This window comes from Typha latifolia, chromosome 5 (assembly GCF_019914945.1).
Source record: "Typha latifolia isolate L0001 chromosome 5, TyphaL0001v2, whole genome shotgun sequence".
NCBI classification, from domain to species: Eukaryota; Viridiplantae; Streptophyta; class Magnoliopsida; order Poales; family Typhaceae; genus Typha; species Typha latifolia.
Window position 1 is genome coordinate 9,871,425 of NC_133090.1, and position 72,089 is coordinate 9,943,513.

The 72,089-nt window shown below is 38.0% G+C and overlaps 4 protein-coding genes across 6 annotated transcripts; 3 read left to right on the forward strand and 1 right to left on the reverse strand.

The window, feature by feature from the left end:
* Window positions 1-17,419: 17,419 nt before the first annotated feature.
* Window positions 17,420-35,609, reverse strand: LOC140789448 (uncharacterized). Of its 3 annotated transcripts, none has more exons than XM_073139155.1 (6): window positions 35,202-35,609; window positions 31,535-31,912; window positions 31,404-31,452; window positions 30,991-31,300; window positions 22,749-22,809; window positions 17,420-17,548 (listed from the first exon to the last, which is right to left on the reverse strand). In XM_073139155.1, the coding sequence occupies exons 1-6, from the start codon at window positions 35,556-35,558 to the stop codon at window positions 17,507-17,509; spliced, it is 1,197 nt and encodes a 398-aa protein (XP_072995256.1). In that variant the 5' UTR covers window positions 35,559-35,609; the 3' UTR covers window positions 17,420-17,506. The 3 variants fall into 3 exon arrangements, with proteins under 3 accessions (XP_072995256.1, XP_072995255.1, XP_072995257.1); XM_073139154.1 differs by lacking the exon at window positions 17,420-17,548 and adding an exon at window positions 18,253-18,640; XM_073139156.1 differs by lacking the exon at window positions 17,420-17,548 and having other exon boundaries at window positions 22,780-22,907.
* A 19,417-nt stretch (window positions 35,610-55,026) lies between these two features.
* On the forward strand, window positions 55,027-55,575 carry LOC140789123 (agmatine hydroxycinnamoyltransferase 1-like). Its single transcript, XM_073138730.1, has one exon. The coding sequence runs from the start codon at window positions 55,027-55,029 to the stop codon at window positions 55,573-55,575; it is 549 nt and encodes a 182-aa protein (XP_072994831.1).
* Window positions 55,576-55,630: 55 nt separating this feature from the next.
* LOC140789124 (agmatine coumaroyltransferase-2-like) lies at window positions 55,631-56,419 on the forward strand. The gene has a single exon (XM_073138731.1). The coding sequence runs from the start codon at window positions 55,631-55,633 to the stop codon at window positions 56,417-56,419; it is 789 nt and encodes a 262-aa protein (XP_072994832.1).
* Window positions 56,420-64,708: 8,289 nt separating this feature from the next.
* LOC140789125 (agmatine coumaroyltransferase-2-like) lies at window positions 64,709-66,094 on the forward strand. The gene has a single exon (XM_073138733.1). It carries the CDS (start codon window positions 64,709-64,711, stop codon window positions 66,092-66,094), a length of 1,386 nt encoding a protein of 461 aa, XP_072994834.1.
* The last annotated feature ends 5,995 nt before the right edge of the window (window positions 66,095-72,089 follow it).

The window sequence follows — 72,089 nt, forward strand, 5'->3', positions numbered from 1 at the left end:
TTGCAATTTTTTGCAAAAATTTAGAACTGCTTTCATTTATGGGATAAAAACAAAGGCTATATGGGTCAAGAAAAGTGATTTGAAATATTATGTTGTTCATACAGCCTTGAAAGCTTTAAATTCTGATTTATAGTATTTAGACAGTGGCTGTTCAAGACATATGTCGGGTGACAAGTCATTATTTTCTAATATTGAAAAACATGAAGGGGGAGTTGTGACATTCGAAGATGGTAATTCATCCAAGGTAATAGGTAAAGGAAAGGTAAGTTCTCCGAGGGTTCCTATTCTTGAAAATGTTCTTTATGTTAAGGGCTTGAAAGCAAATCTTCTAAGTATCAGTCAATTTTGTGATAAAGATTATGAGGTAAAATTCTCCAAAAATGATTGTACTATTATAGATCATGGTGGTAATGTTATATGTTATGGATCTAGATCATCTAATAATTGATATGTTGTTGGAATGTTGTTTGAACCTAAAAATGTGAAGGAAGCATTGTTAGACGATTCTTGGGTTAATGCTATGCATGAGGAATTAGAGCAATTTTCTAGGAATTATGTTTGGTATTTAGTTCCTAGACCTAAGAATGTGAACATCATTGGAACAAAATGGATTTACAAGAATAAAAGTGATGAACATGGCAATACAATTCAAAATAAAGCTAGACTCGTAGCATAAGGATATACTCAAGTTGAGGGTATAGATTTTGATGAGACATTTGCTCCTATTGCTAGATTAGAATCTATTCGTATACTGCTTGCTATTTCTTGTCACTTAAAATTTAAATTATTTCAAATGGATGTGAAAAGTGCTTTCTTGAATAATACTCTGAATGAAGATGTTTATGTGGAACAACTGAAAGGGTTCGAAGATCAAAAATTTCCTTCTCATGTGTTTAAACTGAAAAAGGCCCTCTACTGGCTAAAACAAGCTCCAAGAGTTTGGTATGAGAAGTTGACCACTTTTTTAGCGGATGTGGGGTTCACTCGAGGAGGAGTGGACAAGACATTGTTCATTAGACGGTCAAACAAGAGTTTAGTTGTGGCACAAATATATGTGGATGACATTGTCTTCGGGGCAACGAGTCGATCATTAGCTAAGGAGTTTGCAGATCTTATGCATAGTCATTTTGAGATTAGAATGATGGGTGAGTTGAAGTTCTTTTTGGGACTTCAAATTACTGAGTTGGAAAGAGGGATATTTATCGCTCAAACTAAGTATGCTAAGGATCTTGTGACTAAATTCAGTTTAGAAAATGCAAAACATGCTAGAACTCTTATGAATACAACTACCAAACTAGGTAAGGATATTTCAGGAAAAAGTGTTGATCAGACACTGTATAGGAGTATGATTGGTAGTCTTTTGTACTTAACTGCTAGTAGACTAGACATTGCATTTAGTGTCGGTGTGTGTGCTAGGTTTCAGTCTGAACCTAAGGAGACACATTTGTTTGCTGTGAAACGTATTATAAAATATGTCGGTGGCATAGTTGACTTAGGTATCTGGTTTACGTATGACTCGGGAGCTATCATATCTGGATACACGGATTCTAATTGGGCAGGTTCATGTTATGATAGAAAAAGTACCTCAGGTGGATATTTTTATATTAGAAACAATCTGGTTGTTTGGCACAGTAAGAAACAAAACTCGATATCTTTATCTACTGTAGAGGCCGAGTACATTGTAGCGGGAAGTTGTTATTCTCAGTTACTATGGATGAAACATATGGTCAAAGATTACCGCATTGAACAAGATACTAGGTGCTTTATTGTGGCAACATAAGTGCTATTAATATTTCGAAAAATTCTGTTCAACACTCGCGTACAAAGCATATTGATATCCGACATCATTTTATACGCGAGTTAGTGAAGACAAAACAATAACACTTGAACATGATGAGACGGAGAAATAGTTGGGTGATATATTTACAAAACCTTTGAATTTACAAAGATTTGAGTATCTTCGTATTTCTTTAGGGATTTGTGCTTTGGATTGATTTTTTTTGGTTTGGTTTGCGTGTTTTTTTCTATTATTTCTTTTCGTTTCTTTTTAGGTTTTCATTACTCTAAACTTTTATTTGGTTTTAGTTTCAAATTTGTCAAGAATTTTTGTCATAAAAAAAAATTTGATGCACTACTAGATTCAATAAGATACTCTTGATATATAAATATGATTTTTCTCTTGATTATGAGTTATGATAGTCAATTCTGTCATCTTGCGGTATATTATATCATTTCTGATTTGTTCACTCTCTCGACTTCTATGATAATTAAACTAAATTTAATGCACTCATAACGTGTGTATATTCTTGAGTGAGCATGACATCATGAAATTTTTTTAAATAGCAAACTATTGACGTTGATTTGCATAGTTTGACCTCATGTTTAGTCATCACAAATGTGTTCATAAAAGATCAATGAAAAGGGCTACAATGAGTTTGTGTGAAAGCCATCTTGTTTAGAGTCCAGTTTGACTCAGTAAATTGCTTGCAAATTAAATAAAAAATTTATGTTTGTGAATATCTTCTTACACATTGTTTGATATATATACAAGAAAAATACTACCTACTCATGTGTGAAAGCCATCATTGCACCTATATGATTTATGTATAAAAAATATTACAGGAAAAATTCATGTTCGGTTATGGAGAATAAGTCGAAAAGTGCGAATTTAAATACTAAGTCGGCTTGACTACTGTGTTGTATCATTGTTTAAATGGGAAAGTTTATTTAAGAAGAATGTTTCATGTTATCTATGCTCACCTTGCATATGTATATTGTTATGATCAATCAAGATTAATTTTATTTTGAGTGATGCATTAGAATTGATTATAATATGCTTTTGATGATTTGATTGATCTGTGTATGACTTATTTCATTCGATTGTCATATTCTATGTCTTGAATCTATTTTGAATTTTTAGAGGTGCATCACCAAAAAAAATTTTTGATTTTTTCTTAGATTTTTTAATTTTAAAAAAAAGGGCGTTCGAACGCAATTTTTTGAGTTTGAACGCGGTGACTGGCGCGTTCGAACGCAAAGACTGCTGCGTTCGAACGCAAAGACTGGTGCGTTCGAACGCACTCGAGGATTCTTTATATATTGCGTCCGAACCCAAGGGTTTTCATCTTCAATCTTCCAAACCCTAAAACCCTTCATTTTCTCCTTCTCAAATCTTCAAGATCTTGGTATTTTTCATCAAATTTCTCACCACAAACCCTTGTAAAGGGTAGTTCTCCTCTGGATCTAGTATCTTTCGGCCGAATTTCTTAGTTTTTCTTCACTTTTGCGAGGTATGATCATCCATCAATTTTCCTATTTTTTATTCAATTAAGTCTCTTGATCTTGATTGATTTCGTGCGTTTTAGAGTTTTGATCACGTTAAAGTTACTATTTTGATGTTTCTTGTGTGATTGAATGTGATATCTTAGTGTTTTCAAGTGGATGATGGATTTCATTTAGGGCCTTCATGATTTCTTGGATTTTTTTTTATTTCTTGCTATCTTTTTGTTTGCTTTGGGCATGTGTTGAATCTTGCATCTTGTTTCTTTCTCAAGAATGCCTAGAAAAGCTGCAGTTTCCAAGAAACCTAGGCCGCCTTCCTCACCTACTTTGGCTCCCAAGTTTTCGTCATCTACGGCTGCGGGCATTACAAACATAATTTTGGCACCCGTCCTGTTATCTGTGAATGACCCGTGATCATTTTCGATTTTTCTTCTTTGGGGATAGAATAGATATTTACTGAGCGAGGATGGTTATCGGTGTGTGGGATGAGCGGGACTGCTTATGTGGAAGTTGTTTAGGAAGTTTTTAGTAATGCAACAGTCTTAGACCGTTGTATACGTTCTACTGTTCGTGGGGTGTCTGTATACTTGGACTCAGATGTTATTCGCGCTGAACTTCGTCTTCCTGATGGTGAGTTCAAGTATCCAACGTCTGCTCTACTTCCAGATGTCGATGAATATGCTGGCACTGTACTGATCAAAGGGGAACGTTGGAAGGGAAACATGATGCCGCATGCGAAGCTGACGTCCGTGGCTCGCATTCTTCACCTGTTTTGTCTGTACAATGTCACCCCCAAGACTCGACATTCAAGTATTAGTCTGGATCATGCATTCCTTCTTTAAGCAATGTTATCTGGAGTCTCGGTTGATTTGGCTATGGTGATCTATGATTCAATACTTACAGCTGCAAAGAAAGAAGCACCTCGTGGGGGGTTACCGTTTGACATCTTTATTACAAATTTGTGCACTCAGAGTGGGGTGCGTATGGATGCTTCGGAACCTTCTCTTACTTCGCACAAACTATTGGATCAGATTACTCTTAAGCGGAGTCAAGCTCACGACCAGTCGTCTCCTCTCAAGCCATCCTCTTCCGCTGATGGTCGCTCATTGCACCTCGACAATTCTAATGATAGCTCTAACAGTGACACATCTCCCTCTGAGGGAGAGTTACCACAGTACTTTGACCGTTTCGATCAGCTTAGTACTCAAGTGCAAGATCTCCATTTGGCAGTGAATGATTTACGAGTTGAGCAAGCTCGTAAGGGGACTATATTTGACTCTGTGTTGACGATTCTTCAGCGTCAGTTTCCTCCGAGTTCCTAGTCTTTGGCATTTGTGTCAAAAAGGGGGAGAGTGTCTAGGTGTGTAGGGGGAGCATGGTAATACGGGGAGTTTATTAGAGTCTTTCTGTCTTTCTAACCTTGCTTATAACTTTGTTTGGAGGAATTGTGAACTTTGTCTGTTTAAGTGCTTTTGAACTCATGCTCCATTGATAACTTGTGTTTGGATTGTTTATTCATTTCAAGTTATTTTCACTTGATCTTGGATTGGTATATGTTTATTTGCAAGGATTGATGTGCAAAATATTCTAGACTTGTTGATTGCTCAATTTGAAGTCTTTGTAATATCTTGTAACCTAGGTGTTTTGTCACAAATTGCCAAAGGGGGAGATTGTTAGGTTTTTATTTGTTGGCAATTGTGTACAAAATATTCTAAGTGTATTTTTTCATGTATATGAGCTTTACACAAGTCTAGAATATCTCAGGTTTGAAGAATTGCAAGATTATTGGAGAAAAGCCATTGAGTTCATACCGCGTTCACAAACGCGTTCGAATGCGAAATCTGCGTTCACACAGACAGAGAGCCGCATTCACAAACGCGTTCGAATGCGGGTACTATGTTCACACAGACTGAGAGCTGCGTTCACAAACGCGTTTGAACGCAACCTGAAGAATTCAAATTGTCACGTTCGAACGCACTCGGGCCTGTTCGAACGCACCTGAGATCAAGTCATGCCGTTCGAACGCACTCGGGCCGTGTTCGAACACACCAACGAAGTTTGATAAAATTAGACTTTCGTGAGTACGGATAAGACTTGGATTTGGCTTTATCTTGGAGATCATATATAAGGATTGTGATGCCCTATCTCTAGGGTGGTTGAAGAAGCATTATTGAAGAAGACTTCTTCAGGCTACATCGGTTCTTCAACTAACAAGGTTCCACTCATCATTAAAAAGTTAATCTTTCGTCTTACGGGTTATCTAGACGGAAGATCAATCTCGAGGGTTACTGAGGTTGAACTTTAATCACGAGAAGCAGTGAATCGTGGGTTCTAGCGAGCAAAACTGAAAGAACAAAGTCGTTTGGATCGACGAGTTGTTTTGTGAGTCAGTCTTGTAACTGCTACTATTCTAGTGATTAGTTTTGATCCGAGTTTGGATCCGTGGTTTTTTCCCGTTTGGGTTTTTCCACGTTAAAATCTTGGCGTTCATCTCTGCTTTCGTTCCTAATATTTCTACGGATTTTTACTTAAGCGAACGAGTGATATCATTGCCTAGTTAGATATATACTTGTGTCTAGGGGTTTTTCAGTTTCCATATAATCTGTTGGTCAAAGTTTCTATATAATAACAAGATAAAGACCCCACATTTCCATAAATAATACAACAAAAGGAATCCAAATTACACATGCCACAATAAGCCCCAAAATACATATTCATACATCACAACATAGTAAATGCCCGCGTAAGGGCTACAATTCAACTGACTTATTTATAATAATAAAATAAATGAAAGAGACTATAAGAGACCTTTTCACTGACTCCTCCACGAACTTGGAGTTATCTACTAATCTGAAAATATTTCCATTAAAAATAGTGAGCACAAAGCCCAGCAAGTATACACTTCTACAGTCTAAAAGTATATGCCACACAATATATGTATATGCCAATAAGATAATAGTGCATCCATGCAACATGTCTATCAAGTCCATATCTACAAGTCACATATAGTAATAAGGGAACACATAATATGCATTATATAAAACTATCAAATCCTTTCTCTCTTGCTCCCACAGAACCATATCCATAAATTATCATTATATGCTCATCAAGCTATCCACCACATCATAAGCACATGCTCACCAATCATCTCATATATTGAGGAGGGATAGACAGCTAGCAGTAATATCACACGTACATACTTGGCAACGCTACATATGACTGTTGCCTATGGCCAATAAACTGACGACCTCAATCGTAAGCTGATATCTCCCTCTCTATAATCATCACCGCCCACAGCGGGATAATCAAGAGTCATCAGCTCATTAGTGGACGTTATGACCTAATGTTATTGGGTACCGCTAGGTCTAAGATCTCTATCTCTCAATTATAGTTTAATATCTAGTCTTCGACAGGGTAGTGTGATCGCCTGAATGCCACTTAGGCTAATGACCTTAGGCGTAGACCATTTATCTCATAAGTACCATACAAATAACTCTACCCTTAACCCCGGGTTGATTTAGTGAAGGGCACTACCTAATTAAGACTTAAGTACGTAGTAATACATGTAAGTAGTACAATGATCAACATCATCAATTATATGACATGTACATCAAAGTTATAATACTCTGGTATGCATTGACAATCCATAAATAAGTATGAAGCAAGTAAATATAGTTATGTTGAACAATAAATGAATATTTGCACACGTTTGATTTGCATGTCATTAATTAATAAAGTCAAACATTACATCAATATTATAATATTCCTAGACTACGGAGGATTTACTTGCCTGACATCATTTCTAAATTAATCAACTTCAACCGCGCTACGGATCATCCTTGCATAGCACATAGTCTACCTTGATAATGAAAGTAATAAAATATGATAATAATGATTTTGCCACTAATTAATTAAATAACCCTACTGACATCTGATATATGCTTGAGTAGGTCCATCCAAAAATTCTTACATTTATTAATCAGATAGAGTTGGTATATTAATTACGACGGTCTTACGCACCATTAATGGTTATTAATATAATTTTCATCATATTTTCCACTAATTACTATTGATTCGAAGTAAATAAAATATACCACATTGGGTTAGTTTACTTTATTAAATATAACCACATGTCTAATATAATTATCAAACTCCAATTATAGATAAATTTCCATTAAAACAATTTGTAGTGGTAATCTAATGTTAATGCCTCATTTATCAATATCGATTTATGGCAATTATTATATAAGTTGCCAACAATAATTAAATAACATGACTAAGGTAATTTAAAATCATTAGAGAGTAATTACTCTACTTGGGCCACCTCAAAGCCCAAGAGTCCAACACAAGTCCATCAAATTGGGCCCAAAGCCCTAAAGGAACTAAGCTTAAAAGCCTATCGGGTTGGCTGCCTGCAGCCCTACCCATAATATGGGTTGGGTCGTAGCTAACCCACCAAAATTTGGGCTGGGCTGGGCTGTTCGCAGCCCTACCGACACTAGCAGGGCTGAGCCACGCCCAGCCCACCTCCCCACACTCCCCTCCCTTCCTTCTCCAAACCAAACCAAATAAGAGAAAGGCAACCGATGGTAACCGAGAGAAGGCCGGTGAAAAAGCAGGGAACTAGGAAGAAGAATGGAACTAAGAGAATGGGGAAGTCGATAGGCAAAACATTATCCGGCCAAGGTGGCCAACTGCGACGAGGGACCCTCTCCATGGTCGGCGGCCATGGAGGTTGTCACCACACCTCATTGAGTCACAAGGGCCTCGAAAGTTAACTACTCAAGCTCCTACGGAAGAAGAGAGAACTACCAAGGCCGACATGGGGAGGCACAAGGCCATCTGCCTACCAATCTCTCGACGGGGTCCGACGAGAAGGAAAAAGAAGGGAAAGACATTTCAAACTAAATTTAACAAAAAAAATAACTTCACAATATGGGAGAGGACTCGCCGACGAGTATCTACGTGGCAACAGTAAGCTCCGACGATGCTTCGACGTGCGGGAAGGACAAGAGAAGTGTGGTGGCTATCGGGTAAGGGAAAAAGGAAAGAAAATAAGAAGAGAGGAGGGAAGGGAAGGAAAAGAAAGCAGCACACGTGTCGGGCACGTGCGCTCGCTTGAATTTTTTTTAAAATTAGGACAGGATGTTACAACCAAATGCCTACTTTTGACTTTTGGTAAGGCCTCAAATCTGAATGCAAATGAAGATTGCGCAGGCTTTCAAAACATCACGGTGATGTCATCATCCCAAATGAGCCATAAGCCCCTGGCAAAATGGGCAAAGGGAACAACACAATTATTTAGGATAAGGAGAGTATGAATAATGACACCGGCTTCACTTTATTTTGAACAAAAAGGCGAGGTTAGCACCGGTGTTGTAGAGGAATGTCTACAAGTTCTTGGCTATTGAGGCACATCTATACCCTCGACAATTCTAGGAGAGGACCTTCATCTTTCTTCTTGAAGCATTTTTGGCAATTTTTATTTCAATTTATTATGATCAAGTTCTTTAATTAGTTGGTTGGGTCTTGTTTAATAAGTTGGTTGGGTCAAGTCGATTAACTTCCTTTAAATATTGTGGAGTGCAACTAGGTTAGGCATAAATCAAATGAATTAATCTCCTTTGCTCTAGCTCTCTTCCTCTCATTCTCCCTCATTCTCTTTACCCACAATAGTAGCCACCTATTAGCTCCACCACCAACCACCCTAGTCCCTTAGGGGTGGCCCATTCCTCTTCCTCCTCCTCTTTTCTATACTGACACCCTATTCATTTCCATCTTCCCCAACATTCTATTACGACCACCATCACTACTAGCATCACCCCATCACTATCGGCTCATCACCTCCATCCAACAACTAAGAATCTGTGCCTCCAACCATGAAATCTACAAATTAGCTTAAGACTTGAACCTATAGGTCTATCCTCCCCAACCTTTGGTCACTGTTCAGGTGATATATCTAGATTTAGCTATCCAAGTCTTGAGATCTTGGATTCATTATTCATTGAAAATTCGCTTTTAGTGCGACAACATATCTAAATTTTAAGAGATTTCAATATGTAGAATTTCTAAAATCACCCTCGTAGGTTCCACCCTAAATTCCATTCAGAAGTGGTTACGAATTAGATTAAGCTACTTTGACGAGAGTTCGTATCAAGTGGTATCAAAGCTTTTAGTCCTTGGTACACTTCCTTACATGGCAACAACCAAACCTATGGCTCGAAGAAGAGAAGAAGAAAGACTCGTCAAGGAGACACTCAACCGTGGCCGATCGGCCACCCCCTCGACCCGCAAATGAACTCTACCACAGGGAGATGACGTCATCGATGACTCCTTTCGATGTTCCGACCATCAACAATGTTGATATAACCCTTCTCATTTAAGCTCTCATCACCAGCACCAGAGAGAATACTGTTGTATTGAGGAGGATGAGTGAAAAGCAAGATCAAATAATCAAGAGCTAGGATCGATTAACGCCAGAGAGCTCCATCCGTAGGGCGACATTGAAACCACCACGAGTTTGAGTGGAGGCACCTCCATGGTGTGAAGCCTTGCTGCCCACACCTATGGCCTTAGGGCTGAGCACATGGCACCCCCTATTCCAGCCATGGTGGAGTTGATTCATCGTTCAGTACCAAACAAGAGGGAACCAACGGGTGACCTGGATGAGTGGAAGGATTTGGATCATGACGACTAACCTCCCGTCAACCTAGATTGGAGGAGACCCTACCACAGATATGAACAGCACCCTGTTGGTTGAGGAGGTTTGGGACTAGATCTAAACTAGGAGAATGCGATTCTTGGGCGATGCGCCCAGGTGGATTTTCCAAAATTCAAAAGTGGAGTCCCGATGGATTGGACCTACAAGGCTCAACAATATTTCTCTTGGCAAGGTACTCCTAATGATTAGAAAGTTTTACTCACTTCTGTTCATCTTGAAGAAATAGCCCTCCTCTGGTTTCAACTAGCAAATACATAAAACGAGACTGAAATGTGGGAGAAATTCAGCAACAAGATTTATCAGTGGGTCAGTACCTCCAGTACAAGGAATTCCACTCTTTGCTGACTAAGACCGTCCAAAAGACGATGATAGATGCTTACATAGATGAAACGAAATCAAAATGTGGGAGAAATTCAGCAACAAGATCTATCGATGGGTACCTCCGGTACAAGGAATTCCACTCTTTGCTGACCAAGACCTTCCAAAAGACAATGATAGATGCCTACATAGATGAATTTAAAAGAGTTAGTGGAAGATGTATCCCTTCATGGTCAGATTTGTAGTTGAAGTCCACTAGTGGAAGATGTGTCCCTTCATGGTCAGATTTGTAGTTGAAGTCCACTTTTAATTTTAGCGTGTGGTGAGACATCCAAGCCAATGACAAGGCATTGCGCCCAAGGGATCTAAACCTAGCAATTGAAGATGCCATATGAATGGACCTTTATACACTACACTTGGACCAACAAGGATGGCCGGTGACTAGAGGAGGCCAAGCCACTTTGGAAAAACATGGAGTTGCAAAAAATGCCACCCCCATTGGCGGCTTCACCCAAAGACCGCTTCTATGGATCTCACTTCTATGGATCTCACTTTGAGGACAAAGTGAAAGGAAGCGTGGTTGATTGATGTGAACTAGGTCAAGTCAGATCACATCAAGGGGCATTAGAAGGTCAAACTACATTAGGGGGCATTGGCAGGTCGGATCACATTAGGGGGCATTGGACTCGCCTGGTTGAGTTAGTTATCTTAGCTTAGTCAATTTCTATTTTAGTTGAGTCAATTTCTATTTTAGCTTGTTATGAATGAAGCTATTTAATTAGTTGGTTGGGTCTTGTTTAACTAGCTTGTTATTTTAGTTGAGTCAATTTCTATTTTAGCTTGTTATGAATTAAGATGTTTAATTAGTTGGTTGGGTCTTGTTTAATTAGCTGGATGGGTCAACTCAGTTAGCCTCCTTTAAATATTGTGCAGTACAACCAGGTTAGACATAAATTGAATAAATTGATCTCTTTTGCTCTAACTCTCTTCCTCTCCTTCTCCTCTCTCATTCTCTATACTAAGGCAGCCGACTCCATCATTTCTAACCCTCATTGACCGGCCAAGCACCCTAATCCCTTAGGAGTGGCCCACTCCTCTCTTTCTTCTCTCCTCTCTACTGACGCGGTATCCATTTCCACCTTCAGTAATGTTCTACCACCACCATCACAATCGACACCACCCCATCACTGTCGACCTATCACCTCTATCTGACACCTAGAAATCCCTATCTCCACCCATGGAATCCACAAATCTCCCAGACCTTCAGGCACTGTTTAGACAATATCTCTAAATCTAGTTAGCATTTGGAAAGCTCTTCTAGAGCGATAATATATCCAAAATTAAGAAGTTCCAATAGGTAGATCTAGTAGATCTTTTAGAATGGCTCTCGCAAGTTTCGCCCTAAATTTTATCTAGAACTAGTTGCAAATAAGATCGAGAAGCTTTGAAGGGAGTTCGTATCATGAAAGTTATAGTGGATCTTTTAGATCAAGCCTACTTAAATTGGAAAAGAGGACTAGTGGAGACCATTTTCCATGTTGAGATTTCCAATGCAATATGCACCATTTTTGTTAGCCAAGCAAGCTTGGAAGTTTCTCAACTTTAATGGCCGATGGCCTAGTTGTTAAAGGCACTTGTGCATGTCGTCCTCCAATCATGCTGCTCACGAACTTTGGAAGGCTATGTGAGGCTATAAGGGATCATTGCTAAGGGTGCAAACTTTCGTTTGGCAATGTCTATCCGATACAATATCAGTTAGGAAAGCTTCATCTACTGAGAATGGATGCCCTATGCCCCTATATGTGAAGAGAAGGATGAGATTGTCAAGCACCTCTTATTTAAGTGTATTACGAATCAGCTTGACCCGATTAGTATCGGATTCTAGATAGATTTGAATATGAAACTTTGAAGATCAATGCCAACCGATCTAACCATCAAAAAGACTTGAAATTTTGATGGTTCTTCCTCTAGAAGTCAAGGATGCAACACAATAAAAATTAAGTTGATCAGATGAGTATAGACATGATCAAATGGCCCAGCCCGCCCATGCCCGGCCGGACCGGCCCGGTTTGGACCGGGCTAAGCCCGACCGGGACCCGGTTTAGGCCCGGCCCGGCCCGAGCCCGAACTACCCATGGGCGGCATGGGCCAGCCCTTTGCCCGCCCGACCCGGCCCGAAAGCCCGCAACTAAGCCCGCCCGTCTGCTACAGTGCTTTGCCCGTTTTGCTACAGTAATTTACCATTGCTACAGTAAAAAATATTTTAGTATTATACCATTTTGCATTATTTTAAGCAGACTTTTAAAAATTTTTAATTTTTTTTTAATTTTTTTTAAATAGAGGAATATAAATATTTAAAAAAAAACTAATAGTTAAAAAAATTCTAAAAATAGCTGAAATATGGGTTGGGCCGAGTGATTGGTGGGTTGGGCTGGCCCGGCCCGATCTCTCACGGGCCAACGGGCGGTAACGGGCTAGACTATTCTAACCCGGCCCGAACCCGGTCCAGCCCGAGTGATTAATGGGTCGGGCCGTGAACAAAGACTTAAGCCCGCTTGGCCCGAAAAGCCCGGCCCGGCCCGCCCGGTTATCATGTCTAGATGAGTAGATCACGAGATATGATCAAAATATTGATGAAATGTTAGGGTGTGGTGAAATAGATGTGGAAGGTAAATAATGGAGTATTTATGGAAGGTGAAAGATGGCAGTAATAATGGGATAAAGCATAAAGCTGGATGAAGTGGGAGAAGTGAACTGTACTCTCAAGGACGAGAGGGGATGATCTGATGTAAGGAAAGGGTGGCGACGGCATTAATCGTGGTCGAGGACAATGCTCGGAGATGAATAACATGGTCGCACGAGAGGGAGTTGAGGGAGAAGAGTCTTGTGGCGAAGCTAATTCATTCAATTTGATCCATTCAAGCATGGATACCTAAGATATAAGCCATAAGACCCTATTTATAAAGATTAAATCAAAAGAGTCATAGACAAACTTAACTAAACTAGTCTTTTTTATTTATCTCGGATTAGTTCTTCATTTTTTAGAAATTTTGAATAAGAAAATTGTAGATTATGAAGTCACTGATCTGTTCGAGTTCGTTTATTAATATTCTAATACCTGACAAATATATTCTAAATATTTTTCTAAAACTACACAGAACTAAATTTAACTAATTAAATTAAATCATAATCTACTAAAATTCAAACTAAATCACAAAAATATAATAATTAAGATAACTAGACTTAATTCAACGAGTCCAATGTCCCCTTGATATGATCCAAGCTAATGGTTCGCATCAAAGTGTCATTTCTCCCCGGCTGTTTAGTTTGTTGGGAGATTAAGCCTATGCTCCGACGTCTAGTCTCGAGTGCCGAGGGAATTTAGGCCAGCGCCTCCGTTAGCCCGAACTCAAGCAGGCTCAATTACTTGAATTTCAATTGAACGTTAGTTTTGAACCCATTTAAAATTCCACCAAATAGGAGCATTAGAAAGGACAGCAATATAAAATAAAATTAAATAAAAGATAGTAGGGAGAGAGTAGAGAGGTTGAGTTCTGGAGAACAGCCCTTCTAACAGTTTGAGTTGATGTTGGACTCTCATACGAATGGAGAGTTGGTCAGTATCACAGATGGGATTGGGACTTTACCCCATCCAGGCTTCACCCTTCAACACTTAAAAAGCTCTACCAACGTATATATCATATATACAAGCCCTTTATTTGGATTCCATTGCCACTTATGACTAGATTTCGGTAATTCTTGCTACAGAGTTCCATCTTTCCAAGAGAAAAGCAACATATGGATATCGCAAGAAACTCTTAATTCTTTCCTTGCAATTCCAAGATAAAACTACCAAGCAAGCACACACCGAGTAGAACAAATGACAACAAGCATGTAGAAAGACATGAAGGCTGTTATCGTGTCAAGCTAAAGTGTAGCATTTTCTCTCTCCAGATCCAATAGACTCTTGCGGATTTTAGATATGAAGGCAGCGGCTTTCCTGTCGACATCGGGCTCGCCGATGTATCGTCCTCGATCCTCAAGACTTGGCCGTATCTTTCTCGACGCATACCTTGGTTCGCACTCATCTTCCTCATCCCGGGAGTGTGATGCGAACGATATGCAGGACTGGCTCCCTCCCATCTCTCTCTCTCTCTGAGTCTTGTGAAGTATGAGAGCTGCTCAGCTTAAAGGACACGAACCTCTTCAACTTATAGTGGGGAAAAGAACTCCCCTTGAGCTAATAACAATTTCGAGATATCATACCAACTGTTTGAATTTGAATGGTCGATATCTATTGGAGTGATATGAGCTCAAAGAATGGTATAGATATCGTGATGAATCTTCAAAATGCCAAATATTCTGAAGCTCACTGCTTTTCTGAATGCCTAACTAGAAGAAGTTTTACCTCATACATTTTTTCCCAGGAAACAACCATGATGATAAGGCCACAAGAACTTTGCATTTTAAAGTTATAACTCAATTCTCACGTGGTATTTGAATAGTTGTTGGTCTAAATCGTTGGTGTTGTGAAAAGAACTGCAAGCCATCCATGGTCATATAGAATTAACTTTTAGTGCATGGGCTAACTCATGCAGACAAAATTATTATGGGGAAGTAGGACCAAAGAAGGTTACTTAACCTGTGGCTTTAAATTGATTAGTAGTTTTTAACTAAAAGATCAAACAGAAAGATAGGAAGTAGGACCAGCAAAAAGGGATATTTCAACTTCAACTTGTCGCTCTTAAAAACTGGTTAGTGAACTCAGTGGTTTGTGTTAGGCTAAACTAGGTGAAAGTTCCACTTTCTCTGGAGTAAAGTGCAAGCTCTCTGCTTTCAACTAGCAGAGTAAGTCAAGAAGTCTCACTTTAGCTTTGTCCATGATTATTTTAGTAATTAGTTAATGCCTGCTGGCTGTAATCACGTTATGTACTATATCTATATAGGCAGAACCATAATAATGAAAGGCTCTTCCGAGTTAGGTGAAGCCCTGAGATTCTTCTCGGTACATAGTCTTTACATCATTTGTAAGCATTATGAATTTGCCAATGCGGAATAGGTATGTAAGACGAATGGGAAAAACTTAATACTTAATCTACTTCAAGTCTAATTTTTAAAGAATGCCTTGCTTACTACATTCAAGATAAGTCAATAAAGAATTGAAAGTATGTGTTAGTACCAGTTGTAATTAATGAATACTGTTTAAAGTCCAATACTATAAGTTTATTAGGTTGAATTCTAGAATTTTATTGTATAAATTCTTATATGGGCCTTTTTAATTATTTGAGCACTATGAGGGATTCATAAAATGAGAATAATTCGATCTCTGTAGCCTTGCTTCATATAGATATCAGGATGTGGAACAGAAGATAGTAAAAAAAGCAAGAGTTTTTGGGAGTGCTTACTAGGAGCTGCTGGGTACCACATTACTATATCAATTTGAACTGAAGTAGATCAACTAATTGGTATTCGATCAAAATTTTATGGAATCATATCGTAAAGGAACCTTCTATTTATATTTTCCTTCTAACTACTAAGATTTATCGAATCCTATCGTAAAGGAATCTTCTATTTACATTTTCCTTCTAACTACTAAGATTTCTATATATGAATTTGAACTAAACTAGATCAACTAATCTCGAATCCCATCGTAAAGGAATCTTCTATTTACATTTTCCTTCTAACTACTAAGATTTATCGAATCCTATTGTAAAGGAATCTTCCCCATGAAGAACTTCAAGGACCACCCATGAACTCAAAGATAATTTATTACTGGGTACCACATTACATATGAATTTGAACTGAACTAGATCAACTAATTGGTATTCAATGGAAATTTTATTGAATCCTTTCCTAAAGGAATCCTCTATTTACATTTTCCTTCTATCTACTAAGATTTCTAAGATCTTTGTGTCCCCTGAATTTGGAATATACTACTTTCACATAGAACTTCAATGGTGACATTTATTCCATATACCATCTTGCAAAATAATCAATTTCTCAAATAGGTGACATTTATTCCATATTCGTTCCATAGCAAAACTGCTCAGATCATGATCAAATGAACCCTTAGCTTGACACGCACTAACAACAACAGGAATAAGTTAATGAATGAACAGTCTTGCTACAAGCTACAGATTTGATCACATTAATATTTCTCTGAAGAGTATTTGGAATGTCTATAAAGATATCCTCTAAGAATTACTAGAATTCGAAGGAACAGATGATTAATTCAAGGTGGAAAACTATGTTAAGCTTTCTACCCTATCATGGAATTGAAATCATTAATGTCACATAATTCCATAGTTTATTTGAACAGAAGTTACATTGCAATATAAAATGATATAATATCTCCATCTGATGAACTCAAATTTTATTAACCAATTATTTATCTCCAAGTTTCATTCTCTAAAATTGTTCATCGCATAAAATTACTTCTCACTATATGTATAAACTAAGGCATCCATAATAAAGCTAAAAACAAATCACGAGTAGAAAGGATTCATTTCAACATTAAAACCACATTAACCTGGACATGTGATTACAGTCTTTAAATTACAACTGTCTAAGAGTTCAGAAGTAGCACAATGTCTACTCCACTGCAGATTGATTAGATTAATTACTGAAAGAGGTCAATACTTCCAAAACGGCAAGCCACCAATGTTGCTAGTTGCTAAAGAGATCTAATATAGCTTCCTACTAGTGCTTGCAAATCAATTTTACTGCATTAAAATTGTTCAGACAGATATGATCATAAATTTTGAAGTTGCATGAGGAAAGAAACAAACATATAGACTCAACAAAGAGCAACATAAGCTTAAGAATTACTCATTGTGAAAATAGGTATTGAAATAAATTTCAATACCTGCTTCAAATTGAGCCATGAAAAACTATAAGGATATTTAATATTGGTGCAATCGCAACTGAATCATATCTACTAGAGGAAATCAAATTAGATCTCACAATTCATGTGGAGAAGAATCAGTCTTCTTTCCAAGTTCTTTTTGAAATTCAATTTCTGAATGACATGAATGGAAGCAAAATACATCTAAGCATAAAGTAGATAACGGTTTTATAAGATCAAAATATAAACAAAAGGGTCACAACAGCATGAGGTTTCCTGTCTAAGAAGAGAAGATGCATGCAGCCTTCCCGTCATTGCAAAAAAATCTTTTCTCTGATGACCTAAAGGACAAGCCTTACCATCACATCAAGTGATGCCTTCTTCTATAACATATAAGAACAAAAATAAGTAATGTTTAACTAAGATCAGCGATGTGAAATTTATCAAATTAAGATAAATTATGTAGGTCAAGATTCATATAACAAGGACTACTTATTTCCGTTAAAAATGTCTCAGACAATTAGTGATTTTATAGACCTAAATTTAATCACATTTCCCAACTAAAGGATCTTCCTTGACATTAATTTCCTTGATCAAAATTTGGTAATAGAGTAAATCAATGAGTAAAAGCAAGCTCCAGTGGTCATGATTGTCATTATGAGAATGTTTGTGTTAGATTTAGATTACAAAATTTTAGGGAATGCTTTTATCATATATTGTAAATTAAAGTTCGATCCAGAACGAAACATGGGATTCAAAATGTTTGGGTCATTTCATCATCCGGTCAATTTATCTACACCATGGATCAAAAGTATACCAACAACACTTAATGCGTTGTGATAGTGCAGGCCTCCAAGGCTATATTGCAATGAGCATATACTCTGTAGCAACGACAGCTATGCCAAAGGCATATGCCTTGATGTACCACGATCGACACGGCAAGTGTCGATCAGCACAGAGCATGCTGACCAACACAAACATCGTTGCTCTGTAGAATTCAAGAGCATAATAAAACCCTCAGAAAAAAAGGTTATGATAGTAGAAATTACATGTCATAAAGCACATAACTTATAGAGGAGACCTAACATTTACAAATATTGGCAACAAGAAGAATATTACATGTAATAGCTAGAAGATAATGCCTCAACAATTAACACAATAATGAAGTAGAAATGAACAGTAGCACGCAACAAAATGAGAAGTGACCTTCTAATACAAAAATGAAGAAATAAGCAGTACCTGAACTAACTATGCCACTGACATTCTATGGAGTCTTTGAAATTTGATTTCAACTACATCTACAGTCCACGCAGTTTTTTATCCTCCTGTGCAAGTTTTTTCTGTTGACATTGTACATAGTTATGAAACTGCCTATGTAGATCTTGCACTTCTTTGGCTTGCTGATATTCTTCAGATCCAACGGGGACCAATTTTATTTCATTTAACTGCCCTTTAGTTTCGATTGGTTGTTGCATCTGAGATACATAACAAATCTCAGTCGTGTATGCACATTGGAAGATATTGAAATTGGACCTTTAGTGATAGCTATATAAGTCTAGATTTAATGAACATAGGCAAGAGATGGATTTCCAGAGGATAATAATCTTGCATAAAAGATGTCAGGTTCACCGTGAATTTCTAACTAGACAAAATGTGCAACTTCTTTTCAGTTGCTATTTTACGTGCTTGGGACTCGACACTAGTTATAGGTTACAAACAAACATCATGGCTAGGGATGAAAACAGATCGGATTGGCTAACTGATATCCAGATCCATATCTTTCTCTAGATACGGATATGGATATTAGACGGATAACAAAATATAAAACTGTAACACCCCAAAATAAAAAATAAAAAAAATAAAAATAAAAATAAAAAATCTCTCTCTCTCTGACTGACTGACGCACGTGCACGTGCCGAGCCTGCCACCCTGCCCCCTCCCTTTTCTTCTTCTTCTTCCCTTCCTTTGCCGTGCACGCCACCTTCCCCATCTCCCTCATCTCTTCTTTCCCTCACCGCAGCCCTCCCACCTCCAGCCCCTCACCTTCCCCTCCATTTGCTACCTCTCTCTCTCTCTCTCTCGTGGTTGCCGACAGTCGCCGAGCTCGCCGACCCTCCCCCCCCTCCGGTAAGCTCTCCTCCCCTCCTTCCTTTCTCCTCTTTTCCTTCCCCTCCTCGGCCTCGTGCTGTGCCAGACCCATGCCGCCGCCGTCCCCGCGCTGCACCGCCGGCCTCGTGCCGCGCCGCCGCAGCCCCGCAGCCTCGTGGGCTTCTCTCCGCCTCACCCTCCTTCCATCGGGAGTGGAAGGAGATGGGGTGGAGGGGTGGGGTTTAACCCCCACCCATTTCCCCCCTTAGTGGGCTGCAGTAGTCTGCAACCCACTAATCTGTTGGGGGTGGGCTGCAGACCGCAGCCCACCAGCCCGATTTGGGTGGGCTGCGGGCCGCAGCCCACCTAGACTTGGGTGGGCTGCAGGCCGCAGCCCACCTAGCCTTGGATCCGGGTGGGCTGCGGGCTGCAGCCCATTAGCCCATTGTGGAGTGGGCTGCAGTCTGCAGCCCACTATTCCAACCTTGGTGTGCTGTGGCTGGGCCCCCAGCCCACCAAGGCCCTATTGCTTTGTGGGTTGGGTTTGGGCTTAACCATTGCCTCTAGCCTAGCCCATTTTGGGCCATTTGGACCCTATAACCCTGTTTATCATTTTCACCTGATTTAATTAGCCTAATCCTCAACTTTAGCATAACATAAGATATCCTACTTACCTGAATTAATAGGATTTACACCGCGTGAGGAGGATTTTGGGCTTCCGGAGGAGCCGACTAGCTGACGAGTTTTACCATACCGTGGAGACCCCCTAGGCGAGTAGAGTTATACAAATCTAGAATAACATAATTACAGTCATTATACCTGTCATGATACTGTAGGAAATGTCGGTATTAATGCATGCAGTTGGTACTCCCTATTATATCTTTTGCATACGTAGTTATTTATAACCTGTTCATCATAGTATTATGAGAATGTTAATGTGACATCAACATTAGTATGATAATGCTTTACATGTGTCCGGTATGGTATACCATTGCATAGATGTATGATTGCTGTGAACGTAGAATGTAATGATCATGATGACTATAACATGCTTTATGCACTCATAAACACTGCACCACTTTCACCTATCATTAGTAGTCGAATTCTCGACTAGGCGGTACCCTACTCACTCAGCCCAGGGTTAAGGGTAGAGTGTATCTTATATGACTATACTATTAGTGGCCTACACCTGAGGTCGGGAAGCCTGTGTGGCATTCAGGTAGTTATACTGCATAGTTAGGACTAGATTATGATGATAGAAGAACATGATTGTGAGGCGGGGATATAACTCTAGCGGTACCCGACGACGCAGGGTTAAGGCGTCTGTTGATGAGCCGAGGGCTCCCGATTCTCCCGCCGAGGTCGGTGATGATTTAGAGAGAGTGAGATATGGGCTTACGACCGGGGTCCTGAGTCTGATGGCCACAGACAACCGGTCACATGTAGTGTCGCCATACACGTGTAGGTGACATTACCGCTAGATGTGTATATATCCCCCCTTCGATGTATAAGATGATGGATGATTGTTTCTTAAGAGTATTTACCCTGTGTGGTGAATAGCTCGGTGAGCAATGATGAGCATGATTATTGCCTTGGTAGACATGAGATGACTAAACTGCTATTTTATTGCTATGCATAAGATGTAAAACCTATGATTGAGATGTGTATGAATAAGAGATTATCTCAAGCTTTATATTTGCGTGAACTTATCATAATACATTTAGGAACTAGCATGTTCCAGGATAGTGATTGGTAATCTTTATCAATTACATTGACTTAGTAAATTGTGGTAAGTCATTTCAATAAGCATATCGTTATCGTTAGCAAATATGGGCATATATTGGATATATACATGCGATGTCATTAATTTAGATTGTATGGATCCTACTCGCTGGGCTGTAAGCTCACCCCTCGTGGCGGTATTATTTCAGAGCTAGGGGACGCAGGTGCGGGTAGCGAGGAGTAGCCGCTTTTATTTCCAGTACGTATATTAGTGTATTAAGCCCCTGCGAGGGTGTGATGATGATGTTGTATTTTTGGACTTTAGCATTGTATTTTGGATGTATATTTGGAAGGCTTGTTGTGGCCTGTGGACTTGTATCCGGACTCTTATAATTGAGTTTATTTATAGTGAAATTGTGCTGTTGTGTGCCTTGTGAAATCCTTGTACTGACAGGTCATGTGATACACCGCGTGGGGGGATTTACCCACGCGGTTTACACGTGTATTTGGAGGTTTAGGTGTTTCAAAAACGATGTCCAACTAAAATGGGTACATATTTTAATCAAATATGATCAAATCTTAAACAGATATGGATAGACGGATATGAACCGAATCTTAAACGGATTCAAATACGAACTAAATCTTAAATGGATTTCGATACAAATTGAATACCAACAATACCTTAAACAAATAAAAACACAAATAAAATGGGGATTATTTAAATTTTGAGATGAAAGAGCTAGAAAGTTTGAGGATATGCAATGTACTAATAAATTTATTTATTTTCTATTTACTAATGAACAAATATTTGAATAATTCATATATAATAATAGAATGTGGACTATGGAAGATGAAAAGCAAAACAAGTTATAACTAGTGATTCAAGTTATACGTTTATGGATAAAGAGATATCCGAATCTGAATCTGAATCCATATCAGTATCTATATCTAAATCTATATCCCAATGAAATTCATATAATTTTTATCCAAATCTAAAATTTTTAAAAATTTTATCCACATTAGAATCTTAGTTGGATAGGAATTTTGCAACTCATATCCTACATTTTTAAATATGGAACCTCAGATCAGATATTATCCGACCCGTCCCCTAACTTCATGGCAGAAATCTGGAGGAATTTTACATTCCTAATGATTGTTTCTAGAAGAATGTCATTCCAAAAGAGCAAGATATGGAAATTCCCAACACAAGCTCAATTCTAGAATTGAGTTGACAGATTGTTCCATATGTGGAATTTCAACAACTATTCAACTGCACGTAAGAAATCATCTATTAGAAGAAGAGTTTTCTCACGACATGTAGAGTTCTACAACAAGTGATGAAAAAGTGTGAAAGAATTTAGACTGTAGAGTGATGAAGCAATTATTTTTGCCTCTTCTATTAGCAAAGAAAGAAACAGCCAAGGATTATTCACTCAAATATAGTAACTAAGAATAGGAGTACCATCTATGTATCACAAATTTTCCTTCCTCTACATATGTGTCAAAGGGTACAATGGTACATAATATGGCATAGTTATCTTGCATGAAGGATCAGACAAATTGATCAAGAAATGGTAATCATATCATGAACTAAGGTTGTTTGGAATGGGAATAAAGTAACTTTATCTCATTTTTTCCCCATAATTGCTCCAGACAAGTTACCTTTTGGGAGGAACAGAATATTAATTATAACTTTCCATACAACATGTAATTTGTTGGCCAATATCTGCAAAAAATGAACCAATTCATGTTACCGTTAAAGAATGAACTGACCTCATATCTTGGCATTAATCCTTCGATTTCTCCACACCATTTTTCACTTGTCACCCAGGGACTGCGTAGATCAGAGAAAGAGCAGCAATAAAGGGCCTTGCCTAGTGTATAATTATCAATCTCTCTTGTTGAAAAGAACATATGGTGAAGTGATAATGGCTGGAGATGAAAGGAAAACAAAACAATGGCTCTAAAAACAATTATATCTTGAATAAACCTTCATTATAATAAAGTGAAAAGGACAAATCATTTTATGGAAAAAGAAACATCACGGTCATCCAAGACTTCTTTACAGCACAATTCAGATATGAAATATGAAAAGGCTCAAAAAAAGTTGATAGATTTTGATGTTCAGCTATCTAACTGACATCAGCCCTCCAGGGATCAATGCCAAATTCCAAGTCAAATAAAAATCAGGCAATAAGGGAATTGACACAAAGGTTTCAAAATTGGTTGTATTAAAGGCTCATGCATCCCAAAAGAAACCTCTCCGCATCATCTTCAAGACATGGGAATTATCTAGAAGTGGTACAAAATGATAATTCTAGTTTAAAGATCTGTCTTCATTTTTGAAATACAATTGCAAGCTTTTGGGACTGGCTAGGACATAGAAGTAAGGAAGCTATTAAAGATGGAACTGAAAAAATACATTTCAACAACTTTTATCTTAAATGGCAAGCTTTCATATGCTCTGCAACACTAAAATTAATAGGAGAAGAAGGTATACAATAATAAGAAGCAATGGCAGAGAATGATGGCAAGAATCTGCAAGTTTCATTGGTGTCTCAAGTTGATAAGTCCATTTACAAAATAAAAGCGATAGTTGGCTGACACATACAAAATTTGTCTTGTGGAAGCAAAAGAGATCTAATGGCAATAGGAAATTTCTTAGAGTTATGCATAAACTATAGCCTCCTAAGAAAGTGTAACTATTCTGTCAGCAAATAGAATGGGTCTCAATTAATACCAAGATTCCTAGTTTCGGCCGATCCCGATCCTGGCCGAAGCCGGTTTTGGCTAGGGTTTCTATAGATCGGATCCAACTCAGATCCAACCCAGGGGACATCAATAATTGATGTCCCACCACTGCCTCTCTTTCTCCCTTTTATAATTCTTTTCTTTCTCGTTTTTTTTTTTCATTACGCACACTATGGTCAAGAACTCACCACAGCTAAAGCAGTAGACCTACTACTAGTGCTGCTGCTGAGAACTTGAGAGGCTGAGAGAGGTAGTGAGGGGTGGAAATTGGAAACTAGAAAGAAGTAAAAAGAAATAGAAAAAAAAAATTGAGAGGGTTTTATTTTCATAAATTTTAAATTATTTTATATTTTATTTTAATTTTTTTATGCAAATTGGGTCAGATCAGATCACATCAATGGGAGATTAGGCCCACTGGATTGAGTCTAGTTATTTTATCTTTGCTTTAATTAGAGTCTTATTATGTTAGAATTTGTTAATTAACTAATTCAGCTCTGCACAGTTTCAGGAAAATATTTGAAAGATATTACACAGACGACCAAATATTATGAAACCACTTGGAGAAGATCGAAGACGTCCTAATCTACAAGTTCCATATTCAGATTCTATTTGTAGCAAAATGAAGAATCATTCCAAGAAGGATAAAAAAGGCTAATTTAGCTAAGTAATGTTTATCTCTTGATCGTGTTTATCTCTTATATAATCACTTAAGGCAAGCCTAGTTAAGTCATGTAAGCCACTAAGGTAAGTTTAATTAAGTCATGTAAACCTCTAAGGCAAGTTCTAATTTGAGTTGTATAAGCCTTTAGGATTAGTCTAAGGCAAGTCCTAGTTCGAGTTGTATAAGCATTTAGGGCTAGTCTGAGTAGAACTCATTATACCCGACCTCTATATATAAAGGAGTTGGGCTTCTTTGTTTAGGCATAGAATAAATATTGACTTAAGTTAAGTTTATTTACCTTGCATTACTTATCGTCCTTATCTTTTACCGTAGCCGTTAGATCGTCGTTATTTTTTTAAGAGTAGATCATAGCCGTAGAACCTCTCATGCTTTCAAGCCCTAGCCACCACTTTCCTCCAGCAACCACCCTACCCTACGGCCATCCACCACCACCCTTGGCCGTCCGCCACCCTCCGACGACCGCCGTAACGTCGGATATTTACTATTCTACCCCGTTATGTTCTTACTCCACTATTTTAATTATATCTTTTCATCCAAACATCCAAGTAACATGAAATGAAAGTCATTAGAACTCTATCTCGTGAGACAACTACCACCTAAATTTTCATAATTTTTTACGGTCCAGATCGGTCCAAAATTGGTCCATAATATTTTTATTTATATTTTTTAGTTACACAGTTAAAATATCAATAGCTCGAAAAGAGAAGTCATATGATACCGATATTGGGTGGCAACATTGCAGTACTATTGGGCAAGATAAAAGACGTGATAAATGCAATTTGTATGAAAAGAAAATGAGTAGTCGTGTTAGCCATTTGAAATAATATTTAGCTAAAAGGCAAAGAAATGTAGCAGCTTGTACTCAAGTGTCTTTGGAAGTTAAAAAACAGATGTTGGCTTATCTAATTGGCAAAAAAAACAGATAAACAATCTACACAACAGAGAGAGTCAATAGTTCGTGAAGAATTTATGCATAATCTTGTACACGTTGATAATGATAGCAGTAAGCAAAGTGGAAAGAATGAGGAGGAAACAGATGGGGAGGGCAATGAAAGAGAGCAGAAATATGCATAAAAGAGAGGAAGAGATGAGAAGTACTAGCGGTAACTTTCAGAGATCTAAATCAGTAAATATATACAGAGAGAGAGAATATAGGGGCAGCAATTCTACTTCTAGAACTCTTGGTATTATAGTAGAGTCTAGAAATATTAGACTAATGGATATATATCTTTAGAAAAAGGGATTGTACAACAGACTTCCATCAAGACAGCTCTCAAAAGAATTAAAAATACAAAGAAACACATTGGTAGAGCTATCTCTAAATTTTTCTTCTACAACCATATTCCTTTTAATGTAGTTGATAGTTTTTATTATCACACTATAGTGGATGCTATACAATCAGTAGGGTCTGATATTCTACCTCCTAGTTCAAATAATATTGCTACTAAATATTTTGACTCAGAAATAGATGAGTTTCGTACTTACATTGAGACATTTAAATAGTATTAAGATGAATTTGGTTGTACACTGATGTATGATGAGTGGAATACACAAAATAGAAAAAATATAATTAATTTCTTAGTGTACTCGAGCATAGGGATAATATTTCTGAAGTCTATGGATGCTACTGCTCATTTTGAAAATGCAGATTATATTTGTTAGTTGGTAGATGAGCTGGCATAAAAAATCGGTAAAAAAAAATAATCCAAGTGGTTACTGATAATGGAGTCAATTATAAAGCTGCTGAAAATTTAGTTTATGATAAAAATACCACATTTATATTGGATGTCATGTGCTGCACATTGTATTAATCTAATATTAAAGAATATCGCAAAAGAGCTTGAAATTGATATGGTCATACATGAAGGTCAGAGGTTGACAAATTTTATATATAACCATAGTTGGATTCTTAATTTACTTAGACAAATGACTAGTGGTAGCAAGATCATCATACTCGGCGTCACTAAATTTGTCGCTCATTTTTTAGCCTTAAAGAGCATCATGCACTACAAGAATGATATTATACGGATGTTTACATCACAGAAGTGGTCTATAAAAATTAAGAATATAAAACATAAAAATATCTTAGGTGAAACTTTAAAATATGGCTATTGGAAATGCATTTTGGAATGATATTACAATTACCACCGTAGTATTTAAGTCTCTTCTCAAAGTATTACAACTTGTAGATAGTGATTACAAATCTGAGATGGGTTTCTTGTATGAGGCAATGGACATAGTAAAAGAATCAATCAAAAAAATGTGGGCCAAAGTTATACGAAGTAGTGAAAGATGATTGATTCTACATAGAATAGACGACTACATAGAGATATACATGTTGCTAGTAGGCATGTTTTAAAGTTTTAACTTTAATTTACTAATTTACTTTTTTATAAATATTTAAAAACTTGAATGCTTACAAATTTTAAATTTCTACAGGGTATTTTCTTAATCCAAGATTTCAATTTTCTATAAATGTTAATAATAATAGTAAAGTCTTGTTGGGAGTTAGGAGGGTGATTCATAAACATCTTGTAAGTAGGCTTGAACTCGATAATCATAAACAAATCATTTGCGATAAAGAAGTGAGTTATGATTTAATTAAATAATTTTATTATTATTTATTTTAAATTTTAACTTTCAATATAATCAATATGCGATAATATATTTCTGATTTCAGATAAAGAGATATATATTGAGAGCTGGGCAATTCAGTACTGCTAAAGTTGCTACAGTTATATCTCATAACACTGCAGCTGAATGATGGTCTATCTATAGATGGGAGGAGGTACCAAATTTGATGCTAATAGTAAAAAAGATTTTTATTCAAACTGTATCTTCATCATAGTGCTAAAGAAATTGGACTGCTGTCTCTTTAATCTATACAAAAACACGCAATTGATTAACAATAGAAAGATTAAAGAAATTAGTGTTTTGTCATTATAATATGAGATTGAGGGAGAGAAATTTAAAAAGAAAGGCAGAAAATAAATAACTGATTGATTTAAATTATATTTTTGATGAAGAAAACCCCTTGACTCCATGAATCAAAGATATAGAGAACAGGTTATTATGTGACAGAGATAACCCATGGTTAGATGAGATATTATGGGAGACCATGACGAGGGCAGAGGTAGGTACAAGTCGTTCAGCAGCAAGAGATAGTATACCTACCAGTACTAGTCATAATCCTAATAATACACCTAGTTGTGACATCGTCTCATCTATATTTATTGAGAAAAGTCAAATAGGCATAAGGATTGAAGATAGAGAAATTGAGGATGTATATATATATCAGCGACGTCATGAAAATATTGCTTCCTATGATTATAATACATTGAGTATTTATTATTTGGAGCCATCACAAGATCCATATGCTACTTATTATCCTTAGTATTCTAAGATATAAGATCCAAATGCTGGTTATTATTCTCCTCAGATGCAAGTCACACAACAAAATCCATACAATATAATTAGTATGATAGAATCACTTTTTGGAGCATCAGGTCTCAAGTATCATTATTTACAAACTTATGATGATTATGAGGATGAAGACCATAAAAATTTATGAGAACAAGCTCAATATTTATCAAAGTTTTAAATTTTGAGTAAGTTAATACATTTTTAAAATTTTTAGACTTCATATGTGAGTAATTTTTATTTTTCTATTTTTTTCTAAATTTTTCTGTATTTTTAAATAATATTTAGAATTTTATGTAATTAAAAAATAGTCCGATCCGATACCAACTGCTGATACGTATTATTTTTCCGGACGACCGATACTGATCCCGATCCCGATCCCGATACTAGGAACCTTGATTAATACAACACTATATCATCTAAACTGTTTTCCAAGAGTATGGATAATCTAACAATAATTTAAATAAGAAAGGAAAGAAACATTAGGTTGGTAAAGATCCAGAAAGACGAACATAAATATTAGGTTGTTAGTTGGATAACAGGGGAGTTACCTACAACAAACAAGTGAGCCACTGCGTAGGTGTGAAACAAGTGAGCCACCTCGTAGGTGTAATTCCATTTCCAATATTTTAGATTTCTAATGTGTAATTCTTGTTCGGAATTGGAAATTAACTAAGTAGGGTAGGCAGAAGTAGTTTGCTTTTCTTCCATTTAAAGAAAGTACGGCTTTAGCTCAAGTCTCTTTCTAATTGCTAGAACTTAATGATCAATAACCCATTTAGTAAACGTGCTAACATGTAGCCTTCAATATCATGGCTTCAAGAAAGTTGGCATCTTTGGATCAATATGCCATAGATGACGAAAGGTTTACCTAAAAGATTGATTTTTCCATCAACACTTCAATTGATTTTCACCTCTACAACCCTAATTTCTTCTTTTTAAAAGCCAGAGATTTGATCCAATTGGAGAATGAAGGATAATTTGTTGCAAAAATATCATTGATGTGAAGAACTGAACTAAATCAAGTGAAAGCAAATTGAAAGCCTTTTTCTTTTCTAGTATCACTTAGATATATGACAATACAATAAAACTTTTTAAAGGGAAAAGGAAGGAAGGTTACTTAGTAGATCAATTTGATCAATAGAGGCAAAAGTAGAACTGAGACATGACTATCAGCTGGTAATTAGACACCTAAAACATGATGAGTCATTCACCCTACTAGACCTTGGTACATGCAAGCTAAAAGGTAAAGCATCTTCTCCATTATGCTGTGCTTCTTGCATTTATAGTTCTTTTATGAAGCTATAATGTGTCGCATTTATAGTTCTTTTAAGAAGCTATAAAGTGTCCAATTTAGAAGTTAATTGAATCAATAAGTGCCACAAGGCAACAAATTCCTTTACTCCTCTTGAACCACAATGCTATGAGAGTGCAGCTAATGAATCAACAATTTCTCATCCTGTTGGTGAGAATCATATTTCTGTCTTCCAGGAAACTTTAATGAATGGCACTTAATACGCTAACCAATGACCTCAGACATGATTCATCACTTCTAGAACTCATCGTTGAGAAGATGACTGGCAAACTTAAAATAGAGCAACAAGACAAACTAAAGCAGCAGCAAAACCATCTCAAAAAATATCTATTATGTTTTCTCCAGCTTTATGGTCTTTATTTATGTATCTCTTCAACTATCTTCAAGTGTTTCAATCTAGAGAAGGTTGAACAATGTAGAGAATATATTTAGCAATGCGGATATTTCAGTAACCATAAAGTCTTCTGCATTAAAAATCCTCAATGATTCCCAACCTTTCAAGGAATCAGCCCTCTCACTCAAAATGTTTCTCAATAGTCCTTGGGCAGAGATAACACTTGGATAATGGTTCAATACAAACCAGTTAAATTACAATTTCTCCAGAGATACCCTTGCTACACCTGATAATTTACGATTTCTCCAAAGAAACCTTTGCTAAATGTTAACTAAATATTCCTAATTGGGGTGGTTCCTATCTAGGAAGATGGCTAATGAAGATTAGAAGTTGTCTTACAACATCTCAGATAAGAAAAGATGGCTAACGAAGATTAGAAGTTGTCTTACAACATCTCAGATAAGAACGCGAGCCTTACTAGAATTTGACACAGTATCTAAAGACAACTGACAAGTTCTCGACTACAAATCAAGAGGAAGGTTCCAAAATAAACAACATAATTCAGCAGAGCTTCCTTTAATAGTGCAGTCTGCAAGACTGAAGATATGCCAGGAATTGATATTTAACACTAATAACTCACCGACTGCTCTAAAATCTTAAAATATTATAGAACTATAATTTTTATATATTATATTTTAATATTTTCTCATACTTCTAGGATGAGACATTTTAATAAGCTCAAGAAGTGGACTTGATTTAAAGTACAATGTTTTACATTTTAAATAATAGATGGATCTGACAGGACTCGAACTCGAGATCTCAGCGTTGATATCATATTAACGCACCAAATGCTATTGAAGCGTAAACTGGTAATTTTAATATTCTATATTCTAAAACTGATATTACTTTCACCCAAAATCAGTGGCAAACATTTTATCTTAGCCAAGGCAGAATCCAAATTTGCATGCACTTGAAAATCTACTACAAATGGTGAGTCCATATAATTTGAGATTCAATTGTCTAAAGAAAGTAGGAAAATATTTGCAGTAATAAGGATATCAGGTGGCACTAGCTTCCATCTAAAACTACAGGTATATAGTCTCACAACCAAACAAGATATGACCTCCTAGCCTTATTCAGACCTTTTGAATATATAAATTTATAAACTTAATGTGACATCAACAATTGAATTATTGAAGCATCCTGTAATAAGGTGAAGGTTACTTAGCGTGTACATCTTAGCATGTATATCTTGTCATTCCTAGGAGGCTCGTGAACTAGAACACCCTTTTTAGGTGACATCAAAAACTAAAACAAGTGAACATGCATTGTGATACCTATGTCAGCTTGTTATATGAAGCCCTCATATCGCTCAATGAAGGATTTCCAAATTATTAAGTATGCAACATGGTAATCCATGGATCCACAGAATTGATGACTGAACAGAACTGCCTAAATCAGAAGAAAATGAAGACATCTTTTAGAGCAGTAAGTAGGCAAGGTTGTTCCTTACCTTCCTTTTGAGGATACAATGATGTGGCCTGGGTCAAATAAAAAGTCAAACAACTGGTCAGCTTGCTCCTTACTCTCCATAAAGATGGCAGCTTTACAATATGCATCTTGCAACAAACCAGGATAGAGTGTAACTTGTGAAGATATGGACACTTCTCTATGGACAAATTCCATTATTGTAGAGGGCAATAAATCATTTTCCAGATTTTCTATCCAGAAGGAAAAGTAGCTCATTTTATGGCTATCTGTTTGAGCCAATTGCCCCCCAAAATCATTGTTCTCTTTGCAGACCCATCTCTTAAAGGTCTTCCCTGCCCTCAGCATATTAGAAATAAGTCAGTAAAAATTCATAGTTCCCATGCAACATCCTTAATAGAGGGAAAATAATAAGAAAAACAAAAACAAAAAATCTACCTCTAGATTTGCTCCCTAGACCAGTAGTCCATTTAGGCAATCTTGTTTCCTACAAAGGTAGGAAAATCAAAAGAACAATTCAAGATGAAAAGAAAAAAAAATGAGAATCCTGAAATAGATGTGCATTTTACCTCAAAATTATACCGAAAATGTAGAGGTTTCTTCAAAGAACAATCATCCCTTGACCGCTCTAACTCATTACAGCTTCTAGAAACTGTAGATGGAGACACCTTTTGATGCATGGAAGTTCCAACATTTTGCCCTGATATCTCTGAAAAGTAACTCACCGTTTGATCCATGCGGCATATTCTAGCTTCAAGTAACTTCCTAACATAATCCAAAAAGTCATTCAATATGGGGTCCTGTAGGGATGAAGATTTTATTAGGCATATATGCTCAATGCCAACTGCAGTCTTCTCCCCAGCATGGGAACCATGTTGCCATAATACTAAAAATTTGCATGTGCAAGAACCTTCTCCTCCAAAAAATTTGTGTTGTGAAAACCGAACCTGCAATTTGGCTATCAGTATTAAATACCATTACAAAAGGGAAAAAAAAGGAAGAGGGAGAATACCAGATCTCCTGATTTCAGACATTTATCATGCTTGGGAAAGTTCAGAACTTCAAAAAAATTGTAATCATCCTACTGTTAGATAAGACCAAAAAGTATGATTAAACCAAGGGGTGAGAACGAGTTGCAATAAATCAGAGTTTCATATAGGATTATAGAAAAATTACGAAGTTGAAAGAGAATGAAGCCCCAGAACATCACTAGGAAACCTTATTATGATAGGACTTCTCCTATACTTTGTTTTATAATGTCATTTATTCTCTATGTTATTATCTATCGATTCAGCATAATTTGTGAGAATAGAATATTGATTGAGATGGTTGAAGTATTGTCACGTTCAATGAAGACCACGTACTGCCACTAGCAAGCTGACCAATTTTATTCAATTAAAATGTGCAGTGCAGGGAAGGAAAACCATAACTGTTGCAGAAGTAAAGAAGACACATGATTGCATTTGGTTGATGGAGAACCTAGCCCAAAATAAAGTTGAATAGAAGATAAACATATACACCGAGGTTTGAAAAATCGGGATCGGGATCGGGATAGGCCTTCTGAAAAAATGATACATATCGGCCGAATCGGCCGTATCGGTTGCCCGGATATTAGATCGGATTTTTCTAATTACATAAAATTCTAAATATTATTTAAAAATACAGAAACATTTCTAAAAATTTTTAAAATATGATAAAAAATAACAAAATAATAATTATTCATATATGAGCCTTAAAAATTAAACAAAAGTACTAACTTACTCAAAAATTAAAACTCCGATGAATAACGAGTTTGCTCTCGTAAATCCCTATGGTCGTCATTATAATATCATAAGTTTGAAAATAATAATATCTAGAGTCTGGTGCTCCAAAGAGTGATTGCATCATATCATTCATATCAAATAGTTTTTATTGTCTCTAAGGAGTATAATAATCAATATATGAATCTTGTATGTAAGAATACTGAGAAGGATAATAACTAGCATATGAATCATGTGATTGTTCCAAACAATGATTACTTGATGAATCATAGTTCGTTAAAATTCACTAGAGTGAGATTTGCGTCGCAGGAATTCGTCAGAGTTCATTGGAGCTAGATCTCTCCGTTAGAAAGTGAGAGTGAGAATAAAAAGAGAAAGGAGTGAAAAAAAGAGAGTGAGAAGAAAATAATAAAGAGAGAAAGGGAAAGAGCTTGGGGACATCAATAATTAATGTTCTCGGGTCAGATCTGGGTCAGATTTATAATAGATCTAGCCAGGTTTAATCAAAACTGGCTGATTCCAATCCGGATCGGCCGATCCCAGTCATTTGACTGGATCAGCCGATCTGACAAACCTTGATATATACAATGGGACCAACATTATTGGTTGCCTTTTGCCAAATGTTATGTGTATATATGTCTTCGTGTATGTGTAAATACTTGCATACATGTAGAATTACATGTACAAAACTGTGTAGAATTGATGTCCAAAGAACACCCTGAGTAAACATCTAACCAACAGCTAATGATGGTATGCAATAGAAGAAGAATATTCCTTTCCAAGTAAAATATTAGAGCACATGTACAAAACTATAATTCCTCTTGAATTACTTATCATCTATCTATCTTTATTTCTATTTTTAAGAAGAGAAAGTAGGCTTAGCCAGTCGGATCGAATGGTTGGATTATTGGGCTTAGAAAACCATCCTGGGTTGGGTTAATCACAAGTCACAACAGGACGAAAGCATACTTGACGTTTTTATTCTCTAGTTAAATTAACCAACATATGGTTTATCCTTTCTTAGCAAAATAGACAATAGAGTGCTATTTAAACATTAATTCGAACAAGATGGGTCGCTTTGGCAACATGCAAAAAACTGCCTGAAACATCATAATCCCAAACGGCAGGGTAGTAAATGCAAATCTCCCTTAATTCTATATTTGCAACTTTGTTTATTTAGACCAATCTTGGACAAGCGTTGCCTTTAGATCAAACATCTTGAGCTTCCAGGTGCCATCAAACTAATCAACCATATTCTACTGCAGTGCACCTAAAAAAATATACATAATATATTTGATATCCACATATGCAACATGAATATGTATATATTATACAGAGAATTTATATCCACCATCAAATATGAAAAGGGAGGTTATCGATTCTATAACATTAGATGTAGTCCAGGAACTTACATGTCTGAAAACTGGAACCCTATTGCCTATGCATCAAATTCTCCAAACAGATAGTATTGTTAGCAAGAGGAAATGGAGTGCATGTAGCAAAGTATTGGAACCTATAATTTCCCTATAAAAGCTTAGACCATGTCTGAATGTGTACACACACATCAATTCTTACATAGATACCATAAATTCTATATTAAATACAAGGAATATATAAAAGCATTTAAAATCTCTTATGACTCGGGTACTAACAAAACACTCAAGAAAGAATTTATCAAGGATGAAAGAGAGACATTGGAAATCAAGCCATGACATAAGCAAAAAGATAAATATGAAACACATTATAGATTGTACAATTAAGAGGTTAAACTGGACAACCTACTTAAACAACATTATGGATCCAATATCAGCAAAAGACATTGACTTGGATTACAAAGTTAACATAATAATGAAGAAAATTCTCATTCTAGCTCATTAAGTCCTTACATGCTAAAAGAATAGTTATAACAAGAATCTAAAATCAAAATCTATTCTACAGGGAAATGCTGGAAAAGTGTCCATCACCCAGCTTACTCGGATAGGAGTGAGAATAGACTTAATTTCTATAAACAATATAAAGATGGCTTTTTACTCCTATGCAATTACTCCAAGAATGAAACATCAACAAGTTTAATATCAAATGCTCCCTTTGCTGCATCCACATACGAATGGCGAATAAAAACTCAACTTTAATTTCCAAGTAAAAAGACGAAACTTTGCCCGCAAGAAACGTCAATCCAACAACAAATGTTACCACGTAAATGAAAACCCTTAACCAAATAAACGGAAATCTACGATCCGACTAGATTCAATAATAAGAGACCCAAATTTCCCAACCAAGAACAGGAAATAGAGCTAAATTCCATTACAAAGGAATCAAGAATGCCCAAAATATACGTTAAATTCAAGGTAAAATACCCAAATTTTCCGCACAAACACGACCCAAATGTCCAAACTCTAAACCCAACCGGAATCAACAACAAGCAACCCGGATCTTTCCCAATCCAGGAGATAAAAATAAGAAAACTCTCGCTCACCGTCTCCACAACCGCATCGTAGAACCGCACGTCATCGTCCCCACCAGCGTAGGCGGCGCAGACCTTGACACCCTTGACCACTTTCCAGCACTCGGAATCCTGGAGCTGGATCGACGAGGGCCGAAACCTGGATTTGAACTCCTCCAACTCATTCATATCTTTGAACTGCTCTTTTACGTATCGCTCGTCGAACTCTTCGGAGAACTCGCGATACATCACGCGAAGTACTCCGTCTCTCTCCGCGTGGAGCCGCACGCCGTACCATGCGTCATCTTGCGGCGCACGGAAGTCCAACTCCCTCGCCGGAGGAGGCTGATCTCCGGCCATCGGCACGTCAGCTTTCCGCTTCACGGCCATCGCCGGAACTTTTCCTCTCTCTCTCTCTCTCTCTCTCTTATTCCTCCGAGAGCAATTGAACACCGAGTGAGCATATGTGTTACTGACGGTTGATGGTACTACATGGGGAACTGGCGAATGCGTGTTAAATTACAGTTTTGCCCTCCTAGCACGGAAGTTTGTTATTGGGTCTTTTGCAAGTTCGCTCCCATATTTTTGGGTTATTGCGAAAGCACACCTCGTTTGCATATATTTGTCGTGATTTAGAAGTTATTAAGCATCGGTATTCGCTCGCTGGCCGCTACCCACTATCCGTTTGCCACCATAAAAAGTAGTCGGCGGTGAGGCCGGTAGGGACATGGGAGGAGAGGGTGATTGGCACGTGACATGGAATAAATGTATCTATTTCTCTAGTAAAAAAACGATTTACATCAAAAATCAGTATTATTATTATTATTATTATTATTATTTTGGAAAAATTATATTTCGCCCGCAATTTTTTTTTGGGTGTTGCAAAATAGATAGATAGAAACAAGTGATGATGAGGAACGCTTTTCGAAAAAAATTGACCTAAAATTATCTCCAAATTCTTGGTTAAAAATTAGGATATATGACTATAACATAAATTTATTAAATTAATTAGAAAATAATATTCACAGAGGGGCAATATAAACTTATATTATTTTTTAAAATAATATTTGTAATAATTTAATAGTGATTTGATGAATCCCCACGAGAATATTAATCCGTACTCTGCCACTATTTATAATAAAAGAGGTGTAGCAATGTAGGAAGGGTTGTTCGAGTTAGCCTAAGTTAATGTGAGTAAGATATTCGTGTATTTTATATTTGTATAATATTGTACACTATTATTAGAAAATAAAGGAAATTATAATTTATCGTAGTGAGTTGGTGTGATTTTAATTTATCTTCCAATATTTTAAACTTAAACGAGTAAACTCCTTATGATCCAAACCAAATTAAAATTATTAGTTAACCATTAACTAAGACATTAAATATTGGCGGTAACAATCTAATTCCAAAGAGTTATAAAAAACCCGATCGAAAATATATAAATAAATTAAATAAACTTACAGATTATAGGATATAAAATTCTATATAGTAAGTCTAGTGTTAGACATTATCTCCTTAAGACCAATTCGCCCTCCACTGATTGCTTCTAGAACAGTGGACGTCGGTCTTCCAGAATACAACGACTCACTTGCACTCGAAAGAAAACACTTCAAATAATTATGTTATTGTATATCTTTATGTGGATGACATGATAATAACTGATAGCAATATTAATGTCATTAAAGCTATCAAGAACATGTTGGCTAACAAATTCAATATAAAAGATATGAGTTGCAGATGTGATTCTTAGTATAAAGATCATTAAGTCAACTAAATGATATGTTATATCTTAATCATAATATATTGAGAAATTGCTCGATAAATTTGATAAATATAATAACAATCTAGCTAGAACAACTATAGATGTGAATCTTTATCTCACAAAGAATACAGGTGAATGTATATCTCAATTAGAATATTCTCGAATAATAGGCAGTTTGATGTACGTCATGAATTACACTCGTCTGGATATTGCGTACTCTATGAGTAAATTGAGTAGATATACAAGTAATATAGGGAGTGATCACTGAAAGGCGATAGTTAGGGTACTTAGATATTTAAGATACACTACTAACTATAGATTTCACTACTCAAGATATACAACAGTACTTGAAGGGTATAGTGATGTAAACTGAATTTTTAATTCAAGAGATACCAAATTCACGAGCGAATGTCTTTACACTTGGGAGTGCATCTATATCATAGAAATCTTCCAAACAAACATGTATAGCTAGATCTACTATAGAATCTAAATTCATAGCATTAGATAAGACTAGAGAAGAAGCAGACTAGCTTCAAAATTTCTTAGAAGATATTCCTATGTGGCTGAAACCTGTGTCCGTCATTTGTATACATTGCAATAGTCAATCGGCTATAGGAAGAGCACATAGTCAAATGTATAATGGTAAGTCATGACATATACGCCATAGGCATAATATAGTGTGACAATTGATCTCAAATGGTATAATATCCATTGATTATGTGAAATCAAAGGATAACATCGCGAATCCGATAACAAAGGGTTTAACAAGAGATCAAGTATATTATTCCTCGAGGGGAATGGGTTTAAAGCTTACCACCTAGAGTAACGACACAATGGCAACCCAACCTAATTGACTGGAGATCTCAAGATCTAGGTTCAAAGGGACAACCGAGTTATGGGGGCATTCTCTGAAACTACTAAGAAATTAAATTTCCTACACCTTTCCTATGATGACATAGTGATAAACCTATACTAAGTGTTACGGTAAGCAATACTTTTAATGACTCTTATACTTTAGAAATCCAAGTAGAGTATGGCAGGATACTCCACCTATATGAGTGTGAAGTGGGTTGCTTATGAGATGACTAGACTAAATCTTTAGAGCAATCAAATATATAACCGACTATGTTGAAAAGAAGCTGTGTGAGTATTATTGTCTTAGTTTATACAAAAGTTGAACAGTTCAAGACATCGTATTCACTAGTTAGTGAATAAATTCGATAATACTTTATTATGAAAGGTTTAAAGCTAAAAGTTACCTATCTTTGCGATAACTTTTCACTGTACTCTCAATCAAGTTTGCATTTCGTATGCATTTACAGTCAATTCATTCATGTGGGGGGATTATTGGTAATTTCATGTATTTGACATGACGTTTTATTAACTTTGAGCTAAGTTTTAAGTTGGGCCTACACATTATTAATGATGGTTTAATGATGGAATTAATTTAGCTCAAAGAGTACTTTCTTGTCATATATTCACTTAGTCAAATTTATTAAGAGAGGTGAATAAAAATTGACTCTAAAGTGCATATCATGGTAATAGAAAATAAAGAGAAGTGAGTTTAGTACCATATTATATATTATAGAAATATTAGTATGGTATATAAGTGACAAATTTCTTATGGGTTTTAGGCCCCAAAATGGGTACTTATTTTGTAGATAAATATTACTATGCAACTTAACTCGCACACGCGCGCGCCACCCTACCCGGCTTGGCTCGATTCGGTTCGCATGCACGGGTCAAGTCCAAATTTTTCGCTTGATATGGGTTTAAATCTGGTCTGGTTCAGGTTGGTTGGTTGGTTGAACCTACTTAAAGTCTAAGCGGTATGTCCTTTTAATTAGAATCGTTAATCAGTTAGTTGGTTTGAACCCGAAATGGTGCATTCTTTTACAATATAACAGTTAATTGGTTTTAGACCCGAAATGGTGCATACATTCATAACCAGTTGCATCCCTTCATCGAGCCTATTTAATTATATAAATAGGCTGTCAGTTTGTATAATTTTATACACTGAATTTTGGTTCATTTTTTTAAAGTCTAATTCGAGTCTTAAATTTGCATTTGATAGAGAGTACAACACGGTTCAGGTTCAGCAAGACATTTGAAACACATTTATCACATTCATTAATTTGAAAACCGTTTAACACCGTAACTAGGTCAAATTTTTCATGCTATTGTTTAGGTACTTGTTTAAGCCCATAAAGAGACTTAACTAATTTGTATACCTTTCTCTCTTGTTTTGGAGCTACAAACCCTTTGGGTTGTTCCATATGGATTTTTTTCATTTAACTCACCATTCAAGAATGCAGTTTTCATATCCATCTAGTGTATTTTCAAATTATATAATGCCACAAGAGCAATTATTAATTGGATAGACATTATTCTTATTATAGGTGAATATGTATCAAAGTAATCTATTCTCTCTGTCTATCTATAACCTTTAATTACAAGTCTCATCTTGTATTTGTCAATTAAATCATCTGCTTTCATCTTTCTTTTGAAGATCCAATTGTAATCCAAAGGTTTACAACCCGGTGGAAGATCCACCAATTTCCAAATATGATTTTGCAAAATGGATTCAACTTCACTATCAACAGCTTCTTTCCATAAAGGAGCTTCTGAAGTAGACATTGCTTCCTTATAACTCTAAGGTTCATTTTCTAACAAATATGTTAGAAAATCAGGACCATAAGATGTAGAAGTCCTTACCCTCTTACTTCGTCTAGGTTTATTATCATTTCCTTCTTGCATAGACTATTGATCTTGCTCATCTCTTTCTATATATTTATAAGTTCTTTTGAGAGAACTTTCTTCAAATGTAGTCTTATATGGAAATACATTCTCAAATAATGATACATCCTTCTTGCATAGACTATTAATTTGTGAACTAGGAATCGATATGCACTACTGCTATGAGCATAACTAATAAATATACAATCAATAGTTTTAAGCCTAATTTTTGTTTTTTTAGGAACTGAAGTTGCAACCTTTGCTAGGCAACCCCACACTCTTAAGAATTTATAGCTAGGTTCTCGACCTTTCTATAATTCATAAGGTGTTTTATCCAATTTCTTATGGGGTAATTTGTTGAGAATATGATTTGCAGAAAGCAAAGCTCCCCCCCATAAATTTTGGGGTAAACCAAAACTTATTAACATGACATTCATCATCTCTTTTAGAGTTCTATTTTTACATTCAATAATACCATTTTGCTATGGAGCGTAAGGAGCTGTTGTTTGATAAATAATTCTATTTTCTGTACATATTTATGCAAATGGTGATGCATATTCACCACTTCTATCACTTCTTAGCATTTTAATCTATATGCTAAGTTGGTTCTCAATCTCAGTTTTAAAATGTATAAACATTTCTAATGCCTTATCTTTGCTTCTTAGCAAATACACATAATAGTATCTTGTGCAATCGTCAATAAAAGTAATAAAATATATTTTTTCACATTTAGTTTGAATAAATTTTAAATCACATACATCGGTATGTATAAGTTCTAGAGGTTATGTACTTCGTTCAATGGAACGAAACGAAGCTTTAGAGAATTTGGCTTCCACACATATTTCACATTTATTATTCAAATCAATTTAAAAATTAAGCAACATGTTAAAATTAATTAATCTATGCAATGTATTATAATTAACATGTTCTAATCTACCATACCAAATTTCACAAGACTTAAGTAAGTAAAAAGAAGATTCATCTTTATTTATTCTTGGAGTCACAGTCATTACATTCATCTTAAAGAGACCATTTGACAAGTAACCCCTTCCAACATACATGCCATTTTTGATAAGTACAAATTTATCAGATTCAAACACTAGCTTAAAATCTTTCATACTCAATAATGATCCTAAAACCATATTCTTTCAAATATCGGGCACATGCATCACATCATTAAGAGTAAGTTTTTTTTTCCTAAAGTCAACTTTAACATGACCTTCCTTATTCTTTCCACCTTAGAAGTCGTTGAATTGCCTATCTAAAGTTTCTCATCTATTGTTGTTTGATAAGATAAAAACATCCACATGTTGGCACAAATGTGTCGAGTAGCTCCAGTGTCTACCCACCATTCTTTAGGATTATCACCAATTAGGTTTACTTCGGAGACAACAGCGGAGAGGTGTATGTCATCGACATTAGAACGAAAGTTTTCCACTTTAGTTATATTGTCTTAGGGCTTATTCTTTTCATAGTTCTCCTTCTTTTTGCGCAAACGGCAGTCCTGAGCACGATGCCCTTACTTGTCACAAACGTAGTATTTGCCCTTGAACTTCTTTGTGTCTCCACCTTTAAAGCCTTCACCAGTATTCTTCCTTTTCTTGTCCTTCATGGACTCCACAACATTTGCCTTTGACACATACTGACTTCCAATTTTCTTTGCAACAATACGATTGTCTTCTTCAATCCTCAATCTGACAATAAGTTCTTCAAGTGTCATTTCTTTATGCTTGTGTTTTAGGTAAGTTTTAAAATCCCTCTAAGACAGTAACAATTTTTCAATAATAGCTGCCATTTGGAATGATTCATTAATCACCATTCCTTCAGCATGGATCTTATGAATTATCATTTGAAGATCTTATACCTGGTTAATCACTGGTTTAGTGTTAATCATCTTGTAATCAAGAAATTTACCGACTATAAATTTCTTTGCACCGGCATATTCTGTCTTGTACTTCTTGTCTAAAGATTTTCATAATTTCTTAGACATTTTTACTGAATTATACACGTTATACAATGAGTTATCTAGTCCATTGAGGATACAGTTCCGGCAAATGAAGTCGGCCTACTTCCACGCATCTACTACAACAACTACTTGCCTATTAGTTTTCTCCTTTTAGAGTTCAGGCACATCTTCATGTAAGAATTTAGCTAAGTTTAAGATGGTCAGATAAAAGAGCATTTTTTGCTGCCATATCTTAAATTCTGCACCACAGAACTTCTTAGGCTTTTCTCCATGAACTGTAGTTACTAGAGGAGCAATAGTATGGGTAATAGTACTCTTTACTATTTCAGCCATCTTAAGAATGAAAGAAAAATAAAAATCTAATTATAAGAAAAGAACATTGACAGGAATCAGACTAACAACCAAAATTAGTTTTAAGATTATTGGCGGTAACAATCTGATTCCAAAGAGTTACAAAAAATCCGATCGAAAATATGTAAATAAATTAAATAAACTTACATATTATAGAATATAAAATTTTATATAGTCTAGTCTAGTATTGGACACTATCTCCTTAAGACCAATTCGCCCTCCACCGATTTCTTCTAGAATAGTGGACGTCGGTCTCCCAAGATACAACGACTGTCTTGCACTCGAAAAGAAGCAGCTATTTGAATGCTTTGTCAAACATGAACCGTGCTGTACTCTCTCTCAAATGTAGACCTAAGACTCGAACTAGACTTAGAAGAAATGGACCAAAATTCAGTGTGTAAAATTATGTAGACTAATAGCCTATTTATAGAATTAAACAGGCTCGACGAAGGGATGCAACTAGTCACGAACGAATGCACTATTTTGGGTCTAAAACCAATTAACAGTTATATTGTGAAAGGATGAACCATTTCAGGTTCAAACCAACTAACTAATTAACTATTCTAATTAAAGGGACACACCACTTCAATTTCGGGCAGGTTTAACCAACCAACCAACCTGAACCAGATCAGATTTGAACCCGTATTAGGCAAAAAATTAAAATTAGACTTGACCCGTGCATGCAAACCAAGTCGAGCCGAGCCGAGTAAGGCGGCGTGCGATTTTGTGAGTTAAGTTGCATAGTAATATTTACTCACAAAATATATATCCATTTTGGGGCCCAAAGCCCATAATAAGTTTGTTATTTATATACCATACTAACATTTCTCTAATATATGATATAGTATTAAACTCACTTCTCTTTATTTTCTATTGCCATAATACCCACTTTAGAGCTAATTTTCATTCACTTCTCTTCATGAATTTGACTAAGTGAACATATGATAATAAAGTACTCTTTGAGCTAAATAAATTTCACCATTAAATCATCATTAATAATGTGTGGGCCCCACTTAAAACTTAGCTCAAAGTTAATAAAAATTTGTGTCAAATATATGAAATTACCAACATTAAAAACCTTAATTATGCAATAATTACATGGACTTATTTTCTTAAGATAAAAGTGAAGCTTTTTAAGTTTTCAAGAAATTTAAAGTTTATGTCGAGAAGCATAGTAGATATGCTATCAAAGTTCAGTGACAAAGATGACGAATTTACATTAAAGAACTTCAACAAATTTTATGAAAGTGAAGATATCCATCGATAGCTAACTAGCCCATAATAAAATGGTGTTGCAAAAAAGAAGAATAAAATAGTCATAGAAATGATTTATAGCCTTGTATGTTGTGAATATATGCCCTAGAGCAGTAGTGGCGAATATGACACCAATAGAAGCATGGTCTAGAATAAAACTTTCGGTACAAAAATAAAACTTTCGGTACACCACTTTAAATTTTTTCATGTTATGCTCATATTCCTACAGGAAAGATAAAAAATTTTGATAATAAAAGTAAAAAGTTTATATTTGTCCGATATAGCGCTAGTACTCAGGGATACATACTTTATAATACTGAAAGCAAAAAAGCTAATCCCTTGCAAAGATGTTAATTTTTTATGCAAAAGATTCTTAGAGTTAGAGATAAAACTGCAAAAAGTGCAATTGTGAATATAGAAGAAGAATAAACTTTGAATGTTTAAGAAGAGGAAAAGGAATAGCCATTGACTCCTCATAGTCATCATCTAACTCAAGCTCAAGCTCAAGTTCAAGCTCCAACAAGAGTTTAACTTATCCAAGATCGAGTGTTTGGGAAAGTAAGAAGCTTGAGAGATATTTATAAATAATGTAACTTTTGTGTTATAGAACCTCAAAGCTTAGAAAAGCAGAAAAACAAAGCACTTGGATAAAAGCCATGGAGGATAAAATTTATGTGATAGAGAAGAATAACACATGGGTAAAAGACAAAGAAATAGTTAGAGTAAAATGATATACAAAACAATACTTAATCATGATAGAAGTACCTAAAAACACAAGTCATGGCTTGCCGCTAAAGGGTTTATGCAAAAGGAAGCTATTGACTTTTTTCGAAACTTTTGCTCTAGTTAAAAATTTAGAAACAATTAGAACATTGTTTTCTTTTGCTGCACAAAACAATGGATATTTATCAACTTGATGTAAAATCAACCTTTTAAATGGGATTTTACATGCAAATATTTATGTAGATCAACATCAACACTTCCTAACTAATTAAGGTCTAGAGAATAAGGTCTTCAAATTGAAGAAGGTATTGTACAGATTGAAACAAGCACTAAGAGCCTAGTATAGCTAGATAGATAAACATTTTTTTCTAGAATGCTACCAGAAAAGAAAAAATAAACCAACTCTTACTACGTTAAAATAAGTTTTTGCTACTGTTTTTATATGCCGCAACAAAACTATATAAACACCGGATAAAGATTTTTTTTTTTCTGCGTATATGAAAACGCCATGTAAATCCTAACCAATAAAGGTTTGCCTTTATATGGATGCCCACCCTTGCATCAAAAGAACCTCTTCAGGATGCGTCAACCTAGCATATTAGGTCTCTCGTCGAGAAGTTATGTTCTGCACCATCGTCTGGGGTTGCTTGCATGCCACAGGTGCCAAGATCCCTTTGATTCTTGTAGGGAGGGGAACCTCTTTTTCATAAATCTGGCTGCTTTATCAGCAACTACTATAGGGAGCGGTTATTTTTGACGAAAAAACCCAGATATTTCTTCCTTTCCAAATAGCTAAACAGTGGAGAAGGCGTAAGCAAAATCCTCTATTGAGCTCTTTTCATGTAGGGCTAAAATCCAACGGTCCAATCTATTAGGGAGGAGCTTAGTTCTTTGACCTAACCTACCAGCGAACCATACTACCTGAAACTGCATCCAAGCAGTAGATAGGTGACAGTCTCCAGTTCCTCATTGCACATAGGACAGGTAGAATCTATCTTAGGTATTTTCCTATTAAGGGAGACTCGAACTAGGAGGGCATCCGCTATGCAACGCTAAAGAATACCCCTTTGCACCTCCAGATTATTTTCCAGATACTACTAATTTCCTCACTAGATGAGGAACTGTAATAATTGCCATTGGAAATGACATTAAGTGCTGATTTAGTAGAGAAAAGGCCATTCTTGGTTGGGGTCTAGATTAGTCTATCTTCCTCCACTGCTGCGCTAGTGCTTAGAAACAAATTCATAATGTCCTCGGCTATATCTGCCGCAAAGGTGGATTTTATGAGATCTTCCTTCCAAATGTTGCACTGTATCAAATCACCCACCTTGGGCAGATCATGTCCCGGCAGCCATGGCTCGCCTCTGATTAGAACTGATGCATCGTTGCTGATAAGCCATATGGTACCTTTTCAGAGCCCTTCTCTTATCTGCATGATAACACTCCAAAACTAAGAGGGTGCAGAATCTTTAGCGGCATCCTAGGGTAATACCTAGCCTGAATTATCCTTGCCCACAGGCTATTGCGCTCCGTGATAAACCTCCATCCCAGCTTTGTGATAAGGGCTCGATTGGCCAAGTTGGGTGCCTTATTCCTAGACCCCCAAAGGTGGTGGGTCTGCAGTATTTGTCCTACCTCTTAAGGTATAAGTGGAGGTTGTTGTCAATGAAGCCCCACCATAAATCCTTGAGGATACTGCTTATCTTCTTGAGAGTGGTTTTAGGGAAAAGCATTGTTGACATAAAGTAGATAGGAATAGAGCTAAGCACAGTTTTGATAAGGATCAGACGGCCAACATGTGAAAGAGTGCTTGATTTCCATCTAGTAAGCTTGTATTTTAGCCTTTCCACTTCAAAGCTAAGAGCTTCCTTCTTCAAGCCCGATGTGATTATGGGATTACCTAAGTATTTATCTCCCTGAGATAGTTGCTTGATCTTTAGAGCACCTATGACTTGGTCTTTAGTTACAGCCGAAGCATGCTTACTAAAGTGAATTGCTGACTTCTCAAAGTTTATGGCCTGCCCTGAAACTTCACAATATTTGTTGATAACCTCTTTCAGCGTGGATACTCTTGAACTGTTGCCCTACTGAATAGCAGAAGGCCACCTGCAAAGAGCAAGTGAGTGAGGGAAGGAGCTAATCTAGCTATCTTGACACCACCGAGGCTTTTGAGAGAATGCTTCTCCTCTATTAAGATAGACAACACATTCGAACACATGATAAAAATATAGAGGGAAAGGGGACATCCCTGTCGAATACCCGTAGCTAGTTTGAAGTAGCCATCGGCAGATCTGTTAACATTCACGACAAGAGAGGAGGTTTTGATACCCTCCATGATAAGGGCAGTGAAACCTACTAGAAACCCATAGCCTGAGAGTGTCCTCCACAAAAGCCCACTCCACTTGATCAAAGGCTTTTGAGAGGTTGGCTTTTATCATAAAGAAACCCAGTTTGCTTTTGGTTCGCTTGAGGTAGCTAACCATCTCCTAGACTATTATTTGATTATCCAGTATTTGTCTTCCCGGCACAAAAGCATTTTTAGCTGTAGAGATGAGGTTTGATTCTCTGAGCTAGGATCTAGGCTATAACTTTGTAGAGACTGTTGCACAGGAATATAGGCCTAAAATCCCCAACCATTGTTGAAGTAGCTTTTCTAAGGACGAGGGTTATGATGGTTCTATTGAGAGTTTCATCTATCTTGGTTGTATTGAAGAATCTCTTGATTTCGCTATTAACAGCAAGCTACAGTTCACTCTAGAAGATCTGATAGAACCTTGCACTTAATCCATCAGGACCAGGTGCCTTGTCGAGGCTTAGGTTCTTCACCACTTCCACTATTTCTTCTTTCGATGGCACAACAGTGAGCTCAGTTCCAATGTTTGCTATAATTCTTGGGACCTGAATTCCTCAGCGCTACATGTAGTTAAGGACAAAAGGTGGATTAGTTGTATCATACAATGTCTTAAAGTGGCTTACGAATGCTTCCTTGTTCTCTTTTTGGTTGGTGGTCCAACTATCATCCGATAGCTTGGATGATGCTATAAAGTTTTTTCCCTTCCGCATTGTGGCTATCATATGAATTTTTTTTTTTTGCCTTTTTGTTATCACTTCTCAGCAAAGAAACTTTTGCTCTTTGGTGTTAGTAAACCTCCTCCTTGTGGAGGAGGTCGTCGTGAATACTTTGGAGAGAACTCTCACAGTCCTAGTTGGCTTCAATAGGGCTGACAGCTTGATTGCTCGCAATTTCTTCTTCAATTGCCTTGATCCTTCTTCTAAGATTCCCGACATGGCTTATGACCTAGCTTTTGAGTTGCTTAGCTAGAGTTTTGGTTTTTTCAGAGAAAGCTACCCCTGGCAAATCAGAGTCCTTCTAAACCTTTCTACAAGTGGGTAGAAATGACTCTAAGGTGGTCCACCAATTTTCAATCTGAACATTTTACGTTTCAAAGAGTGTGAGTACACTCTCTAAAGGAAAAGAGGGTTGTGATTGCTTGATATTGTCGGTAGATAGAGCACTGCAAGTCCAAAGTAGATCATTGGTGGAGTGATAGAGGTCGTCATAGAGCCCCCCTCAAAGGACCAAGTCCCGATCCAAATCGAGTCCACAAATCCTAGCAAAGATGGCGCTAGTGTTGGACAGGACTTTCGTCTACACTAAGCTGTCCCAACAAATCCAGAGCCCGCTTGCATGGCCTGACGAGGGGACGAAGCAGTAGTTGGTTAGAGGAAGATAAGAGATGATTTCCAAAGATTTTGCTTCGCTGCACTTCAATTTCAAGAGGAACAAAATGTTGGCTTTGGTGCTGTGGAGGATGCTTGTCAACTTCTGAACTATCGTCGGGCCTCTGCACCCTCGACAGTTCCACGAAAGGATCTTCATCTCTTGTCCTGCAGCACATTAGACTTTGCCACTGTGGCTGTAGTGTTTGAGAAGATTGTCTTCTCAGATAATTGCTAGGGAGAGCCAAGAGGTGATGACTATTTAGGGCGCAGTGCGAGGTCTATAGTAGCTTTCCTTTTCCTGGCGAACTGAGCAGGGCATTTGTGCTATTGGTAGACTGGCTTGGCTTCGAACTTGTCTGCTTCGTAGATTGGGTTTTGCCCTCACCGTAGGTGTGCTGCATGCTGGTAGAGTATTCATAGTTTTCCACAGCTTGCTTAAGAGGGGGGAGCCAATAGAGGTTGTTCTTTCAATTCCTGCCCGAGTTCCCTTTTGCCCGGATTGGAGGGGAGCTTCATTTGTTGGGGCTTAGTTGGCAAGGTGAGCATGTGGTTTGCATGGGGGTGGTGGACAGGTGGAGTTACATAGCATGGTGAGGGTGGGGATGGTTGGGCTAGGGATCTGATGAAAACATGGATGTGTGAAATGTGGTCGTTTGCGAGGCTAACGAGATTACTTGTCACGCTAGGTGCACATGTCAAGGAGGGAGAAGGGATGTAGGCATCTCTGACAGGGATGTTAACTAGTGAACTATCCCTTTCTATGGCATTCCTCTCGAGGGTGGCAACGATCGATTGTCCACTGGTCTTAGTTGAATTAGTGATAGGTGACATGTTGGTCATTTTGTGACGTGTCTGATGGTGAGTGGATCTGGAGTGATCCATCCCTCCTCGCGCGCTAGATCCCGAGGCAAGGGCAGTCCCTGGCTCGACACATAACTAGTCTAAGCTTTGCCTCTACTAGAAGGCATAGGGGCTCCATGCTGCGGCACGCTTTCCTGCTCTTGGTTGGACTTAGAGCATCTCCAATGCTTGCTCCATATTTGGAGCCCAAAAATAGAGCAAGAGGGCTCCATATATATTATAATAATAATATAATATATATTATTATATTAGTTATTTTTAATTGCTTAATAGATCATCTTAGCGTTATTATTTTTTATTAAAAAATATATGATTAGAAAACTCTCATCGAGATCTTTAAAATAAGATTAATATTTAACTCAAAAGTAATTTAATATTAGACTCATTTTAAAGGTCTCGATGAGACCTTTCCAATGGTATTATTTTTGTTAAAAATCGATTAGTAAAACTAATTATATACTTAGCTTAACTAACTAAATTATTTAACAAAGGATACAAATGGAATTAAAATTATTGAATATAACACTTATTGGGCAATTTTGGCATTTTCAAAAAGTTGATGTGACAAATGGAGCCCGGCTCCATTTTCATGGTGGGGCTCCAAATTTGGAGCCCCACTATTCATGGCTCCAAATTTGGAGCCCCACTATTCATGGCTCCAAATTTGGAGCCCCATATAGAGCCCGGTTGGAGCTCCACCAAGCTCCAAATTTGGAGTTTTGGAGCCCGATTGGAGATGCTCTAAGGTGATAGGTTATTTTAGTAGCGAGCACGTTAGCCTTGCACCCCAGCTAGGTTGGCGAACCGGGGCTAGAGAAGGGTGAGAAGCTTGGGCCGAATGTGCTCAGGTTATTCCAACTTTATCTTGGATTCCAATCTCCAACTATACATGCATTTAGTGAGATCATGCCCAAGTCTCTTGCAAAAAGAGCAATATCTTGGCATACTCTCATATTTGACTTGTATCTCTCGACAAGACCCATCCAAGAGAGAGTCTGAGAGCGAGCTTATCAGAGATTTTGAGATGTTTATGTTTCCTCTACATCTAATGAATCTCACCTATTTAGTCAGGTCCAAGGAGTTTGAGATGACTGGGGTGCCTACCCTTGCTGTAAGTGCCTTAGCTGTTGAGTTTGCAAGATATTCCAGTGGCAGCCTGTGGAATTGAATCCAGAACTCAGAATGATTGAAGATCCAAGCCTCAAGGGGTTTACTTGGGGTAAAGGTGTCTAGAGCGAAGAGATCCCTATTGTTGAGCATAATGTTTTCCTTGACCAATGGGATTATTTCCTCCATATCGTCCTCTTTGAGAAGAGAGGAGAAGCTACGGAGCAGATCTTCATTGTCAACCATTGATGAGGAGGCACTCCTAGCAAGAGAGGGATTAGAGAACGGGTGGTGTAGGACAGAGTTAGGGGAAGAGGGCTAAGAGGTGGGGGGTTTAGGGTAACAGTGAGATTTGGCTATAGGGAGAGGTGGGAAGTGATGGTAGTAAGGAAAGGCAAGGGGCTGCAGGGAAGAGATGAGTTCAAAAAGTAGTTGGAGATGGTAGGTAGCTTGGGGATAGTGAAGAGAGAGAAAAGGTCAAGGAGAGAAGGATGAGAAGGAGGGAGAGGGGCAGAAGCTCTTGGAATGGAGGGAGAATCTCTGAGAATTTTTCTTTTTTTTTGTTGTTGAGGAGTTATGAGCATAGAAATTTATAAGGTAATAATGCTCTTATTCTCTTTATATATTAATGATCTTATATCCATTAGCTATAATGAGAAGATGCTAAAAGAATTTAAAAAAGGATATGATGCAGATGTATGAGATGACTTACCTCAAGCTAGTGCATTATGTTTTAAGAGTTGAAGTTTCCCATAGTGAAGAAAAATCATATGGAGAATATCTTGAACAAATTTAAAATACAAGATTACAAGATTGTGGCTACACCACATATGCTAAATGAAAAATTAAAGAGAGATGATGGAGCTAAAAGAGCTACACCTACATTTGATATCTACAAGATTGAATATTATGTATGTTGCTAGTTTTTTTTTTTCTAAAGGGCTCATGGTTACAAAAAGCCCCATTGAGATTAGAGGTGAGACCAAAAGAGAGGCAAGGTAGGCCTTGAACCAAGTACAACCAAAGCTGTGAGAGCTCCCTAAGTTTTATCCAATTAGATGCTTGATTGGCCTTGCCATAAATATGATTAATTTTAAAGTGTTGGTGTTTCCAAGGAGAATACATATATCAACTATAATGGACTTGACCTCTATTGTACAGTTGTTTCGCCATTGACCATGTTTACTAAAAGTTGAAAATCAGATTCAATCATTAGACATTTTACCTCCAAATCCTTTATCGCATGTAGGCCTTTGTTGCTTTAGCAACCAAGATGGAATGAAAATGAGAGCATCAATTTCTTGCAACGATGAGGTTCCTATTAGGTAGCCTAGCCAAGAAACCTAAGCCCCCAACCTTGTAAATACCAATAAGTGAGGCATTAGTTTTTAGCTTGACCCACCCTTGAGATAGGGGAACCCACCTAATAAATAGGGTTGAAGATTTAGATTTGATAGATCTGAACATCTTTTGCTTATAATATTCTACAATAAGGTAACTTGGCAATTCCAAATGTTAAAGTCTTCTTCACGGGTTTCATTGAACGTAGCATTGTTGTGCCTTTTCCAAATTTGCAAATGGGCCATAGCTTGCACAACATTATATAATCTCTTCTTTGGGTCTGTCGGACCCATTTCCTCCAATGCAAGATCCAAGGATTGTTATCCCAAAGGTACAGATTTAAGGGATTATGATCACAGTAAGTCTCTACATAAGCCCATAACTTGATAGCAAAGGAACAATTATAAAACAAGTGGCTAATAGTCTCACGCACAAGCCCACAATTTGGGTACATGCTAATCGTCCTAATATGCAAACGATTTAGCAAATCGAAAATAGGCAACTTGGCCTAACAGACTTTCCAAACGAAAATTTTAACCTTAGAAGGTACACTCAAGTCCCCTAGATTTTTCCACCTAACCTATAAAGAGGGAGCATGGATAGTGTTTTTATCAAGAAAGGCATAGATAGATTTGGTGATAGTAGTACCCTCGGGATTAGGGGACCGAACCTAACAATCTGATCTATCATTTATAGGAAGCTGCATAGAGAGGATGTTCTCGTAAAGGCTAGTGCCAAAAATATGTGAAATATGGTTTTCCATTCAAGCCCCAACCAACAAGATTAAGCCCTTGAGAGACATTAGATTTTTCTAAATGAAATTTACAGAATAGCTTAGCCACACTATCAACAACAGCAAAGGGCATCTAGGAGGAGGACAAGAGGTGCGCTAACATAGAGTTGAACATTGAGTTAAAAAGGATAACTTGCACTACTTGAGTGAGCGAGGCGCACTTCTAACCCACTATCTTAGATTCAACTTTAGACAAAAACTCTTTATTTTCTTAGGTAAACACTCTACTAGGGGAAATTTTTGCTCCAAGGTATTGAAAAGTGAAGCTACCTTCTTGCATACTAAGGATGCTAAGGAGGTAGCTCTGATGTAGAGCATGGAGCTTTGGATTATAATAAAATTTAGACTTTGCAAAACTAATTCTAAGATTTGTAATCATACTCAAACTGTTAAAAACAAGTATCAGGTTATTATAGTAGAGATCAATAACTTTGAGATAAATTAATATGTCATCAGCATACATCAAGTGGCTAATACTAATAGAGGATGAGCTATTATTAAGAAAAGTTTGATGTTGTTAATCGGGATATCATCTTTTATCAAATAAGAAAAAAAAATATATCAACGATAAGAATAAAAAGGTAAGAGAAGAGAGGATCCCCTTACCTAATACCTCCTTTTTCACGACATGTAGATAAAGGTAAGCCATTAATTAAAATAGCAAAGTAGAGGACATGCAAGTAAAAATCCATATCACGAAGACAACCAAAAAACCCATTTGAAGCATAACCCCTAGAACAACCTCTCATTTTAGGTGATCATAAGCTTTCTTGAGGTCAACCTTCATCATAACAATATCATCTTTAAAGTAACAAGAAGCAAAGAATGAACAAGTTCTTAAGCAGAGGCAACGTTATCATGTATATGTCTACTGAAAATGAATGTCGTTTGTTCAAGTCCCACCAAAGAGGCAATGACATACTTGATCCTAGTAGCAAGGATAGGTCTAATGTCTATAACCTTATTAAGATTTTCCCTCTTAGGGATAAACATCACATAAGTATGACATTAAGTTTAAGGTAGAGAATTAGAATGTCGAAAAAATACCATAGCCTCTAAAAGATCATTACCAATAATATCCCAAAAATGTTTATAGAAATCAACATGGTATCCATCAGGCCCAGGAACTTTCCTAAAAGTCATAAACCATAAGGCCTCTTTCACCTTCACAAGCATAAAATCCTTGTAAAATCATCATCACAAACAACTTTCATACATGGGATCATAGTGATTCGGAGAAGCATCTTCCCTGACGTCCTAGCACCAAAGATCCTTGTAATGGCTAATAAATTCATTTTGGATTCCAACCTTGTCACTAATCAAATGACTAGAGTGGTCTACAATCTCAAAAATTAGTTCTTATGCCTATGGATCTTGGTAGTCAAGTGGAAAAAGGTAGAATTTTTATCACCACCCTTAACCCAGTTGATCCTAGGCTTTACTCTGCCACTGTAAGTTGATTTAGCGGAGGATGGTCGTACACTTACGTGAGAGAATCACCAAGCTAGAGCTTTCATCCGCATTCAAGGTTCTAGTGGCTTCCTTAGCCTCTAACTTATAAACTTGAGACCTAACTTTGGCCATGTTAGATTCCAACTGACCAAGGGAGAACTTGTTCTAGAATAGAAGTGCATGTCTAGAATGGGAGAGCTTTTGATTTAGTTTGGAATTAGGGAGGCAGAAGAATCTGGATAACAACTAGACTAAACATCAGAAATAATCTCTCTAACCTTAGGGTACTCAAATTAGAACCACTCAAATCGAAACAGAGCTGGCACAAATTATCAGTTGAGTCAAGAAACACAATAAGAGGCTCATGATCAGAAGCAATGCAGGGCAAGTGCTTAACATAAATCTTAGTAAAACAAGATACAAATTTAGCATTTCCAAAAACACGATAGAGACATACAAGAGTACAAGCATCACCATGTCTATTGTTATACCATGTATATGGAGAACTAGAAAAATCAAGATCGATCAGGGCAGCATTAGAAATAAAGGAACTTAAGACTCTAACAAGAGTACAAACTTGGAGGTGCAGCCTGACCATCCAAGTTTGTCACATGAATGAAGGATACAATTAAAATAACCAACAACTCACGAAGACAAATTAATATGGTCTCAAAAACTAAACTTATGCCACATCCGGTTCCAATCAATTGAAACAATACATGCATAAATAACTGAAAGGTGCGATGGTGGCTTACCTCGTTCAAATGTCGATGGTATGCACATTTTTATTATTATCTTTGAAATCGCCATGGTTGGTGAAAATTCTAAAGTGTGGTGGGTAGATACTTGGGATGTTTAATTCATAATAAATATGAAACATGTGTGGAATTTAATTGGCTAAGCTTTGTTTTATTCTGTTGAACAAAATCTCTAGAACTTATAGATGCCGATGTATTTGATTTCAAATTTGTTTAGACTAGACGTGAAAAAAATATAATATTATAATTATTAACAATTGCACAAGATATTATTATGTGTATATGCTATAAATGTTTATACAATTTAAAATTGAGGTTGGGAAATAATTTAGGCAAATAGATCAAGAATAAAATTTATAAGTGTATTTGCAACAAGCCCCGTAACAGAAGAGAAGAATATTAAATTGTTTGGGAGAAGTGCTAGATTACTCTGCTCAAGTCCGAGGCAATCTTTTCTAATATTGATTGAAAAGTGCATTATCCAAAGCGTACGAGCAATCATAAGACAGGCAAGACTTGACCAGTTAAAAAATTGAAAAAAAAAATATTGACCAGTCAATAGTATTGCAGACCATTATTTCTCCTGCTTCTTTGTTAGAGCAGATCGGCTATTATTAAAATGGATCGTCTATTTGATGGGTTTGAACTTTTCAACGAAAAACGTCTATTCTTGTAATTTTGTTCCAGACTGACGCCCCATAAAATTGACCCCACTTTAGTCGAGAGCAACTAATACGCAGCTTAATGTCAACTAAGCTACATCGGAAGTATCATTATATAGATAGAAGTCCGCAAGGACAGCCCGAAAGCATTGAAAGGGTCAATATATTACAATACTATCTTCCATTTTTTACTTGTTTCAACTGCTGCCAACTTTGACACGGGCACTTAATTCCTCACTATATAGTCCTTGGTCACTCGACGCACAAACATCACAACCAACAGAACAAGCTTAGATAGCCTTGTAACTAACACATAAGTTATCATTTACTGAATTGTTACCACAACTAGCTCTTCCAGGTTGAGAGATGGAAGTGAAGATTGAGAGCTCAAGACTCCTCAAGCCTGCCTACAAGGGTATTGATGATCCTCATTCCAGTACCACCCCTGAACTTGTCAAGTTGAGCCTCTTCGACAAGGTAACCGACGATGCCCACTTCGCTGCCATCTGCGCCTTCCGTGCACCCAACCCTCCCAACTCCGTGTGGGAGAGCAGCCTCGCCAAAGTCCTCACCACCTTCAGGGAGTGGGCGGGGAGACTCGGAGAGGACGCCGATGGAAATCCTGCCATCATCCTCAACAACGAGGGAGTGAGATTCGTGGAGGCCTCGGTGGATGCAATCCACGATGATATCATGACATCTGAGCCGTCGCCGGCGCTGCTCGGCCTACATCCGAGCCCATGGGGTGTGGAGGAGTTGGCCCAGGTTCAACTCACACGTTTTGCTTGCGGAACACTTGTCGTGGGATTCACCTTCCACCACAAGCTTGGCGATGGCTATGGAACCACCCACTTTCTAGTCTCATGGGCAAGCGCATGTCGAGGTGTGGACATCGGCGCGCAGCCCAATGCATGACCGCACGAGTTTCTTCGCACCCCGAGACCCGCCTCAAATTAAATTTGAGCATCGTATGGCGGAGTACAGGCCCAAGGGAACTAGGTTCCTCTCCGGATACAAGCCGACGGAGGAGACAGTCGTTCACAGGGTGCACTTCACAAAAGAATTCATCGCCAAGCTGAAGGCCAAGGTATCTTCAAGGGCTAATACCAAGTACAGCACATTCGAGAGCTTAATGGCTCACCTGTGGAGGACGGTGACGATGGCTCGCGCCGTTGAGGCTGGGGAGACAACTCGCCTTCGCATAGCCGTGAATGGCCGCCACAGGATGGACCCCGAGGTTCCTGAAGAGTATTTCGGCAACTTGGTCTTGTGGGCATATTGCAGTAGCAAGGTTGGCGAGCTCGTCAATAGTCCGTTGCATTACGCGGCCGAGGTCATCCATAGTCAGGTCACCAAGTTAAATGATCGCTACTTTAGGTCCTTCATAGACTTTGCGAGCTCCAAAGTAGTGGACGAGGAGGATCTAGTACCGTTGACGGATCCGGATGCCGAGGCTTTGTATCCGGACGTGGACGTAAATAGCTGGCTAGGGTTTCCGATGCGGTTCATGGACTTCGGTGGGGGCAAGCCTTTCTATTTCATTCCGTCCTACTTCCCCATGGAAGGATTGCTATTTGTCGTGCCTTCTTTCTTCGGAGAAGATGGAAGCGTTGATGCCTATGTGCCATTATTTGAGAGCAATCTTCTTACGTTCCAAAATATTTGTTACTCCTTGGATGATAAGATCGAGACCCAGACTAGTGCTAAAAGCTGCAGTTTGGAGAAACCAGTTGCTGCCTTGATGGCTGGCACTAGTTGAACTTGAACAGGCCAAGTGAGAGGACGACAAGTTCTGATGTAATAAGAATGACTAATTCTTTTGAATAGAATATTTGTGTTTTTTTTATCCTTGTTAATGGCAAACCTTACTAGTTTGGGAGATATGTCAAGAATATGACAAAAGAATGGTTTGTTGTATTTTGTGATACTGTAATAGAAATCATTTCTTTTAAATAATTTAATGAATGAAATTACTTGAATTAATTTACATTTTGTCATCATAACTAACTACAATTTATTCAGATACGGAGGATGTTGGAAAAAAGATATATGAACAAATTAACATTAATTGAACAATTTAAAGCAATCACCATATAGCTACTAGAATATTTATACAAAAAAATTACTTTTCTCTATAGCTTAAGCTTTTAACATAGTTAGTAAATTAACATAATATTATAACAAGAGGCCACAGGTTGAAATTATGCAATGCCCATTTTTGTCCAAAAATATAAAACCATCGTCGATTTAACTTTCGTCAACTTCTTCGATTTATCAAGATATCTCAAGCCTTACTACTGTTAATATAAGTATTTTTAACTGTTTTTGTTATCATTGTCGTCTTCAATCATCTAATTTGTTAATAAACCATAAACCCTATATATACTATTGTTGGTTCATCTTATTTTAAACATGATCATCTTCGTATATACTTACTAATGTTTAAGTTCCGTTTGTACTCTATATTTGATCATTCTCTCAAAATATAGACCGTTACTTAAATTAAATGTGAAACTTCCGACAATACATGATGCAAATCATGTTCATATAGAAGTGCAAAAGTGTATTTTTAACCCTAAAAGTAAAACACCATATGAATTATAAGAAGGTCGAAACTTAGTTATAAATTTTGAAGAGTGTGGGGGGTGCCTACCAAAGGTTACTAGTTCAATTCCTAAAAGAACAAAAGTTAGACCTAAAACTATTAATTGTATATTCATTAATTATGCTCATAATAGTAATACATATTGATTTCTATTTCACAAATTAGATAATTATGAGGTGCATGAAAATACAATTAGTCTAGGAGTGTGTCATTCCTTAAGAACATATTTTCATGTAAATCTACATTGGAATTAAGTTCCCTAAAAAACTTATGAAATGTAGCAAGAGACGAACATGACCTAGAGTCCGTACTTGAAGGAAATGATATCTAGTCATTTACATATATTGTGATAGTCAATTGGCTATAAGAAATGATATAATCACATGTACAATGGCAAGTCACGACATATACATCATGGAGACGAACTATACAACAATTGAGCTTAACAGTTATATATTACAAATCCACTAAAAAAAGATTGAACAAAAAAAATTAAGTTTATTGTTCATCTAGGGGAATGTATTTAAAGTCAAGCACCAAGAGTAAGGACACAATGGCAACACAACCTAATTGATTAAAGGTCCTAAGGTTTAGGTTCAAAGAGAATTATTTTCTATACTTTTTCTATGATGACATAGTAATAAACTTGTATGTTACGATTCTGACCACATGAGTTAAGTCGAGTCAAGTCGAGTAGAGTAAGTTAGTTAGTTAGCTTTATCTTATTATTTTAAATTTTAAATAAATCAGATAATCTATATATGGAAACGATCTGCTATGACTCTATTCTTATAAATAGGAGTAGTCATGTGTTGATTAGGAGAGTTGTGGAATGAAGATTAAGTTAAGTTATTTTATTATCTCGTCTTTATCTTTACTATAGCTGTTAGATTGTCCTTATCTTTCTAGGAGTAAATCATAGTCATAGAACCTCCCAAGCTTCTAAACTCTAGTACCATCTTTCTCTAGCAACCACCCTATTATACGATCGTCCACCACCACTCTTGACCGTCTGCCCCCCCTCCGACAACAATTGCAACATCGATTATTTACCTTTCTGCCCTATTTGACCTTGCTTCACTATTTTATTTATATCTTTTCATCTAGACCATCGATTTAGGTAAAACTAAAGCCCTTAAAATCCTAACTTACAAGGCTGGTTAACATATGATTAAGACAAACGAGGAGGGATCAACCATAGAGGACTATGAACTCATCTCTGTTCCTATGAGGGTTTTTCCACCACTAGCAACAATCGACGACGAGTCGTTAGCGTGGGCAAAGACATTTTTTAAAGAATTTTTGGCCGAATCGAAGGAGAGCTCCGAAAAGATTGTAAAGGAGATCCAAACTATCATCAATGATTCAATCCAAGCCTTGATGGCAGTTCTCCTAGCCCACCACTGCCAATCCGTACCGCTAGCACCACTGGCCATGGCAAAAATAGCCCCACCACAGCCATCAACTTCAAACCATAAGTGAGGTGGAGAAGAGACACAATCGTCGGCCAAAATCCCTCCTTCAGTCAAGGAGGAGCACCTTCCATCCCTGTGACCCTACAGCTGTAGCTATGCTTGAGCAACCGATAGAGATGACCCCCGAGTCATCTTTTTTACCTGCGGTAGGAGCTAGGGATAAAAACCTTAGCTTCTCGCTGGTGGCCATCTAGCCACTCCTAGCACCCGTTGCCAAGTTCGGTATCTTCCATAGGACACCTACACCAAAGCTAGGCCGACAACAGCCACAGTCAAAGGCCGAAAGAGCGCCGTCGATGACCTTCCTCACTGCACCAAAACCACGACATGTGGCTTCAAGTTCGGTATTCCAGTGACCACCGATGGTCATGGTTGGCCTTCTCGAGCCAAATGCCACCTAGTGGTGTCCACCGTAGCCGCCAAAGACCACTGCATGGTCGAACCCAACAGCCACGCCCACGATGTTATTGCTTGAGCAAGGCCATGGCGTGGTGGCTTTCGTAGACCTCGCGGTCACCACGGCTCCACGACAATTGGACTACGGCCACCAACTACAACCACCGAGAGCTAAAGGATCACCGACAATGCGCCATGGCCACCCTTGCTTCAACCCGAGCTTGAGCTTGATAATGGGCTTCCACTAGAGGTCGACTGCCAGTGGCCCACAACAATGTCCAACCGCCGCTGGTGCCCATATAGCCCATAACAATGCCCCTCGGCCAAAATCTAATTTCTGCCCTAGGGTTAGGTGTTTGGTTATTGAGTGGGAGAGATGAAGTGCACGTATCTTGAGGCATGCTAAACTTTTGCAATCCAGTTTAATCAACTTGCACGAACTAGTTTGGAGACCATGAGCATAACATGGAGCTCGAGTACAACTGCTGGAACAAACCTGTGGGCTCGCGCTATTAAATTGAGTCGTATCGCATGGCAGACTCATGGGCTTATGAGCACGACGTAAACTTGAAGATCCAGCTCGCATACTAGTCACCTTGAGAACAAGATATTGAAAATGTGGTGGATTATTATGATCCGACCAAATGGGTTAAGTCGACTTAAGTCGAGTAAAGTCAAGTTACTTAGTTAGTTTTTGATAGGTATGGACGTCCTCTTCAATGTCTAGATCGGGTGCAGGAAAGTAGTCTGCACAACCGATGGAAAATATTCACCAATTATTCTTTCGTAGTCAAAAAATTATGAAACTTAGGGTGATAGATCTATAACTTCCTAATCTATATTTTTATTATTTACACCCTTCACAGATTCATATTGCAACTGGGATGAAAATACGCAAGAGTCAGGGTGATGGTGGTTGTGACGGGTGGAGGCGATGATAAGGTTTTGAATGATAGTAGAGATGAGGGTGGATGGTTTGTAGAGTTTAAGGGATAAGGATGAAGGGGGAGAAGTAGCCGAGATCTCAAAGAGGAGGGAGGACTCGACAGATGACGGAGGTTAGAAGAACATCGACGTCGAGATAGCCCATGGCTAAGGCTTGAAGGAAGGCGAAAGGAGATTAGGGTAGAGAGGATAGAAGGGAGATAGAAATTAATATTCATTCATCATAATGATTTTAGTTGTCATTCTCACCTTAGAGGCTAACCAAACAAGCCAAAATGATAATTATCAACCCTAAAAACAGTATACTCTCGCCGATCACATTCGAACGGGGCCGACCGCATTTGAATGCACAATTTGTGTTCTTTGTCAATGTAAACGTCTATAGGTGTTCGCAAGGGCGTTTAGACGCGCCCCTTCTACGTTCAAACACGACCTAAAGAAATCTTATTTTTTTTGAAAATAAACAACTCGTACAATAAGAAAAGACTTCAAAAAGGTGTATTGGTTTTATCCTATTATTTTAATTTTTAAATAAATTAGATAATCTATATGTGAATCGGATTCGCTAGGATCTTCTCCTATAAATAGTAGTCATGTATTGATTAGGGGAATCATGAAATGAAGATTAAGTTAAGTTATTTTATTAGTTATTTTATTATCTTATTTTTCTAAGAATAGATTATAGCTATGGAACTTCCTAAGCTTTCAAATCCTAGCCAGCATCTTCCTCTAGCAATCACCTTATTATACAGCCATCCACTACTTCCCTTGGACGTCCACCACCTTCCGACGACCACCGTAACGTTGATTATTTACTATTCATCCCTATTTGACTTTGCTCCACTATTTTACTTATATCTTTTCATCTAAACCTCTTAGTCATGCATCTCAGTTTGTTCAAATAAATCCCTGATCTCCAGGAAGTAGTTTAGCAACTATTTCTTTTAATTCAAATGCACATATCGTGTGCTGTTATTTAGGCTAAAAATTAGGAATTGTATGGCTATTTAATGCCAAACTAATTTTAATAATGTAGAGAATCATTCTGAGATTCAACATTTGGTATCAGAACCAGCAAAAAGGAAAGCCGCAGCTTTCTTGAGTGATACATAAAGAGATCAGTGAAGAGAAGATGAAGCTTCCTCACTTTGATGGTCATTATGACCACTGGAGTGAACTGATGGAAAACCTTTTGAGAGCAAAAGGACTATGGAGCCTAGTGGAGAATGGTTTTGCAGAACCAACGGCTAGTACGATGCTCACTGATACACAGAGAGCACAGCTTGAAGATGCAAGGATGAAAGATCACAAAGTAAAACATTATCTTTATCAAGCAATTGATAGGGTAACATTTGAGCAAATCCTTGATAGGCGCACGGCAAAGATTGTGTGGGATTCCATGAAAAAGAAATTTGGAGGAAATGATCGTGTTAAAAGGTCACTCCTTCAAAAACTAAGGAGAGATTTTGAAGTACTGGAAATGAAGGGGAATGAAAATGTCTCTGAGTACTTTGTCAAAGTCATGTCAATAAGTAATCAGATGAGAAGCAATGGAGAGGAAATGCCGGATTCAAAGGTGGTTGAAAAGATTTTAAGAACCCTCACAGAAAGGTTCACTTATGTTGTGATATCCATAGAAGTATCCAAAGACATTGAGACAATCTCAATTGATGAACTGCAAAGCTCCCTTGTAGTTCATGAGCAAAAATTTCAGAGACATGATCGAGGAGAAGATCAAGCTCTAAAAGTAAGCCATATGGAAAGTTCTAGAGGTCGTGGAAGGACAACTATGAGAGGAAGAGGACGAGGACGAGGTCGAGGTAGAGGTAGAAGCTTCTTCAATAAGGCAACTATAGAATGTTATAAATGTCACAACTTGGGACATTTTCAATATGAATGCCCAATGTGGAACAAAGAGGTCAACTTTGCTGACTTTGATGAAGATGAAGAGCTTCTTTTAATGGCATTAGTGGAGGAACAGAAAGCAAGGAGGAATGATGTCTGGTTCTTGGATTCTGGCTGTTCTAATCACATGTGTGGAGACAAAGCTATGTTTTTAAGCTTAAATGAAAATTTCAAACATTCAGTTAAGCTTGGAAATAACACTAGAATGGAAGTGGCCGGAAAAGGAAATGTCAAATTGGTATTCAATAATGCTGCCTATGTGATTAGTGATGTGTATTTTGTTCCCGAGCTCAAGAGCAACCTCTTGAGTATAGGACAACTCCAGGAGAAAGAATTAACAATCCTAATTCAAGGAGGAATATGTCAAATCTTTCACCCAGTAAGAGGGTTAATTGTTCAAAGCAAAATGAGTTCAAACAGGATGTTCATACTGGTAGCTCAAGCTCATTCATCTCCAAAAGCACAATTTGTAAACTGTTTGCACACAAGCTCCATGGATCTACCTCAACTTTGGCATGAAAGATACGGTCACCTAAGTTATAAAGGTCTAAAGATATTGCAAGAGAAGAAAATGGTGCGAGGTTTGCCACAGTTTGAAGCATCAAATAACATCTGCATAGATTGCATGGTTGGCAAGCAACATAGGAATGTTATTCCCAAGCAAAGTACCTAGAGAGCAAAAGAAGTCTTGGAGCTCATACACTTGGACATATGTGGTCCAATTAGTCCTACATCCAACAGTGGTAAAAGGTACACTCTATGCTTTATAGATGATTTTAGTCGTAAAGCATGGGTGTATTTGCTTGTTATAAAGGCCGAGGCCTTTAATTGCTTCAAAATGTTTAAAAAATTAGTTGAGAAAGAAACAGGAAAGCTGATCAAGAGCATAAGGACAGATCGAGGAGGTGAATTCACTTCCCATGAATTCAATGACTATTGCAAGGAGAATGGAATTCAGAGACTATTAACAACTCCCTATACGCCGCAGCAAAATGGTGTAGCTGAGCGCATGAATAGGACTGTCATGAATATGGTGAGATCCATGCTATGTGCAAAGAAAATTCCCAAGACTTTTTGGCCAGAAGCTGTAAATTGGACCTTCTATGTCCTCAATAGATGCCCTACACTGGCAGTCAAGAATATCACACCACAAGAGGCTTGGAGTGGAGTTAAGCCCTCGGTGGAACATTTTCGAATTTGGGGATGCATTGCTCATGTCTACATACCTGACACTAAAAGAGGTAAACTCGATGACAAAAGTTTTACTTGCATTCTTTTGGGAGTTAGTGAGGAATCTAAAGGCTATAGACTATTTGATCCAAGAACTAAGAGAGTGGTAGTAAGTAAAGATGTGGTTTTTGAAGAGAATAAGCTATGGGATTGGGGAGAGAATAATGTAGAACAAACTAGTGTAGAGCTAGTTTGGGGTGATGATGAAATAAGTGAAGGAGAAGAAGTCTTTGAGGGTGTAAATAGGAATAATGGTGGCGTACCGGAAGACTTGGATGCAGCTATAGAGATAGTTGCAGAAGCAAGGGAGGGACGAGCACGTAGACCACCTTCTTACCTTAGTGACTATGTCACTAGTAAAGAATTGTCAGAAGATGAAGATGAGGCTAATATGATGGAGCTGGATTTCATGAAGCTTGACACGTGTGATCTATTTGAGCTGAATTTGGTGGAGTTTGACACATGTGATCCACTGACATTTGAGGAAGCACAAAAGAGCAAAAAGTGGAGAATAGCCATGGATGCAGAAATTGAAGCAATTGAAAGGAATCAAACTTGGAAGCTGACCGAGTTACCAAAGGGAGGTAAATGCATTGGTGTCAAATGGATTTATAAAACTAAACTTAATGAACTTGGAGAGGTGGATAAGTTTAAAGCTCGATTGGTGGCAAAGGGGTACTCTCAAAAGTATGGAGTTGACTATACAGAGGTATATGCACCAGTGGCTCGAATGGACACAGTGAGAATGGTCATTGCTTTGGCAGCTCAAAATGGATGGGAGATCTTCCAACTTGATGTCAAGTCAGCATTTCTGCATGGAGCTTTGCAAGAGGATGTCTACATTGAACAACCAAAAGGGTATGTGATCAAGGGCAGTGAACATAAGGTTTATAAACTTCACAAGGCTCTATACGGACTAAAACAAGCACCTAGGGCTTGGTTCACAACACCTCAGCAATAAAGTTGTCTAAGAATCCAGTGTTTCATGGTAGATGTAAGCACATTGATGTGCGGTTCCATTTCTTGCGAGATTTGGTTAATTATGGCGTGATCAAGTTGGAGCATTGAGGAACACAAGAACAAATAGCTGACATTTTTACGAAGCCATTGAAACTTGTCACATTCCAGAAGCTTCGCACACAACTTGGAGTCTGCTCAGCATCAAGTAAACTAATCAGTGATACACATATTAGTTTAAGGGAGGGATTGAAGGAGCTGAATCCTTAATTCTAGGGGATTTACTAAGTCTGTTATTTACTTAGTCATGCATCTCAGTTTGTTCAAATAAATCCCTGATCTCCATGAAGTAGTTTAGCAACTGTTTCTTTTAATTCAAATGCACATTCGCGTGCTATTGTTTAGTCTAAAAATTAGGAATTGTATGGCTATTTAATGCCAAACTAATTTTAATAATGTAGAGAATCATTCTGAGATTCAACATAAGTTATCATTTACTGAATTGTTACCACAACTAGCTCATCCAGGTTGAGAGATGGAAGTGAAGATTGAGAGCTCAAGACTCCTCAAGCCTACCTACAAGGGTATTAATGATCCTCATTCCAGTACCACCCCTGAACTTGTCAAGTTGAGCCTCTTCGACAAGGTAACCGACGACGCCCACTTCGCTGCCATCTGCGCCTTCCGTGCACCCAGCCCTACCAACTCCATGTGGGAGAGCAGCCTCGCCAAAGTCCTCACCACCTTCAGGGAGTGGGCGGGGAGACTCGGAGAGGACGCCGATGGAAATCCTGCCATCATCCTCAACGACGAGGGAGTGAGATTCGTGGAGGCCTCGATGGATGCAATCCACGACGATGTCATGACATTCGAGCCATCGCCGGCGCTGCTCGGCCTACACTCGAGCCCATGGGGTGTGGAGGAGTTGGCCCAAGTTCAACTCACACGTTTTGCTTGCGGAACACTTGTCGTGGGATTCACCTTCCACAACAAGCTTGGCGATGGCTACGGAACCACCCACTTCCTAGTCTCATGGGCAAGCGCATGTCGAGGTGTGGACATCGGCGCAGGCCCAATGCATGACCGCACGAGTTTCTTCGCACCCCGAGACCCGCCTCAAATTGAATTTGACCATCGTATGGCGGAGTACAGGCCCAAGGGAACTAGGTTCCTCTCCGGATACAAGCCGATGGAGGAGACAGTCGTTCACAGGGTGCACTTCACAAAAGAATTCATCGCCAAGCTGAAGGCCAAGATCTCTTCAAGGGCTAAAACCAAGTATAGCACATTCGAGAGCTTGATGGCTCACCTGTGGAGGACGATGACGATGGCTCACGGCGTTGAGGCCGAGGAGACCACCCGCCTTCGCACAACCGTGAACGGCCGCCACAGGATGGACCCTGAGGTTCCTAAAGAGTATTTCGACAACTTGGTCTTGTGGGCATATTGCAGCAGCAAGGTTGGCGAGCTCGTCAGTAGTCCGTTGCATTATGCGGTTGAAGTCATCCATAGCCAAGTCACCAAGTTGAATGATCGCTACTTTAGGTCCTTCATAGACTTTGCGAGCTCCAAAGTAGTGGAGGAGGAGGATCTTGTACCACTGACGGATCCGGATGCCGAGGCCTTGTATCCGGACGTGGACGTAAACAGCTGGCTAGGGTTTTCGATGAGGTTCATGGACTTCGGTGGGGGCAAGCCTTTCTATTTCATTCTATCCTACTTCCCTATGGAAGGGCTGCTATTTGTCGTGCCTTCTTTCTTCAGAGAAGATGGAAGCATTGACACCTATGTGCCCTTATTCGAGAGCAATCTTCCTACTTTTCAGAATATCTATTACTCCTTGGATGACAAGATCGAGACCCAGACTTATGCCAACAGCTGCAGGCAACCAGTTGCTGCTCTGATGGCTGGCACTAGTTGAACATGAGTAACAGGGAAGACAAAGGATGAAGGCGAGAAAAAAAGTCTCAAATGTGATTATTTATGTTTTTTTCTCTGTTTTTTTACCTTAGGAAACCAAAACTAGCCTGATATATGTTTCTTTAACTTAAGATTATTTACTTATGTGAAGTGATCATTTCTATGTACTATCAAATTTTATTGTCATCGTTGCCGAATGACTATTTAAGCCCACTTTTTTTTAAAAGTTTGATATCTCAAATCCTTAAATCTTTTGAAACAATAGATAATGTCTACAATCTTATGGGGTGATTTACACCAAAAAGCCTCTCAGTTTTTCAATTGATAGAAATAGGTTCCTCCTTTTATCGAATTATAATTTTGAGTCTTCTTTATTAATTAAGCTTAATTTATCCTTTGTCAACCCAACCATTTTAGGGATCCTTTCTCATCTCTAAGAAGGAGATTTCTGAACGGGTTGGTGACTTTCGACCTATAAGTTTTTGTAACACTATATACAAGCTAATCCCTAAAATCCTTACACATTGGATAAAACCTCCTTAATGAGCTTACCTCAAAAGCTAAAAATGCTTTTGTCCTGGGAAGGTAGATTGTGGACATCATGTGATATCCCAATAAGTGTTCGATTATCTCAAGACATCTAGAAGCAAGGCTGGTAGTTTCGTGGTGAAGGTCAATCTTTTCAAAGTCTTTATTGAATGAAATATATTTTTCTCTCGAACTGTCTCAAACTCTACAGCTTTCACGACCTCTTTGCAGATCGTGTGCTTGCTTGCCTCTCCTCATCCTCTCTTGCTATAATGGTGAATAGTGAGCTTAGTTGTTTCTTCCAACATACTCTCTATTCTATTGAATCATGTAACCATGATTGGAAGGTTCAGAGGCATCAAGTTGGCAAGGAATGCTCAGAAGATTAATCATCTTATGTTTGCAGACGATCTCCTCCTCTTTAGTAATGCCTTCTTTAGTGGAGCTTCCATTTTAAAAGCCACGTTGGAGCAATATGGCAGCATTTCTGGTTAGGCTCTCAACTTGGACAAATCCACCATATACTTAAGCAAGCATACAAACCCCTAACTAAGAACTCAAATCATCTCCCTCCTTCAAGTCAGGCTCTTTTGATCTAGGGAAAATTATCTTGGCAGTCGTCTACTCTTACCTGACAAGAGCTCATTTTGAGAGACCAAACTAAAAAGCTATCCATCCTGGACATGGAGATCCATTCTAAAGATCAAAGACAAGCTTAGAGACAATATGCAATGGGTTGTGGGAGATAGTTGCTCCATTTCCATCTTGCTGGACCCTGGCTGACCTTCTGGGTCCTAAGCTCAACCTCTCTCCCACCTCACATAAAAGTGGTTAAAGATTTTTTGAGAGGTGAAGAATGGGACTCAGACTTGGTACACAAGTGTTTTAACTCTTCGTCAACTAGTCAACCACCACCATTACCACCGTATCCTCTGACAGGGGGCAATCCTTCAATGAAGTTCATCGTCACATCTTCCCAAATTTGCTCCGAAATGGGTAAGGGTTGCAGTAGTCCCATTGGTTTGGTCAAGTTCGCATTGGCGCATTGACAAACTTCACATGTTCGAACACAGGACAAGACCTCTTTTTTCCTCCCTACCCATACACAATTTTGTGTCAACCTCTTGTAGGTTCTAAAGGTTCTCTCATGACCTGCCATAGGAGTATCGTGGAAGTGGTAGATCAAAGTCACCCATAATTCGGGTTTAGTCGGTACTCATACTCGCCCTCGATCTAGTAGTAGACTGTCCTTCACTTCTAACCCAAGATAGCTAGATGGTTCTTCCTCGACCTTCTTCATGAGTTCCCTCATCTCTGGATCATCCACACATGCAGATCTAATCTCTGAAAGGAAGAAAAATACCGGAATAGAAATCATGGCTAGGTCGGCCAGTTCGGGTTGCCGCGATAGAGCATCAGCAACCCAATTTTCAGTTGCCTTCTTATACACCAATTCATAATCGTACCCCAACAACTTTGTTACCACCACTGCTATGCCGGAGTGTGGATTCGTTGCCCAAGGAAGTAAGGAAGACTTCGTTAGTCGGTACGCACCATGAATCGCTGACCGATGAAGTATGATCTCCATTTGGTGACAACATAGATAATGACTAGCATCTCTCACTCATAGTTAGACATCATCTAGTTCTTTATTGACAATGCCTTGCTCATGTATGCCACCGGCCTTCCTTCTTGCATGAGAATAGCTCCAATTCTAGTTCCTAACACATCGCATTCCACTACAAAGGTTTTGGTGAAATCGGATAACACCAAAACTAGAGCAGTGGTCATTACCTTCTTCAATGCTTTAAAAGCCTTCATTGCCACCTCGGTCCAACGAAACTCTCCCTTCTTCAATAGTGATGTCAAGGGAGCAGCGATCTTACCATAGTTGGCGACAAATTGACAGGAAACCCCGCAACTCTTTCAGTGTCTTTGGAATTCGCCACTACATCATATTTTGCACCTTGGTGGGATCGGCTTCCACTCCCGCCGCTGAAATAATATGGCCAAGATACTCCACTCTCGGCTGGCCCCATAAACATTTGGACTCCTTTATTTTCAACTCTTTGTCCTTCAAAATCTACAACACTTCGTGAAGGTGAGTGAGATGCTCTTTCCATGAGCGACTGTACAAAAGGATGTCGTTGAAGAAGACCAACACAAACCGCCTCAATAATGCCCTAAAGACATCATTCATCAAACCTTGGAAGATGAAGGGGCATTAGTAAGTCCAAAAGGCATGACCTTGAACTCATAATACCCATCATGGGTGCGGAATGCAGTCTTGTACACATCCTCGAGCCTCACGCGGATTTGGTGGTAGCCGGCTCGCAAGTCTAATTTGCTGAAGTAAGAAGCCCTCGAGAGCTCATCCAAGAGTTCTTCAATGACTGGTATAGGATACTTATCCTTCACCATGATGGCATTGAGTGCATGGTAATCCACGTAGAAATGTCATGCCCCATCCTTCTTCTACACTAAGAGCACCGATGAAGAGTAAGAGCTTTGACTCGGTTGGATGATTCTGTTGTCTAGCATCTCCTTGACAAGTATTGTGATCTCCTCCTTTTGGACAAATGGTTACCTATAGGGTCGCACAGTCGGTTTTTCTCTGGGAGTAATCTCGGTAGTCTTAGGGTCAAGCCAGCGGCATGCCGCGTCGCTCCTCAAACACCTAACTGAATTCTTTCAGTAAGGTGGACAAATCAGTGGGTACTTCTTCTTCCTTTGCATGGCCTACTTGACTCTAAATTAGTTGCATTAAAAGTCCATGGCATCCGACCTTTGGTAGTCCCACCATCGGTTGAAGTTGCACTCCGAGCAGCGGTCGAATTTGGCCTAACTGCACTCACTTGCCACTTCATTTGAAATCCATCCACATCTCCAAAAAATCAAAGGTCATCGAGCCCAAGCTTTGTATCAATTGCGTCCCCAATATAATGTCAACCCCTCGTAAGGCCAATAGTGAAGATCCAAAGTGAAGGAATGATAAGTTCTAATACCAATTTGATGAGTTCTAATACAAAAGATAAACTACGCAATGATTTCTTCAAGATCTGGATGTATTATAGAAATCAGTCTGCGCAATCATGGAAAAATATTCATCAGATATTCTCTCATAGTTAAAAAATTACGAAACTAAGTGGGTTAGATCCATAACTTCCTGATCTACAATTTTCGTATTTATCCCTTCGTAGATTCGAACTGAAACTGGGATGAAAAATGAAATAATGTGGATGATGGTGGTGGTGATGAGTGGAGTGGATGTTAGGGTTATGGATGGGTATGAAGATAAGGGTGGATTGTGGATGTGATTAAGGAAAGTAGACGAAGAGAACGAAGTGGTCGCGATCCCAAAGAAGAGGGGTGGTCAATAGACGAGGGAGATTAAAAGTTAGGAGAAACCTTGCCAACGATAAATGTGGAAAGATAGTGAAGAGGGAGGAGGGAGAGAGTCTAGAGAGAATATAGAAGGCAAGAAATTAATAATCCAATAGTATAATAAAGTTAGCTGCCATTCACATATTTGTAGAGGCTAGTCAACAAGTCCTAAAACACTATAAAACCCTAATTCTAGAGGATTCCCGTCGATCGCATTTGAACGCGCCCGATAATATTCGAACGCACCAAAAGCTCCATCTCTGTATGTGCGAACGCGATGCAAGCATTCGAACGCGAGCGTTTGAACTCGCCCGACTACGTTCGAACGCACAATATGCGTTCTCTGTATTTGTGAACCTGATGTAGGCGTTCGCAAGGGCATTCGAACGCAACCCCTTCTGCGTTCGAACGCGACCTACGAAAATTTTATTTTAATAAAAATAAATAATTAATGTAATAAGAAAAGATCCTAAACTCACATCCCACCTCAATCCTAGCCTTGTGCAACTCTGAGATATCCTCCTATAAGTCTTCAAGACACCCTCATGACCAGCCTTTGAAGTTTGGTAGAAGTGCTCCAATAATATTTGCTGCAATCCATCATTTGCGGGCACTCGACTACATCCACGATCCAATAGCAAATCGCCTCAATTCTCCAACTCTAGATAGCGCTTCGGATCATCCATCACCTCCTACAACAATCTCAAAATATCTAGGTCAGATGTACATACATACCTCAGCTCATCAAGGAAGGAAAAGGTAGGAAAAGTATAGGCTGCAAGCTCGGCGATATCGGGTTGGCACGATAGTGCATCCATCGCTCTATTTTCCGTTCCCTTATTGTATTGGATTTCATAATCATATCCTAGTAATTTTGTCACCCATCTTTGTTATGCCAGAGTGTGTATACATTGTCCCATAAAGTATGGAAGGCTCCTTTGATCGGTTCAGATAATAAATCGCCTACCGATGAAATAAAGCCTCCACTTTGTCACCACATGCAGAATTGCTAACATCTCTCTCTCATAAGTCAATAATTGCTGAGACTTTTGTGATAAAGCCTTGCTAAGATTGGCAATAAGACGTCCTCCTTGCATTAGTATAGCTCCTATGCCAACATCCGACGCATCACATTCCATAATGAACTCTTTGGTAAAGTTCGGTAACACTAGAATGGGTGCCGTCATCATTGCTGTTTTAAGTTTTTCAAAGGCTATAGTGGCTTCATCCATTAATCTAAAAGAGTCCTTCTTCAATAAAGAAGTGAGAGGAGCAGTGATCTTTCCATATCCGACAATAAATCGGCGATAATATTCAGTCAGCTCCAAAAATCCTCTTAATCCGGTGGTAGTAGTAGGAATAGGCCAAGCAATCATACATACAATATTTTGAGGATCCGCCGCTACACCATCCACTAGAATGATGTGGCCTAAATACTCTACTTGTGATATTCCCCATAGGCACTTGGACATCTTGATTTTCAATTGGCTTTGCTTCAACAAATTCAGCACATCCTCGAAATACCGCCAATGCTCTAATTCAATCCTACTATACACCAAAATGTCGTTAAAAAATAGCAAGACATACTTTCGCAATAGAGGCCGAAATATATCATTCATGAGGCCTTGAAAGGTAGCTAGAGCATTGGTGAGACCAAAAGGCATCATCTGAAACTCGTAATGCCCGTCCAGAATCTGAAATACAGTTTTGTGCACATCCGCCAGGTGAACTCTAATTTGATGATACCCAGCCCTCAAGTCAAGCTTACTAAATATAGTCGCCCTTGCAAGCTCGTCCAGCAACTCCTTGATAACCGGAATAAGATACCGGTCCTTGACGGTAATAGCATTTAGTGCCCGATAGTCGACACAAAAATGCCATGTCCCGTCTTTTTTTCGCACCAATAGCACGGGGGATGAGTATGAGTTATGACTTGGTTTTATGAGGCCTTGTTCCAACATCTCGGCTACCATCTTTGAGATAACTTCTTTTTGGACATGTGGATACCAATATGGCCTCACGTTCACCTATGTAGTCCCGGGTACAATCTCTATGCGATGGTCCGCCGCTCTCCTTGGTGGCAA

What these genes read in the sequence shown, in the direction of transcription:
- LOC140789448 (XM_073139154.1), bottom strand. Translation starts at nt 35,558, where the DNA reads ATGGCCGTGAAGCGGAAAGCTGACGTGCCGATGGCCGGAGATCAGCCT. An exon ending in ACGATGCGGTTGTGGAGACG is followed by an intron (nt 31,913 to 35,201) that starts GTGAGCGAGAGT and finishes GCCAAATTGCAG; the next exon opens with GTTCGGTTTTCACAACACAA. An exon ending in ATTTTCGGTATAATTTTGAG is followed by an intron (nt 31,453 to 31,534) that starts GTAAAATGCACA and finishes CTACCTTTGTAG; the next exon opens with GAAACAAGATTGCCTAAATG.
- LOC140789123 (XM_073138730.1), top strand. Translation starts at nt 55,027, where the DNA reads ATGGAAGTGAAGATTGAGAGCTCAAGACTCCTCAAGCCTGCCTACAAG.
- LOC140789124 (XM_073138731.1), top strand. Translation starts at nt 55,631, where the DNA reads ATGGCGGAGTACAGGCCCAAGGGAACTAGGTTCCTCTCCGGATACAAG.
- LOC140789125 (XM_073138733.1), top strand. Translation starts at nt 64,709, where the DNA reads ATGGAAGTGAAGATTGAGAGCTCAAGACTCCTCAAGCCTACCTACAAG.